The 61,632-nt window shown below is 46.3% G+C and overlaps 3 protein-coding genes across 3 annotated transcripts; 1 reads left to right on the forward strand and 2 right to left on the reverse strand.

Annotated features, from left to right (window-relative positions):
* The first annotated feature begins 24,573 nt into the window (after positions 1-24,573).
* KRR1 (KRR1 small subunit processome component) lies at positions 24,574-30,458 on the forward strand. Its single transcript, XM_075429027.1, has 10 exons — positions 24,574-24,679; positions 25,168-25,343; positions 25,834-25,968; positions 26,189-26,314; positions 26,406-26,489; positions 27,138-27,194; positions 27,657-27,827; positions 27,975-28,052; positions 28,170-28,263; positions 29,804-30,458. Exons 1-10 carry the CDS (start codon positions 24,595-24,597, stop codon positions 29,944-29,946), a joined length of 1,149 nt encoding a protein of 382 aa, XP_075285142.1. The 5' UTR covers positions 24,574-24,594; the 3' UTR covers positions 29,947-30,458.
* A 3,377-nt stretch (positions 30,459-33,835) lies between these two features.
* On the reverse strand, positions 33,836-44,074 carry GLIPR1 (GLI pathogenesis related 1). Its single transcript, XM_009931559.2, has 6 exons — positions 43,822-44,074; positions 39,653-39,898; positions 37,463-37,572; positions 35,919-36,001; positions 34,799-34,825; positions 33,836-34,715 (listed from the first exon to the last, which is right to left on the reverse strand). The coding sequence occupies exons 1-6, from the start codon at positions 43,999-44,001 to the stop codon at positions 34,564-34,566; spliced, it is 798 nt and encodes a 265-aa protein (XP_009929861.1). The 5' UTR covers positions 44,002-44,074; the 3' UTR covers positions 33,836-34,563.
* Positions 44,075-53,756: 9,682 nt separating this feature from the next.
* LOC104326792 (glioma pathogenesis-related protein 1) lies at positions 53,757-60,677 on the reverse strand. Its single transcript, XM_075428609.1, has 6 exons — positions 60,498-60,677; positions 57,668-57,913; positions 57,135-57,247; positions 56,278-56,360; positions 54,927-54,953; positions 53,757-54,839 (listed from the first exon to the last, which is right to left on the reverse strand). Exons 1-6 carry the CDS (start codon positions 60,675-60,677, stop codon positions 54,601-54,603), a joined length of 888 nt encoding a protein of 295 aa, XP_075284724.1. The 3' UTR covers positions 53,757-54,600.
* Positions 60,678-61,632: the final 955 nt, after the last annotated feature.

A 61,632-nucleotide genomic window follows, 5' to 3' on the forward strand; every position in this document is an offset into this window, starting at 1 on the left:
CAGAGCTTTCGAAAGCTGCAGGATGCAGACAAGTACCTGGTACTGCAATGAGCCACAGCAAAAGGGAGCAGTGGGCTGGCATCAGGAGAGAGGAGAGCTAAACAGCACGAGGGGGGAATGTCAGTAACAGCTGCATTGGGTACTGGTTTGCCCACCGGAGCACCAGTCCTGTGGGCACTGTGAGCGGCTGCGGGAGGGCTGCAGGAATGCAGCAGCTCGCAGCAGAGTGACCTCGCAGCAAAGCTCTGCTCACTCACGGCCCATCAAGGCTGGATAACATTTTTTGACATGATGGGACACCTTGTTTAAATGTGGTGCTTGCTGGAAAGCATCTCTGTAACCTGCTTTTGCCTAGCCTTGTACACTGTAAAGTCCACCCCAGGTGGATGTTAAAAGCTACTGAGCTACAGGGTGAATATTTGACATTCATTTTCTGGGGGAGGAAGAGCAAGGCAAATATCCGAGCTCAGTTATTCTACTGCTTGCCACCCCTTGTCTGTCCCTTGTGTTTAAGAGAACTAAAATTTTATTTTTTTGAGGGATTTCTAGGTTAGACCATTTGCTAGTTTTAGTATCTCATTGACACTGGTTTATTACAATGTTATACTAATAATTATTGTTGTTAGTATTACCTAAAGACTTTATAAGGCCATGGTGCGTGGACACATAATGCATAGCATTTTTACCACCATTCATTTATGAATTGATCATATATGTATGCTAAAGCAATAATAAAAAAGCAGCTCTGTTTAAGGAGATAATGTTGCCAAATGTTACATATAAAATTTGAGGAAAAAATATTTTTGTTAGGGTTAGTTCAAGGTGTTCGTTTGGTTAAAAAACATTTATTTGAATGACTTGTATAACTCATTTTCTGCTCCCGACGCGGAGCAGTCAGAAGCTCTTCTAGATTCCATTTTTAAATAGTCTGGTATGTGCAGACACAGATTGATAATCCAGATCAGGCTGATGAATTGGGGCACTGAACTCAAATGAACACATTTTCTTCATGAATTTGGATGGGGCAGGTGCACTTGTTTGACCAGCTAACTTTGCATTTTTTTCAACCAAAGTGGAACAAGTAGAGGGGAAAACCCAATGCAAACAGCACGGATTACTGTCTGGACTTTGAGGGCACCCACAACAGGATTTGCTATTTACAGGGTTTTAGATTCAGTGTTTCGGTGCTATCAACTCCATTATTAAAGTCAAACTTTGTTTTCGGATTTACCATGCACAAACATGCGGTTAATATAAACCCTCTGTGTTTAAATAGCAATAGTTTGAGGCACCAGTAAGCACAGACAAATTTTACTGAGAAACCTTCAGACCCTTTTTCCATGCTTGCTTTAGAAATCACTCCACAGCCTCGGCTCAGACTTGCATTTCTGTTCCTCTGAGAAGCCTAAAACCTCTTGTGTTCAAAATATGCACACCCTAAAATCAGAATTTGAGGCAAATTCGGTCTACAGACATGTGGGGGCTGAGACTGAGTCTTCTGCCAGAAAAAGACGAATCAGTTTGGCTTTGTTAGGTCAGTAGCCATTCCAGTTTGGGCTCCTGTCAGATGAAGGCAGGTGTGCTTTTGGTGTTGCTTCCATTCCCTTATTTTTGTTTCTTTTTTTCCCTTCCCTTTTTCTAAAAGGTGCCTCAAGTCCATGGCTGTATTTCAAAGCAACACTCCCCACTACAGGTCAGCAGCGAGAAAGAGGAAAAGCCACAGTCATCCCGTGAGGAAGGCAGATAACGATCAGAGTTTTTCATCAACTGCTCTTTCCCTCTAATAGGACTGACCCACTGGGAACTAAAAATAAAATAAATGAGACAATTCTGTGCTCTTATAAATTCATAAGCAAGCCAATTTACTAGTAAACTTTTTCTAGGTATAACCACTTAGATGTTTTGGAATTTTTGAGACTAAATTAATGCTAAGCTTTGGATGAGCAAGGATATGCCACAGAATTAACAAGGATAAGGGACAAAGTAAATAACTACCTGAGTTAATTCTGTAATTTATCAGCTTTCAAATTCTGAGCTTTGCATGAGAAGTTGTTCATATTTCTGAACGTGAAACTTAGGGAGGTGTAATTTCATTCTCAGCCTGCCTTCCATCTGGCCTCCCTGCTTCTGGCCCCGGGCAGTCAGCAGCCCTTTCAGCATCCCTGTTATGGCAGGCGGCTTTACGCACACCGCTGTTACAGTCTTCATAATGCCATGATAAGACCTGCTTCGAGGCCAAATGTGTACGCGTCGTTAGTCCAAAGCAAACATACATTTGGCCCCTTGTGTTCGGGGGAAGAAGAAAATACAGGGATGGGCCATGCCTGCAACTGGTTTTTGTATGCTCTACCCACTGGCATGTGAAAGCAGGAAGAAAGCAGGAGCAAAGAAAAATGCCATCCCAAGAAAGTCCATTCTTGAGAAACCCCTACAGATAAAAAACAGAAGTATTAATGAATTTATTTTTGAGGTACAACTTTGTGCAGGACTTTGTTCTGCACTCATGCAAGTCACTAATCATGGAATCATAGAATCATAGGTTGGAAAAGACCTCTCAGATGATCAAGTCCAACCATCAGGCTGCTCTTCTGAAACTTTGCATTGGAGATGCTGTCCTTCATCATGAGGGTACCCACAGGAGGTAAGTATTTCAGCCTCTTATATTCAGCTGTACCTTCCTAAGACTTCTTCATATTTCATGTGGAGTTAGATGTATACATGATGAAGATGGGATTATTTCCTCAGGACTACCACTCACTAAAATGTCCTCTGTGAATCGTGGAAGGTGCATTTAATGCTCCTCGGTGCTTCTCAAATTAGTATGGGGTATGAAAAACAAGGTAAAGACATGCTTGAGCATCTTTGTCTGGGAAGACATGTCTAAGCTGTTACTGAGAGGGTTATTTATATCTGTTAAAAACATACAGAAATCAGAAACATGGCTTCGCTCTGTGTTCACATTTGTGTTGAAGGAGGCTGAGGTAATTCACAAGGAGGTTTTATTTATCCAGTAATGACTCCAGAGAAAAAAAGGATATTTTAATTACACCCCCGTGACAGAAAAGTATAAAAGCACTATTCATGATACCCTGGAGACCGCATGATATCTTGGTGGCAGTTGCTCTGTCCAAACAAAGTTACATAAAGGAAACTATTTACATTTTGGCTAAATATGGTCCTCCGAGGATTAGTATTTAGAGTGGAATTTGGAAAAAATGGTTTCATATCAATGCAGATTATTTAAATGAGAAACTGGACATTACAGTAAAGGATAAAGGATCCCAGAAAAAGGCAAGGCCAGTGGCCCTGTTTGCTGGGACAGAGGAATGTGGGTGCTGGGAGTCAGCCTGGAAACCTGATGCTCAGGGACTGGGTTTTAGCTGATGCTGGCCCTGGTGGGGATGCAGATGTGGCATAAGCAAAGGTGGCCAGACCCCAGAGAAAGGAGGGACCATGGCTACCCTCTTCGAAGGAGGGTGGTGCTGGGGTTTTTTGCTGTTGCTAATCCGGTAGTGTTGCCTCATTCCTTTGTTTGAGAGAAATGAAGACATTTTGTATGTATCTACCTGATATCCTGCTGCTGAGCGTTACTGGCCTGGCTGGGAGGGACCTGCAGCAGCCTGCAGAGATGGGCATTTATTTTGTCACGTGCAGCTTTGGTCACACACAAAGCTGATATTTATAAGAAAGAGAGGAAAAAATTGATTCGTGTTATCTTTCATGTTCCCTACTGGGTTTGCATCCTGCCCTCTGGGGGGTTTGCACCTTTTTTCGGGGAGAGCTGGGACCCGTCCCTGCTGCAGGCAGGATGCTGTTTTACAAGGAATACAGGGGTGAGCTATTTTGGTGATTTCCCATACTTAGAACATACAGCTTTGTCGATGTGATTTTTTTCCAAAGCCAGGGGGAGGAGGAGAGAGACAACTGCAGCCTTTCAAGGAAGAGGGCCAATGGGAAGTTTTGGTGTGCTCCCAAGTCATTAATTAATATCAGCTGATGAGTCAGAAAAATGTGGCCGTCTGCTGACTTGTAACGTGTCTTAGTAACAAAGCAGGTTCCTGTAGCAGCAGTTGACTGTTTCTAATGTGGAGGCAAGCCCTCTGTCAGCCCCACATCCAAATAAAGGGCTGCCTTTGGCTTCCTGTGTGCTTCTCCGATCTCTTGGTCCCCCCTACCGGCCTCAGCGGGCAGCCTCATGAAAACAGTGTTTCTACAAACATGCAGCATGCTGTATGTAAATACATATGCATTCAAATTGAATCAATAAGGATACTACATTGTGCCATATTCAGTACATTTAATAAAACAGTATTCTTCATTTTTAAGACTTTTTGATCCCCGGTGTTGAAAACTGCAGGGGTTTTGCAAAGGATTTTCAGGTCATGTTCGTGGCAACGCAGCAGAGGCAGTTGCTGCAGGCATCTCTCACCCCCAGCCACGACGTGCCCCCCAGCAGCCCAGCACCGGTTCTCACTGCGCGGAGAAGAAAGCAGCTGCACTGACCGGGATGTGCGGCTGCATCTGCTGCGAGACAATCTGCTCCTCAGGGTCAGCTGCGAAGGAGCAGAACTAGGGAAAGGCGAAGGCAGATGGCAAATGGGCTGATCCCACTCTGAAGGAGGAGGCTGGGTGGCAGTAACATCTCGCTGAGGTCCCTTCCTGCCTGAATTACCCTGCGACCCTCTAACCCGCACCAGGACCGCCCAGGATCACAAGCCCTCACACCCGCTCGCCTGAGTCAAGTGTTTGGCTCTGTGGCCGGTTTCCAGCCTTGGCTTTTGGCCACACATTTGCATCTATATCATCACTTTGTGACCTAGAAATCTGTCCCCCTCTCTACCTGGATGAGCACAGAAAGACAATTTTAGGCTACGGAAATTATCCAAGTTCATGTTTTCTGGTGGATTTTTACAGCTTGAGATCCTGATTTGCTATCTGCTACCAAAGCTGAGAGACAGGATTGTCCTAAGGAACCTTAGGAACCATGGCAAGAAGCATCCCGGGAGCCGGAGCTGGCAACCGCTGGGGTATTTGTCCTCTGTGCTGCTGCGTGGCACACTTTGCTTCTCGAGACACAAACTGTCGTGGCTACCTTCTCCAGACCAGAACAACGCTGTGGTGATGTTGCTGTGAGAGGTTGGGCGTGTCGGTCCTCGGGATCACAGCGGAGCTCCCGGACAGCCTGGGGTCCGGCAGCATTGCACCCTTCCCTCCACAGCACCTGGGAAGCTGCGCTGCTTGTTTCCTCCTGATCCAAGAGATCCATGTCAGGTACGACTCAAATCCATCACTCGTTCTCTGGTGTTCTAGTAAAACAATTTGGTGTTGCTCCCAGTGGACACACTCCAAAACCACACTAGTGTTTGATTTTTCTAGCAAATGGGAGACTGGAAGGGGTTTGGGAAGGCACATACAGACACATGATTTCTTCATAGCTGCCGGTTGACCTTCTTTGCTCCTCCATGGAAGTACCAGGAGAGACTCTGCTGTGCAGATGGGCTTGCACATTTTGCAGCCATTCCCCCAACCCTGAAGCTCGCCATCAGCCATGCAGCTCGGAGGCCGAGAGCTCTGACAGCCCATCTCAGGACTGATGTAGTGGTTCCTCCTCCTGGCTCATGCCCCTCTGCTGCCGGCATGCTTTATCACCGGCCTTGTGCCTGCTGTGGAGAAGCAGCAGCCAGGGCTCACCAGGAATGGCCACCGTGGAGCTGGACATCCCTGCTCATGTGGCAGGACCCAGTGCCTGCGGGAGCCCTGCTGCAGGAAGCGTTGGCACCCACACCCAATGGCTGTTGCGTTCAGAGGGGGATGAAAAATCTTATTTTCCATTGAAAGTGACTTGTAGATTTATCAGCATCAAGCAGTGACACTGATCTTTAAAGACACTTTTCAAGGCAACCTCTGCAGGGCTCCCTGCGATTCGGGGAGGTAAATGGCTCTGGGCTGGTCACTGGCTGCTGCTAGGGGAAGTGGAAGGGGAAAAGGAAGCAGAAGGGGAAGGGGAAGGAGGAGAAGAAGGAGAATAAGGAGAAGAAATGGAAAAGAAAAGGGAAAAAGAAAGAAGAGAGAGAGAGAAAGAAGGGAAAGGGAAAGGGAAAGGGAAAGGGAAAGGGAAAGGGAAAGGGAAAGGGAAAGGGAAAGGGAAAGGGAAAGGGAAAGGGAAAGGGAAAGGGAAAGGGAAAGGAGAGTCTAACCCTCACTCGTGCCTCAGTCCAGCAGCTGGCTTTGGGCTTTTCCCAGGGCCTGGCTCTGGTGCATGATTTCGTGTGGCCATGCACGTTGGTCCACAGTGACTTTCTCTAGGCAGGCGAGGCCACATTTACCCCGAACAGCCAAGGCATTGCCCCGGCCATTAGAGGCAGGTGATGAACACCCTGGTCCCCAGCAGGAAGCACCAGCCGTGCCACCGCCGCCTGTGCCAGGAGGCTCCTGAGCCATCTCCTCTGCAGCCTCCCCAGCCCAGACACATCTCCACCAGTGACACGAGCTGCAGGTAGCTCACCACCCATCGCCCTCCTCCTGCTTGCCAGCCCACAAGCCCAGGTTTGTGCTGGGTGGAGAGGGCTTCAGCCAGCAGCTCGTTTCTCTTCATCCAGCCCAACCTGACCCATCTCCTTGTGGGACCGTGTTTCAGAAGGAAACATCACCTGCAAGATGACTGGCAGGGTTTGGTTCCCTTGTGCCCATAGCTGGCGTGTCCTCCTGAAGCCTGCTGGTTTTCAACACGGGAAGATTTTCATCTGTACTTTAATTACAGCCTTTTGGTGATCATCTTGGCCACAAGACTGATGGGGAAAAAAGGCTTTTCAAAATGTTTGCCCACGTGGTATGACCAGTAGCACACAATGTCTGGATTTCACACTGGGATTTTGAACTGCCGTGTCCCCAAACAAACAAAGGCAGTGTAAATCCGTTCACTCCTTCATATAGGGTAGTGACTGCTCATGAATTGTCTAAATTACTTAACAGCTCTGATCAAACATGTTTATCTGCTAATGCAGTACATGATTGCTGGGCCACAGCACCGTACAAGTGATTGCTTAGCCAAGGTAGCTGCGTTCCAGGCACCTGCCAGTCGTTGCCAACAGTGTTTCGAGACCTAACTGGCAACTGAATTGTGGTTTTTAATGTGAACTGGGTTTTTTCTCTTGTCTGATTAGGCTTATTTTCCTCCTGGTGAAGTTCTTGCTGATAAAAAAGTTAAGCTAAAAATCAGCTTGTCAGATACTTCTGTTTAGCTTCACAGGTTTCTAACTTGCTTTTTTTCCAGCTAGCTGCATGTTTTTAATCAGTCTTGTTTGACAAGCTCAAAGGGAAGACCTAACTGCCTTTTAGTCATGTTCAGTGGAAACTCAGGCACGTCTCAGTTTAATCACGGTCACTGAACCTGGTTTTGAGGAAAAAGTCTGCTCAGAATATGTACAGCATCACGATGCGTGCACTGTTTCCCATAAACCTAAAGCAAACTAGGGGAGAGGGTAGGAGGGACACAAATGTTTTGACACAAATAGACAGAAAAAGCATTTTTTTCTAGCAGTTGATTTTCAAAATAGAAATCCTGTGGGATTTCAAAATAGAAATTGCTTTTACCTAACCAAATCTTTTGAGAGGTTCCTCTGTGTGCTTGTCCCTGCTGTGGGACTAGTGTCTTGCTGTCCATGATCAGGCACAGTTGTTCCTTCCTGCAGCTCCCCAGGGAACTGGTGCTATGGTCAGCAGCTCCTGATGTGTTTGTGGGGGATGTGGCCACAGTTCCAAGCCGTGGTGTGCCTGGGAGGGGAAGGGCAGTCGAGAGGACCAGCTAAAATAATGAGAGAAATTATCACATACCCCAGGGGCCAGATTTTCAGAGATAAGCATACAAGTCCCATTTCCAACAGCGTTGTGTGTGTAGCCAGTATTGTCCACCCAGTCTTCCAACCTAGAAACACATTACCTGAATGTAAAGAAAATGGAAATGATGAGCTAATACAGAGATTTATCCCCTTCACTGTATGGACTCAGGGTGAAAAAAAAAATACGCCTGCAAACATGAGTAGTACTCTGCACTAAAAATAACGGGGTAGTTTCTGAGTAAACTGCTTTCATATGTGGGTGTCTCCTCTTCCTTTCTGTTTCTGTCATCAGGCTCCATGGATTTCTCTGCAGAGCAGAGAACAAAGGACTGTTATCTTTTGGAGTGCCTGCGTGTTTAAGACATCAGGTATAAATCATCCCAAACGGATGCCCGAGCCCGCAGAAGCAATGCAAATGCCCCTAGGCCGAGCAGTCAGAATCGGGGTGACGTGGGAAGCCGTTTGCTTCCATGGCCAGGGCGATTTTGTGGCAGGCAGCCTTCATCCCTCGTGCAGGGAGGGGGACCTGGGGCGAGATGCTCATGGAGGGGTGGCAGGACCCTACACAGCCGGCTTCCTGAGTGCCCCAGGCAACATGTCCCAAGCACATAGATAGATCAGTGCTCGCAGGGAGGCTGGGGAGAGGGGGAGCAGCCCCCTGCCCAGCACGCTCTCCTGAACAAGCCTCAGACCTGGGGTGAGCTGCTGCAGGGGAGGTGGTGGCTTTACACATACAAAAATAGACAAAGCGCTTGCTAGTGTGCTGGGTGTAGGAACTTCCCAGGCAGAGAAAGAGGGCCCGGATGCCACCAAGGCACTGACTGTGCTGGTGCTATGGGGTGAGCGAGCATCAGATAACCACGGCGCTGGGCAGCTCGTGGAGGCTTTCCGCCATGGTGATGCTCCACAGCAGGCTCGGCACCCCCGGGTGTCTTTCCCCAGGGCAGCTCTACCGAGGCGAAGCCTCACCACCACCACTACACGCCGGCTTTGCCCGCTGCCCTCGTGGGTGGGAAGGAGCCACCCGAGCACCTCACGTCACTGATTTTCACCGGTGCCTTTTACATGCTCCGGGAGCTCAGGAGTGACAGATGGCAGCGTTTATTGCGCTGCGGTGCCATCCCCTGCCAGCTTCACATCCATCCAAGCCCAGCAGCACAGGACAATCCCCGCCATTCATAAAACCCTTGGATTTTTATTGTTTCCTTTAACTTTTGGTTTTTGAATGATACTGAATTATGCTCATGAACGTCTTAGCGATCCTGTGAAAAATAACATGCTGGCATGGGGTCAGGGGCAGGGAGGCAAAACCATTTTTCTTTTTGCTCCACTTCTCTCCCAAGCTGGGTGTGAACAATGTTTTGCAGTTAATGATGAAGTGCTGAGGCTGCTGGGACATTCTGCTTACCCTACAAAAGGAACAAAGCACATCTTTTAGCAAAAAGCAGTATTTTTTTGTAGCTGAAAGACCGATGAGCCTGCAAAGCACTGAGGCTTTGAAGTCAGTGTTCAGGGGAAGGTTAGGCGCATGTGGCAGTAAAGCTAACTGGCAGCTTTAGAAGTAGGGACATGTAAAAAACCATCTCAAACAGAACAGCAATGCATATGAACTGTCCCGGATGGGGCTTTCATCTCTTCATGTGCTATTATTTTACTCTTGTATTTGGACTTGAACCTACAAGGCAGAAAGTGACTTCTGCTGCCATTGCTTTTTAAACAGAAATTAAAGATTATACTAATCATGTGTATAAAACGTGCAGCCTCTTTTTGAGTGTTTTCTCAGAGACTGCATGAAAGAAAAACATCCTCTTCCACAGTGCACAGGTCCAACTCCTGCTTGTAGCTGTGGTTACATTGAGAGTAAATGACTATCAATCAGAACCAAAAGCTGTTACGGCATGGTGTTTACACGATCCCTTATTCAGCTACAGCACAGTTATAATCTAAAGTCCGGGTGGAAGGGGACTGTAAATGTCAAAACCAAAAGGATCTTGACAATAAAATATAACAATATAATGTGATTTCTCACATAATAAGATTTCTCAGTACTAAAGCTGCGAGTCTGCCCTGGGTAAACATATGAATTGGTATCTTCTGGCACGGTGATTCAGACAAATCCTGTGCCATCAGGCTTCTCAGCGGGTAGTAGCAGCCTTGGATGCAGCTAGTGTCCCCTGACGTGCCCCAGCACCTCGCAGGGAGGGGTGCTCACTGCCCCAAAGTGCCTCACTCCCCCTCTCAAAGTGCCCATCTCCAGCAGTGGGACAACCAGGGAAGCTGCTGCTCCCCACAACGTGACAGATACCTGCGACCTGCTCATCGAGCATCCTGCATGTGGTCCCTGCCATTACTGTAACTGCAGATCCAGCCCTTTGCCAGCCAAGCCCTGTCCTCCTCCTCTGCTCCCCAAGCACGCTGGGTCACAAATTTTCATTACGTGGCCTCAGGCAGAGGCAGAGGAGGTACACAGCACTGTAACATCTACTACAATGGAGGAATAATAAGTAAAATTCAATATGATTTATGATTTAAACAAATATGACCTATTGCTTACCAAGTATTATTAAATATAGTTTTGAACTTATACCTTGACAAACACGTTATTTTTAACTTCAACTTTTTTTTAATTAAAATACGTACAGATTTGAAATTTAATTCACAATGGCCTATTTTAAGGTTATCATGCAGTACTAAAATAGCATGAACTGAATAAACACTGACAGGTAATATTCTAACAATACTTGTTTGCTCTCAAAGCCCTTGAGAGAGTTGGAGCTGTAGAATAAGGAGAATCACAGCTGACCACCTCGAACCAGGGTTTTACCGAGGAGATGTACCAGCTTTCCGCAGTAGCAGCCTCTTCTCCAGGTACAAAAGGAATATCCACTTTTCTTTGCATTAGTTGTTTAAAATCCTTAACTATGGATAAGGCTTTCAGTAACCAAGCTATTCATTTCCAGTGCTAAATGTAATTTGAGAAGAGTAAATAATTCATATGGAACAAATCTACCACAGTTTTAAATTTCTTTTATTAAATCCCACTTTCCATCCAGAAACAGCTGGATGCAAAAATGAGTTGGCTTTTTCAGTTTTCATTTGCTGTTCTCTGTCACACAAAATGAAGAATCTAAGCAGGGTATGTTAGGTTGTGTAATGGCTTAAATATGTTCACCATGTGTCCTCCTGGATAGCAAAAGCAAATGCTAAAGACCATATCCAACTGCAAATCAACACATCTTCATGGCTAGTAATCAGCGAGGTCTACCTCTCCCTTGCAAAAGGATCAAAGAGAAGAAATGCTGACCAAGATTCGAATCAATTATTTAAAAGAAAGTGTCTTGCTGCTAATTTATATTGCAATTAAAGCCACTGATTATAACCACTTTGGTTGAAATGAGTGTATTCATACACCCTGCCTTCTGAAGATGCCTTTCACTGTCTCCCACAGCTAGAAATCACAGACCTGGGTGGACAGAAACTTTGAGGAAAAACCACTTGAGCCCTCTGATGCAAATGGAACAAATCTGAAGACAAAGACTGGCTAGGCAGGGAAGTCAAACCAGCTTCAGGAGAGGAAATGTTGTTGTAGTAGGAATGGGCAGGCATAGTCTAGCTCTCTTCACCTAGCTTAAGCACCAGGTATGAAGATGTTCCTGCATCAAAATGTTGTCCCATTGCAATGTATGCCCTGAGTTTACTTCCCTGAGGCAGACATAAAAGCTGTGGTCTCTCTGGAAGTGATGGTTGAAGGAGTATGTAAAATGCCCTTGCTGCTCCTTCTCATGGGCTAGAGGAATTATTCATGAGGTGGTATGTACTCTAAGGTTCCTCATTCCTTGTAGAGATGTCACAGCCTGTTTGTTACCAAACACAGTCCCAGAAATTATAAAGAAGGAAGTTTCTTCCTGGATGAGAAGGAATAAGTGATGCACTGCAGTTTTCAAAACATCGTAGGAGTCTTTCTAACCACACACAGCTTTGTTGAATGGGCAGATGTTGCCTTCATGAAATTTCATAAAATCCCTTTAGCAGCTTGGGGTCCCTTTTCTGACTTGCATTGCTGTATGCAGAAACCAGCCCCATCGTGCTTCTTTGTTCACCAAATGACCAAGAGATGCCAAAGTACTCTGGAGACTTTCAAGTGCTCGCAGAATACTGCTGGCTCTCAAGGACACCATTTCACCTGAGCTGCCAGTATTTCCCATGGTGTTTATCCCTCTGACCTTGCAGCCACAAAGACTCCCTAGTCTCTGCGCATGGCCCAGTGTCTCCCTTGAAACACGATGCTCTCCTGGGGCTGCATCCAGGGCACCAAGAGCTTTGCAAACATTCCCCCGCTGTTGAAATCAAGAGAATTTTGATTCAGTTCACAAACTGAAATCAAGAGAATTTTGCCCTGGTTTGGGAAGCAGCAGGTGCTCGTGAATATTTTGGATAAGGCTGTCTGTAGAAAGCCATGTTTCAGCCAAGCTACTGAAAGAGAACTTTTGAAATATAATTTTCTCTTTAAAATGATGAGGTGAAACAGCCGTCACTTGCAGTCCCTGCTGAACTGCTCCTTAGGATACTGAGGAAACAGCAAGAGAGAAACGGCTGGGATTTGCGACTGAATGGGAAGCGTTACTTGTTTGCTAACAGTGAACAGGGAGATCTTTAACGTAATGGAAGAGCATCAACCCTACAGCAATACAGTACTTCTCCCCGCCCTACAATTTTTTTTGCCCATCCTTCATCCAGTTCTAAGGATTGTCTGACGTATTTAGTAAATAGACAGTTCAGACTTTTTCACATCTTTATCCTATTCCCATTTACTCTTTGGTATAAGACATTTTACATGTTTTAAGTATTTTGTCAGTGATGTAGAGTTACTATTTAGCCATTCAGCTCCGATAATCTTTTAACCACCACCCAATTATAGTCTGATTATTAGATTCCTGCAGGGTAGATTTTGCTAAGTACGTTTGACTTTTCTCATTTGAAAAACAATCCTCTTTGCAATATTATCTTCCTCCTTTTTTTCCCTTTTTTTCTTTCCTTTTTTTTTTTTTTTGGTAATGAAGCAGCTTGTGGTGTTAATACAAATGCTGTGACATTTACAGCAGTTCAGCTGGGAACATGCTGCCTGCCTGTTCCTTTTTATTCCTAATTTGCTGATGATTTCCAACAGTGTAAGAGCACAAGCAAGCACTCTGCTTGATAGCAGTGTCCGCTGGTGCCTTTTTCTTTTTTTTTTTTAACCCTTATCTCATTTTGGCAGGACAACAGTTCCTGCTCTTAAACCTGATAACAGGATCAGCACACAGCTCAAATCTACAGTAAACGGCTTTGAGATCACTTGGTCGGGATGTCTGAGCCCAGCACACACTGGAACGGAGTGATCTGACCCATGAGGTTGGCAGCGTCCTTCGCTCCGGGTGAGCTTGCTGGGTGTCCATGGCCCTAATAATCCCAGCGTTTACTACTGCCATTGCCATGTCTTGTCTTTTGTGCTGATTCCCTTTGTTTCCTCTCCTGATTTGAAAATGGTCTCAAATCCTAAATAAGAAGTGCTGCTTAAGCACGGTAATTTACAAGCATACTTTCTGCTCTCTTTGTGGTTTCCACAGTGCAAGCCTTAATGTGCAGAGCAATGTGGGGAGAGAACTGGGAGAGTCACAGATCTGAAGGCAAGAAAGAACTATTAGATGTAGCACAACGACCTGCACGGAACAGATCACTAAATTTTGTTTGAGTATCCATATATTGAACTAAATAACCTGTGTTAGATTAAAGTATATCACCCAGAAAGGAACAAAATCTTCAGCTGACACCATCAAGAAGTGGAGAAACCATTTATATCTCAACCCTTTGATAACCATTCTTCTCATTGAAAAATGTATTTGTGTGAAAAATGTTTTTGTGTAAAAAATGCATTTCTTACTACTGCTACCTAAAACTGATAATTGTTACCTGTTGATAATTTGAATGTTACCACTGAATCCTTTATCTGAATTATCATCTTCTTTATACTAGGTATTTTGAGACCCTATAGAAGCATTCTCTACAGATTATGACAAGCAAGCAAGACATCTTTCTCAGAACTTTTGGCAATTTTCCTGTGTTCCAATTATTTGGTGGGTCTCTTCTGCAAGTTACTTTTATTCTGTAAGAAATATAGTCGCTAACTTGACACAGGTTTCCAGGATCACCTCACCAATGTTGTATATAAGCATTTGTGTCACCGTGTTGTTCACTATTTTCTTTATTTTCTTGTCCATATATCCACTTATATTTCTTTTTTTTTTTTTTTTTTTTTGCCACAGCACTGTTCTGAGCACTTCAGTTGTATTGCTTGTCCTCTTCTAATTCCCAAACACTACAGAGTCATTTCTATCCAGCATCCAATTTCCCACCAAGGGGGTCCAGCCAGCACTTCTCCTTCCTAGATGTGCAGTTTTGCATTGCCTTGTGTAAATCCTTCCTGTTTGGGTGACCTGAGCTGAGCAAGTGCCCCAGCTCACTCCGCCTGACTGTCATATCATAGCCTACCACATTTGCAACGTGGGCATCTTCAACACATTGTCTTTGCAGTTTTATTGTAATTGGTTTCAGGTGCTGAACAAAAACACTGCCTTGGTCCTATACTGAGTAGGAAATCTGGCAGTGCATTTCATAACTGTTCCTCCTTGTTAATCAGCGAGGCCTTAACCCACTGGCTGTGTCCTGTATTATGTAGTGGGCATTTTTTGTTGATGTTGGTGGGGTTTGTTAGAAATAACACCCAGCTAGCCTCTTACAACAAGTATGGGTTAGAAGTCTGTTGTGTGTCCACAATTGCCTTATACCAGCGCAACTTGGAAGAGTGAGATATGTTAAACCATGCCAGTTTGTTCTTATAAAGCATTGGTATCAGTGATTAAATGTACACCTTCTTGATCTCTGAACTGCACATCAAGCTTCTCCAGAGTTTCACCTAGGACGGAAATCAGCCAGCCAGTCTGCAGGTTTCAGCCAGTGAGCTCCTACTTGTCCTGTTCAATTAACACATAGCCATCTTGCTTTAAATTGTCTGTAATTCCCTTGGTACTTAAGAAGCTACTGAAAAATCATTGCCTTCTCAGTCAGCTCTTTTGGACCACTTGGGATGCACAAGATGCACTCTGCTCCTGTTGTAGGAGCCAGCATCCTGCATCTTCCAAAAGCAGAGAAAAAGCACCTCACTGCATGTTTCAGCCCTTTTTTGTCTCATTTGCAACATTTTGAAACATTTTGAAACATTCTTCTATCTCCAGATGTTGGAGGTCCTCATTCATTTTCAGTTCTTGTTTTGAACACCTCTACATTTAGTAATTTTCCTTAAACAAATGGTTGATTCCCACAGTAAGAAGATGCATCTATCCTGCTCTGGCCGTGAGATGTACTAGAGCTACCAAGACAGGCCGTCCTTCTCTGAGTTTCTGGAAAATCCTAGCCCATCACTCACGCAGCTATGAAGGGATGGGACTGACACCGTATTGTTTTGGGGTGGGCGCAGCTGTGATGCTCTGCACAGCAAGCTGTGTAAGGTCCCCCCTACCCTGTAATCTATCAGTTGTGCTAATGGAGCCCAGCACCCCGCGCCTGCCCACTCACTCCAGTTCTCACTTTTCTTTGGAAGCTGCAACAGCAACTTTGTGCCTTACAAATGTGAGTTTATTTGAGAGATTTCCAAAGCACCCTGCAGCTTTTCCAACCTGCTCAGACTTGGAGTCTCCTTGTATGACAGCCTTTTGAAATGGCCACGAATATGTTCTCTCGCTACCCATTCATGTATTAAATAGTCATCTCAATGATGAAAAGCTTGCCGGGGTCTCTCTTAATGAACAAGTGTCAGATGTTTAGCACCAGTAGACTTTACTGCTCAAAGGCGCGAGCTTCTTGGAGCTCCTCTCAGCCACTTCCAGTTCTGTCTGACTGAAAGCAATGGGGAGGGGGGCGAGGGAAAGGAAGAGGCTGTTCCTGTCAATGGGATTCCAGCTGGTTTGTGTATAAAATCTTTCCAGGACACCCAAAATGCTTCATTCACCATTTGGACATCATATTCTAAATAAAACCAATTATTTGGTTGACATCTACAACCCTGCTGAGGTATGTGATAATGGTGCCCCTTGTCTGCTAAGACAAACACACGCTTTCTCCCCGCAGCGTGCAGCCAAGCGGCCCTCGCCAGCCTCGGCAGCAGAAGAATGCACCCCTATTCCCCAACGCTTTCTCTCTCCGCCTGCCCGTCCTGGCGAGCCAAGCCCGTGAGAATACCCTGGCATAACTTCCTGGCAAGAACCATAATTTTTACGTTGCTTTTGGGTAAACTTCAATGACTCATCTTGTATTCTTGCTCATCTATGGCTGGCTTTTTTTTTTTTCTTCTTCTTCTAATGTTCTGATCTGCCAAGCTGCGAGCAGTTTGCTTAACAATGTGCAGTGCTTGGAGAACAGATGGGCTCTTTTCTTCCTCCCGGTGGCATGCAAAAATGAAATTTTATCCATCAAAATTAAGTCTGTGACATTTTATTCGAAATGGTTGTTTTAACAGCTACTTTGCCACCCACCAGCTCCGTTGTATTTCCTTCCGCATGGGACAGGGCTTTACAACAAACCCAACGTTCAGCAGCCAGCAGTCTGCGTTGCAGCTGTACCTCGCACAAGAGCATCTCAAATTGCCCTCCTGTACAAACAGATACTTAAAGAATGCTCCTGCCCTTGAAAATTCACGGTTTAGGCAAGGAAAATTGTTGGTCAAGCTTAGTAGCAGCTCTGGTAATGGATACCCAGGTCCTCAAGCTCACTGTAGAGCTGACTACACAGTCTGACTCCCCTTTGTCAGGGCTAATGCAAACTCAGTACTATTCAACCTATGAACTCAACTTAAACCCAGACAAAACTATCAGGGGAAATAACAGTTTGCTTTTCCATATGCCATTTCATGAACATCTGCCCAAAAAGATGAGGAGCAGGAGAAGGAATACTTCACACTCTGCTGATCCACATGTCCAGAGACCACCTTTCCAGAGGGTGGACTGCTGTAATTTTTTTCACCGCAACTTTGCTTGCTACCACCAGGAAATAAACAGACCACCACTCAAATGCACACCTACACAAAATACCAGCGGGAACCGCTAAAATCAGATCTAGCCTAGGACATCGTGACTACTCAGAAAGTTAGTTCTGGAACTTCTGTGGTGATTGCATTCCATACACTCAGTTCAAAACGCTCTGGATGCCTTTATTGCCATCTGTGCAAGAAGAAAGGATTCGCTCTTTGGTTGCTTGAAAAATTTCCCTGTAGGTAAAAGAAAATGGATGCAACAGCTTTGACATTGGTATAGAGATCTGGTGGAATTCAGCTTCTTGAAGCTGTTGATGACTGGCACAATGCTTGCCTGGAGCAAGATCAGCACATGGACATCCTAGGCTTTTGCAAGCTTTAAAGACAGAATAAAGCAGAATATTCACAAAGGCTAATTAAGCGACAGTAGCTGCTCTTCACAGGTCAGCCTGCATGCAGCAGAGGGAGGGAAGCTCCCCTGGGAGTGACTCAGAGAACCTCCCTGCATTCAACTCCTGTTCTGAATCCTGGGAGAGCCTCTGCTCCCATCACAGATGTCCCCCTCCACCACGTTACACCGCTTGCCTTTCCAGCTGGATCTCCTGGGCTCCTCTGCTGCCACTGGGGATCCGGGCCAGGGGAAATTGCTGTAAAATCTATTGCGGGTGGAAGGATAAGCGTGTTGTAAATTACTTCACAGATTCAGATAGGATTTGATCTTTGCAATTATGAAACACAGCTTGCTAAATTTGGGGTTTTGAAACTTGCTGATAATATTTTAAAGTGAAAAACAACAACCATATGGGATTTAGCAAGTCACAAGTCAGGTTATGATGAGCCTTTTGGTTTGTCAGTTCCCAGCTGCTACTTTGATAAATCACCGGGGGATTTCCTCACTGGCTGGGCTGCTGGCTATTCCAGGGTGAATACAGCGCACAAGAAGTTTTGTATTAGATTTTATGGGCTGTAGCCTTCAGCGTGCCAAGCCCCCTCTGAGCCGCATGAATGTGAACCAAGGACAAACTGACTCTGCCGAATCCCTGTGTTCACGGGGAGAGAGCTCCCTGCGGGCACAAAACTGGTGGAGACACTGTTCCAGCTCCAGATTTCAGACATGCATCCTCTGGCACAGAGAGGCAGGAGGAAAGGAGATATGTGGGAATCGGGCTGCCCTGTGCCCCATCCTCTGCCTGCTGGTTTCCTCTGAGCCTGAGTTATGGGCTGCAGCAGAAGCTACGTGCTCGTAGCTGCTCTTACAGCTCCCAGGGCCAGCTGACCTTCACCTGCAGCTACACATAAGCACATTTACCTATATGTACATCCAACCAAGACAAGAACTGAAATCTTAGGTGCTTTCTGGTACAGAAAGCGCAAGGGTGTTTCAGGGTGAGCCAGCCGATTGCTATGGGCCCTTCGCCCAAGGGAGCCGTATCGGACTTTGCCCCTCGGAATGCCCGGTGCTGTCGACAGCAGTGAGCTTGCCCACACAGCCCAGCCGGACTCGGAGCAGGGAGCAGCCATGCAGTCAGCCGCACGGAGCTCTGTTATCTCGAAATTAATTTCTCTGTGGTTCTGCTGACACCTTCTGATTATGCTGTTCTCCCAGTAAAATAAAGGGTGTGCTGAAATCAATTTCCCACCCCCTACTCCACTGCAGATAGAAGACAAAAGTTATATTGCTAATTAAAATGTTCTTATCTGCTGGAAAGCAGTTTGTAGGATTGATTTGAATAAAACTGATGATGCAGCCTACTCAGATCAGTAGGAAATGACCTCTCTATTATAAAGTCCCAGAATAACATAGCAAAGCAATCTTGATTTCCTAAAATCTATCAAACGAAGAACTTCAGTTAGTTACAGCATATAATATGGATATTCCTGAAATGTCCTCTGCTTAATGAACAGCTGAAATTGGCTGACCTCGTGGAAATAAGAGAGAATTAGTACCAGCTGCAAAATGCATTCACTGGATAGTGAAACTGGCAGTTGGTATTATGCCTGCTATAAATATTTTTAATTAAAAATTGTTTTCTGTCTCTTCAATTGGTATAATAGCGATGATGCTTACTGAGAGTTACTGAAGATGTAATAGGATTCCCCTTCATGTATAGCACAGCTATTTCTTCTGCCGTAATTTTGCTATAGTGGAAATCTGCATAATAATGCCTGGATTCTAGTACAAGAGAAAAATAGACTGAGGGAGTGCTTTATCTGTGTGTTTCAGAATAACGCACAGGAGCATTGTTGCAAATTTCTACAGAAAAACCACGCTCAAACTCTGTTTGCTCAGGTACGACTTTTAACAACCTTTTTAGGGAAATTTCAGCTTCGTTCCACAGCCCCGCGGCACCATACACCTTTGAGAAAGGGCTTGGTCTTTGCAGGTTTCCAGGGAGCAGCACAGCAGATCCCCTTCTGCTCCGCGGTACAAGGGAACCTGCCCCTTTCCCCGTGCCTCCCCAGGCACCCACTACAGAGGGTGCAGGAGCGGTGCCAGCGGAGGGGACCCTGGGTGCTGCCCCAGCCCCGGGGCAGACCCGTGCCTCTGGGTGACGAGAGACACCCCTTCCCTTGGGGAGGCAAGAGCCGTCAGACCAGCTCTGCCCTGGCTGGCACAGCCTGTGTTAGGCGTTACCTAAACAGGACGGATACTGCGACAGCTGGAGAAACCGCCATTAGCTGTCCCTGCCGAGCCTTTGGGAATGTGTGACTGCTCTCCGCGTTGTGTGGGAGACTTTCTCAGGCAGACAGGAGCGATCGCTTTCTAATCCCCGCTTGACTCTCTTCCCCTCTGAGGCTTTGGACCAATACTCTGATTTTGGCATTTCCTCCTACCACCTTCCTCAGGCCGCTGCCTTCCTCCTCCCCAGCTTCCGATACATCCACCCCTGACCGGCACTCACCTTCACCCTCCCATTTTTGTTCTCACGTGCGTCTCGGACGTCCTGGAGAAGCTTGCCATGGTGTGGTGGTTGTTTTCCGACAACTCCCAGACGCTCAAGTCAAGACAAAAGCCTCATTCGGTCAGTCACTGCATGAATACACAATTAGGCACATCCACTGCTCCAAAGACCTTTTGACCTAAACCTGCTGCTTTGATTTCATAATGACACTATTCCTGCCCCAATTTGGCTCTTGTCCCTTTCCTGTCCCCAGATCAACAGCAATTTTATTTCAAGCAAGCCTTTCCCCAGACAAAGATATTGTCTTTGTTACCCATTGGTTCTCCCTCCTTATCCTGGGCTCTTCCTTCTGCCACAAATTATCTTTGCTTTGCTTTTCCAGCTAGCCATTTCAGATGTTTTTATGGTTTGCAGTCCTCTCACTGTCCACCTCCTTGTTCCTCTTAGGATTCAGCATGTGCTGTCCTCTGCTCTCTTTCAAAGGGAAGCCCTTGCTCTCACAAACTCAGCTATCCCTTAGCTAAGTTGAATTTATGACCGCCACTGTCCCCTCTTCTTTATCTTTTCATGCCTAACTTCACAAGTGTCTTCATGGTAGCTATGTCTGAAAGCTTTGCTATTGGGTGAGGGATATTCCTCTCTATTTCTTGCAGAATCTTCTTCCTGTCTTTGCAGTCTCAGAATGTGAACAGGTATCTGACTGTGTGGGTGCTTGTTTTTTTCCTAGATTTTAACCCCACTAACAGTGAAGGTGAGTTGTTATTCGTCTACCGTGTCCTTGTGGTAAGGTGTACATTTGTTATCTGGTGAAAAGATAGCTCAAAAGGACGGGGATTAGCATGTGGTCCTGTGACGATATGGTAAGTCTCACTTGATGAACACTGCCCCCCCGGGCATTTCCCCAGCTCTCCACAGAGAAGGCAGCAGCAGCAGCACTGTGGTGTGGTTCTTGCCTGATTGGGATTGCCATGGGTGCTGTCACCTTCACCTATCTGCACCTCGGCAGATCACTGGATTCGACAGCAAAGGCAAGAACAAAACGAAACCAGAGAAGTGACTTACACCACTGCCCGGAGAGAGAAAGGGAGAGGGAGGGGGGAAAGAGAAATAAAGACCACAATCCTGTCCGGCTGAGGGCACGGAGGTCATGTCAGCCAGATGGGGAATGAATGAAAACGGACTTTTCTGGAGATGGCTGGGCAAGGGGAGGGTTCTTTTTGATTATTTTAATCCTGCCAGGATACCTCCCAGTATCGGGTCACTCAAAGACATCATTTTGTGCCAATAATGAAAGAACTCTCTATTAACAGAAAAAGGACAACACATTTGTGATTATTTTCTCTCCATCCAGTCCAATTAAAAGGTATTGGTGGTCAGTCTGAGCTATATTTGAATCACTTGAGATGTTTCGCATCAAAGAGCTGATAATTTACAAGCCAGTCACACCAAGAGAAGCTCTCGCTTGCTCATATGCCTGTTTCCTGCCCTGCTGTAAACGAAAAGAATAAAGAACACCCTAAGCCAAGATAAATTTGAAATACAATTCTCCAGTTATTTGAATCAAAAGGCAGTATTGATTATTTAATTACGTAGAAATGATCCAGATGCTAAGCATTTACTACAGATTAATGACTGTCCCAGAGCAGTTAATGGCCTTTCTCGCTGCCATCAACACAAGCTTATTAATCCCTGGAAAATGGCTTGCATAACAATCATAACCTGCTGTTAAAAGTTTATAAATAGATAAAAGTGTCACATGGATTTATGAGTGCTGAGGCTGAATGGGATCTGTGTGGCGTTTCCAGTGAATGAATGCCATGTGCATGAGCTCATCTGATTGCTTGAATTATCACAAAATCCCAAGTTGCTCTTTTGGATCGGAAAATGGCATGCAAGAGAGTGCCAAGTGGCTGGAGTCCTATCTACTGACTGGGAAATAATTACTTTGCTGCATAACAAAGAGGCACCTTCCTTCTAACAGCAGTGCTCTGCCCTTTTTATCATATAGCCTGAAATGCATGTAAGGGAGGCTGTGTGGCTGTGCCTTTGCTTTGTTTCTAAGAGGAAAAAAATGCTTGCACGTACACACACACAGAGCTCTGATCCAGGTCCGCCCAAAGCCCAGCGATGGGTTTAGCAGGCGTAGGGCTCAGCTGGGATCTGTATTGTTCAGGCAAAGGTCTTCAAAGGAGGCCTTCACACCTGGGTCTCTCCATCCCACACTGGGCTGTTACAGCAATGAACACGGGACGTGCTGCCAGCGAAAGCTGCTTTCAGAAAGCACGCTGCCCCTCAGTTCTGGCAGAGCCGGGAGGGCGTGCAGACCCCAGGAGCCGGGGCAGCAGGGAATTGCAGCGGTGCTGTGTCCCACCGGCCGTGGGGCAGCTGTTCCCCACCGCCACGGTGGCTTTCACACTGCCCCTTCTACCTGGGTGCTCAGCTGCCAAGCCAGGGTGCGGGGGGCCACAGCATCCCCGTCACGGCACAGCCCAGCTGGACTCACCCCAGCACCAGTCTTCAGCCCCCCGTCCCCTCGGCAGCCACTGTCCCCCCAGCTAGCTGTCGTCACCCTCCCAACCCTGCCAGATGAGCGGTGGCTGGTTATTGCATTTGAGCGGTGACTAATAAAAATGACATAAACACGCAGCTGTCTGGAGCCTGAGAAGGCTGCCCAGAGGATTGGAGCTGGTCTGTGGGAGCATCCTGTCCCTTCCAGGAATTAGGGAAGTGGCTTCCCCGTATCCGACCAGACCACAGATCCTGAGGTAGGAGGAAAGATGCGAAATTACTGCCTCCTTCAAAGAATCAGACAGGAGGGGACGTGAGGGACCTTCCGGAATCACAGCTTCCAAGCCTGTTAGCGCAACTGCCTCTATTTTACATTATTTATAGCAGACCTGTCTGAACTGGGCACAGACACGCTTCAGCACAATGCTGCACCAGAGAGGGTTGTCCATCCCTTGGATTGGAGAAGTCAGGTGCCATGAGGCCCCAGCCCCTTGCACCCTTACTGCCTCGCCCACCGCCTTGGTCATGCCACCTCCCGCGCTGTGCCTCTCCCTTTGGCTCTTGGCTCTCCCTCACTGCAGCCTGTTCTTTCTCTGCGAGTTCTTGCTACTCCACAGCCTGCAGCCTCTCTACCTCTCCCCTCTCGTCCTGGTCAGGAAGCCGATTCCTACTGCCCAGCGCTGCCGGAACTCCCCTTCCACAGCCCCCTCCCGTGATTTTTTGGCGGGTTGCATCTTACTCGTCGGAGGAGACAGGCTATAAACAAGTGCTGAACTAAACTAATTATCCTCCCTCAAACACTTCCCGAATCAGCTTTGCCGTGCCTCCACAACACTCGGCACGTTCCTAGGGGAGACAGGCACCGTGCACTTCAGGGGCTGCCTCCCCGAGCAGAACCCCCAGCCCTGCCCTCGCCCCACCGGGACCCCCGTCCCACGCCAGCAGGCTGCGCAGGGCAGGCGGATGCCGGTCCGGTGAGGAGCCCCGCTGGCTGCCGTGCCCCGGAGCTGGGAGAAGCGAGGTTGCGTCCCCGTGCTCGCTCCGGGGCACTGCAGCTCTCCGCCAGCGGCACACGGCGTCCGCAGCAAGGACCTGGGCAGAGAGAAATTAAAATAAATGGCTAAAACCACGCACTGACTCGATGGCAAACCTGCAGGAGGAAGGGATCCCAGTGTCCTGTTCGCTGTAGGAGAAGGAGCAGGCTAGGAAAGACAGTAGTTATGTTTAAAGAAAAGTTTCTGGGGGTCAAAACTGATTTTTGAATTAATATTTTATTTGTGTGTAGATCAAATGGTAGTGACACCTTTCTCATCACGACGGTAATTAAACACCCCAGAGCACAGGCTTTTATGAACAGGTCTGATGAACACCCACCAAGGACAACACTGTCCTCCCTCAGAGATGCAGGTTTTCATGCTCCTAAAGGTCTCTTGCCGTTCTTCACTCCACTGGCTTTTAATGGTCCCCACAAAAGAGAGTGACAGAGGCACATTCTTGCTTTTTTACTGAAGAAAATGCCCAGTTACAGGCACAGGAAGGGGGAGCGAGGAGGATTCAGAGCATCCCCCAGAGAACCTTAAATGACATTATTCAGCCGAATAACCAGGTCTCAGCAGGAACACGCTTCCTTTAGTTATGAGCACTGCAGCACTTCAAATATTTATCAGTGTACTTCAGCGCACATTTGATGATGCCGGTTGTCTTTTTTCCTTTGTGTTGCATAACACCGCTAGAAAATTCGAAGGTGAAGAGCATGGGTAGAAAAGACGTTTCAGGTGGCAGAGGAAGGAAGAAGATGCTCAGTGAACGCCTCTCGCCTCAGCCGCGGCGTTACTGCCCTTAGCGCCTGTCGAGGCCCGTAACCGGCGCAGAGCGCAGCAGGGCCCGCGGAGCCCCCCGGGGGAAGCGGGGGAGGTCTCCAGCCGCACGGCCGCCCGCCAGACCCCGCGGCCTTGAGAAGGCACGGCAGCCCCGCCGGAGGGCTGCCCCCGGAGCTCTCCGCGCCCGCCGGCAGCAAGAGGGCGTTCCTCTCCGCCGCGGGGCCTGCTCCGCCGGCCGAGGGGGAGGCCCTGGGGCGGGCGGCGGAGCAGAGCCCCGCGCCTGCCTGCGCCGGCCCTCTTCTCACCTCCGTGCTCCCGGGAAGGACAGCCCGATGGGAGAGCGCACACTGTTAAGCCGCTCCCCTCCGGCTCCCCGCCCGCTCCCCTCAGGCTCCCGCCCGCCGGGACTACCGCTCCCGGCCTGCACCGCGCGGCGCTTCCGGCGGCGCGCGCGGGCGGACATGGCGGACCCTGCGGAGGCGGCCGCGGCCGGGCCAAAGCAAAAAGAAAAACAGAAAAACAGACCCAAAAAGAAAGCGGCGGCAGGTGGGGGAGGGGAGAACGTCCGCGAAGGGCTAGCAGGGGGTTCGGCGGGAAGCCTGGGGGTTCGGCGGGAAGCCTGAGGGCTGAGGGTTCCCCCCCCGCCATGGCCGCGGGCCTGCACCCCGTCCCGGCGCCGGGGCTCCCGCCGATTTCCGTGAGGCAGCCGGGGGCTGAGACGCTTGGCCGCGGTTCGGCGGGGCTGGGGCTGGGGGGCGTGTGACGGTGCGGCCCCCCGCCCGCCCGGCGCTCCGGTTGCTCGCCTCGGCCCGGCCCGCGGCGGAATTGTTGTCTTGTTAAATAAATACCTTAAACCAGTAACTTCTTTAAGGTCGGAAGAGATGCAGAAGGCAGAGTGTTAGGCAAAACTTTCTGTCCCTACTTTCACTTGTGGTGCCTTTTGTAGTTAAACGGGGAGGAGAAGTAACAGTCATTGATAAAAAGAGGAGGAAAAAACAACTTTTTGTTTAATTATTTCTTTATACCTCTGACAGTTGATGAATCTGAGCTTCTCACTGTGCCAGATGGGTGGAAAGAGCCAGCCTTCACAAGAGAAGATAATCCCAAAGGGTTGCTGGAAGAAAGTAGTTTTGCAACGTTGTTCCCAAAGTATAGAGAATCGTACTTGAAAGAGTGCTGGCCGCTCGTCCAGAAAGCCTTGGGTGAAAACGTATGCGTCCTTCCTGATCGTGATGCTGTGTTTTATCTTTTGGGAGATGCAGGTGTTACTTAAGCTTATAAAAATAGTGCAGGTTGCTTTTCTGATGTTGTGTTTGTGTATATTTCTGCTGTGCTTGCGTTTAGAATTGTCAGTGTCATTTTTTTATTGTCACCGAAATTGATGAAGATGTGTGTAGTCAGACTTGCGGTTCTTTACAGATGTTGTGACCAAAGCTCTCTGCAGCAGCAAGTGTCTCCTTGTCCAGATGTTGGCAATTTTCTTGCGCCCAAATTCAAGGAGACCTGTTTCGGGCCTTGTGATACAATATTCAGTCTTTTTTGTGCGTGAATTTCCTTAAGCTGAAAGTCACTTTAGGAAATTTGGAAAATGGATTTGCATTCAGTATGTGGCGTTCTGTTTGTTAACTTCTTACTGCCAAAGATGAATTCTGAGGTTCTTACTTAGAGACTGATTCACTATTTCTTTTCAAATATTGCAGTATGTGAATGCAACGCTGGATCTAATTGAAGGAAGCATGACTGTCACTACCACTAAGAAGACTTTTGATCCGTATGCAATCATCAGGGCTAGAGATTTAATAAAACTTCTGGCAAGAAGCGTTCCATTTGAACAGGTCCGTAGTAAATCCTAGAAGTTTGTATCAAATTCTGTCACAATACTTATAAAATAGTACATTTTCAAAATGTGGGATTTGCAGGTGAGTCAAGTAAAATGTATATTTAAAGTAAATATATCTGAAATTGAAGTGAGAAGAATAAACTGACCTCTTCTCTTGACTCTTCTGAATAATACATTTGCGTTCCAATGATATTGGCTGCTCCTTGTCTCATTAGGCAGTTCGTATCCTTCAGGATGACGTTGCATGTGACATCATTAAAATAGGCTCTCTGGTGAGGAAGAGAGACACTTTTATAAAAAGAAGAGGGCGACTGCTTGGGCCAAAAGGATCCACTCTGAAGGTATTTCTGATAGGTGTAGTAACCACAAAATTCTTAGACACAAATTTCTGTCAGGTCATTAGCTTACACTTGATTTTTTGTTTTGGTTTAGGCCCTGGAGCTGTTAACGAACTGTTATATTATGGTGCAAGGCAACACTGTTTCGGCTCTTGGACCCTTTAGTGGACTAAAAGAGGTAAGGGGAGGCAGATGAGCAGTTTGTGTAGCATACTTGCTTGCCCAGCTTGAGGGCAGACGAGAGGCAAAATCTGGCAACCTGGAGAGTATCTCACTGACTTTTCATCAGTGTGTTATAAGATACATTTACACCAACGTTCATAGTCTTTGGTGCTGAATTTTGTTTATACTCCGAGATCTGTCTGTCTTGGAAGTAAAAAAGTATTTGTGAAATACTCTGGTTTGTTTGTTTGGGTTTTTTTTTTTTAGCAAGATTTTTTGTAGTTTCCAGTAAGAGGTGTAAGAGTGAAAATACTGCGTAGTTAATGATATATAACCTTAAGGAACTTCTGATGTTTTTAGTCACTATGTAGGAGAAGAATGCTTGTCAAAAGCAAGAGTTTTTCATGACACCATGAAATCCATGGTGTGGTGAAAGTAATGTTTGTGGGGCCTGCTGAAATGTACTAGAGACATGACAATGTTAATGATATTTCTGAAGTGCTGTGCCTTCTAGTTAGCCGTGTGTGTTAGCATTTGTAAAAACGCTTAGTTTTGGGGCGGGGGATAGAGGCAGCATGGTAGTACACCTGGTATTTTAATCAATTAGAATATGAAATAGTTGCTGAGTTTTCTGTTCTTTTTTTTTTTTTTCCATTAAATACAGGTTAGAAAAGTTGTTCTGGACACAATGAAGAATATACATCCCATATATAACATTAAGGTTAGCATGGTCCACTGTGCATCTTTATTTACAAGAAAGTACTGTTTCCTCTCAGAGAGCTGTATGTTAAGAATTTACATGTTTCTGTGTAGTGATCTGTTTTAAAAAAACCTGACTTTGATATCCTCCATTTTACCAAGATGCAGTGCCATAATATCATTAAAATTATCTGAAAAAATATAAAAGGAAAAGTGCTTATAAACTTTCCCTTGTGATTGTTTGCTTGCTATTTGCTCATTTAAACTGAGGCACCTTTTCCAGTGCTTCTGAGACATCTCTGTCTTTCCGGTTCTGCTGTTTGTAATTAAACTCCTCTGCTGTTAGCGAAGTGAAGGATGGAAGGTGCACGTATGGTGTATTCACTGTAAGAAAGTTAAGTAAAACTTGTAGTTTGGAGCTCTTGGCTACTACCGTAATACTATTTTTTAATATATTCTTTGTCACATTCTAAAACTACTGAAGACTTTGATGATCAAAAGGGAATTAGTGAAAGATCCTGAACTGAGGTCACAAAGTTGGGAAAGATTTTTGCCTAAGTTCAAGCGGAAGAACTTGAAAAAGCGCAAGGAGCCAAAGAAGAAAAATACTAAGAAGGAGTACACACCGTTCCCACCTCCGCAGCCAGAAAGCCAGGTCAGCTGAAACTTTATTTGCTTACGCAGGAATATAGCGTGACTTGAAATCTCGGTCTTGCTAACAAGAGGCTGGGAGGCCTTTTCTGCCAAGTTCTGATTTCCTGATACCATACGTCTGAAGCTTCTCGGTACTTGTCTTACGCAGATTGATAAAGAATTGGCAAGTGGTGAATACTTCTTGAAAGACAGACAGAAGAAACGAAAGCGAGTGGAAGAGATAAAGGTAAAGTTCTTCTAACCCACTGTTCGGTTAAAAAGCATTTGGCTGCTGACTTGGATTTGGCTTTTGTCCCTTTTGCCCTCCTCTACTGATAATTGACCTTTTTATTGGTAACTTTAGGCAAAGCAAGCAGACGCAGTCAAGAAAAGACAAGAAGAAAGAAATAAAGCTTTCATCCCACCAAAGGAAAAGCCAGTTGTGAAAACAAAGAAAGGTAACCATTAATTTTTTCCTGCGTGATTTTGCTGAGATACAGTAGTAGGAAATCAGAAAGGTCATGCAAAAAAATCCTAGTAGTTAAATCCGTGCCTGGAGTTGCTAGGGAAAGTAGAAAGATCACGCAGCCCATAACTCTGTACCTATGAAATGACAGTTCTCTGTAGAACGTTTTCCTGATGGAGACACTGGGACAAACCTCTCAACTGGCTACATCAGTTTTTGGCTTTCAGTCTTATAGTGAAGCTGCGGTAACTTTTGCGTTCAGATGGCTTTTCTGTTAAGAAAAGAAACCTAAAAGCAATACTTGAAAACTTCTGCCACAAGTAAGTATTGGTATAAGATAGGGTAAGTAGCTTTTCTAAAAGTTAAAGTTAAAACCACCCTATATGCCGAGTAAGAGCTTGTGTTCTCAGATGATTTGATTTTTTGCGCACTAGAGAAATAAGTTGTCAGTTTTCTGGATTCATTGATCATATTACATATTCATTCATTGTATTAGATACACTATGTATGTTTTGTATTAGCTATACTACATACATATTATTAAACTGTATATTACACAATTTCTTATGAACTGAAAAGTTCACGTTTCTCAAAAAGCACGTTCTGCTGCTTTGATGCAGTACTTTTTTGTGATGGCAGTAAATTTTTGTGTTTTGACCTTAAATCCTTCAGTCTTCCAAGAATAAATGACAGCAGTAGTTTGTATGTAGAGGAGAACTGGGATCCAAAGAAGACCACTGGTACCCACTGTTAGATGTAGGAATTAACTGTGTGAGATAGGAGAGTTAGATCCAAAGTCATGACTCATGCCCAAAAGAGAAAATACCATCATCTGGATGAACATAAGAGTAAGTTATTCGTGTTACTCAGCATTATGAGTTTAACTTCAGTACTGTCACTCGCTGTAGAAGTCTCTTATAAAGGTCTTCATGCGGGGGTCAGAAATTGGTGTCACATTCCCCCAGCCCACCCTTCCCCATCCTGTTCCCGACAGCGGCCATTAGCGGATGACCAGGGGAGTGAGTGTAAGGATGGGACAGGGATGGGTGCGATCTTACCACCTTAGTTACATGCAGAGAGACAAAAATGCCGTGAAAGCTTCTCCAGGTATAAGAACTCAATAATTAACTTATTTTCCTCTCCTCTTATGTGAGACTAATGGAGCCAGTAGACCTGTGTCCAAGAGAGTGTGTGTGCATTAATTTCAAAGGAGTAAGTCTGTGGTCTGAGGAGTGCATGATACTCGTTTGTATGTGTGCAGAGTGTGGCATCTGTGTTCAAATGCTGTTGTGTAGGATTTCTGATATGAATGTTCTTTAAATTCTGCTGAAGGAAGTTTGTGGATATTACTTTTTTTCAACAAAAATGATTATTAGAATAGTTTATAAAATCATTAGTGGACGTACAGTGAGTCCTAACCAATGCCACAGGATGCAGTTTACTGTGTTTATATGTGAAGTCATCTTGTAGACTGTTGAAATTTAGAGAAAGTAAAATTCCTGTCTGCTATCTTTGTGTTTTTTACTATGTAGCCTCCACTGAGAAAAAAATTGATATTGAAGCCATCAAGGAAAAGGTAAAGAATGCAAAGAAGAAGAAATTAGGAGCACTTCCTGTGGAAGAAGTCAAGTTAAAAATGGCAGCAGATGAAAAGAAAAAAAAGAAAAAGAAGTAATTCACCACCTGAGATGTTCACCTTTCTTTCGTGTTAGTGAACATTTTCACGCTTGGAAGATTTGAGACTTCTTGCTGTCAGTATAATCTGGACAAGAGAAGATGGGTAGAAAGATAATTCTCTTTGCATAAGTACACTTTAATTAGTGGACCTGAAGTAGCTGTGCAAAATTACTGAGGTTGGTGAAGAGAATCTGCACTGCTGTGTTGTTTGAGAAAGTAAGAGAGTGTGCGTGGATAATATCCATCTGCCTAAAGGGAAGGTTTCATAATAGAAACATTTAGGAGTTTGATGCAAGATATTAAACATTAGCGTCAGAGAACTTGGTGGGAGTTTAAGGTAGTTCTTGTGTGAAAGACTACCAGGCTAAATGCAGCCTCAGTTTTGGTGATAACTTTTGCAAAACAGTCAAGATTTATTATTGTATTATGCTTTTTGTTTCTGTAAAAGCTGATTGTTTTTGCGTGTCTTGTCTTGGTGTTAATAAACTATTTTAATACATTGTTCTTAAATCCTTTCATTAGTCATCTGCTGCACAACCTACATGTTATTTTCCAGGAAACAAGCTCACAACTTATGTGAGAATTAGGCAAACTATAATCTTAACTGAATGCCATTTATAATCTGTGATTTATTAGCATTATACTGGAGGCCGTTAGACAGAGTGTGGTACAAAGCAAGCGTCTTTCCACACAGAATGTGCTGGAGGAATAGCATAGTGTCTTGTTATCTTTCTTTTAATATTTTCTTTATTTATTTCTTGCTTAGAAGAAAGTATAAGAAATTGTGTTCCTTTTTTTTCTTTTTTTGAGGCACTTCCCCTTTTTTTTGAAGGAAGTTTAGAGGTTTTTAGTTTCCTGAAAACGCAAATTGTGATGAAATAGAGGTCACCGGAAGAGCAGATATTGCTTATTTCATACATCTGAGATTAAAGAAGCAAATGTAATGGTTAGGAGGTAGTACAGCTACACCAATATCGTGATTGTATTGGAGTGCTTTTGCCAGGTTTTGGAGTTTTGATCACCTGCACATGCAGTGGAAATGATTGTACTAGAACATTGCAACTCACTGCTTTTAGGTTGGTGCCCTTGTATTTGAAACCGGTAAGTGAAAACACTGCCATTTCCTTTTTTACATATGTAAATAAGAATTTAGAATAGATGTGGTTGAGTAGTACGTGCATGTTGAGAAATAGCTAAGATGCTTGTCCTTTGGGGCAGGGGACAGCACTAGCCTTAGCGTGCCTTTCGGTTGCGTGATCACTTGTTGGCACTTAGTTGTTAAGGAAAAAATGCTCTCAGTCCTTTTCAGGACTGCATTGTTTGTAGACGGCAGTTTAGTTGTGGAATCAAGGAGGAAAATACAGATATTTTGCTGAGAATATGATGAAGAAGTCACAAACACCCATTTCAGAAATTGTAGTGAGCTGATAGGTTTAGAAAAGATTTTTAGAAACGCCAATGGGTGTTTAGCATCTGATGGTGTACAGCAGCGACCGAAGTTCAGCACCAGTCAGGTAGTTCAGACTTCTCATGCAGTGAAAGGACTAATTTCAGCAGGAGGCACTGCGACACTTGAGTTTAAACGTCTGTTCTCACAGCGTGATCCCACGAATGAGTGCTTCTGCAGTAGCAGGAGCCAGTAAGGAGGAGGCTGACCATAGCCAGGGAAGGAGGGAGAGTCCTTGGTTCTCATCTAGGCTGGATGAGGCCACTTTCACTGCAGAGGGCTGGCACAGGTGTTCCCCTGTTTGTTGTTTAAAAAGTTAAAAGCAAGTGTAGGGCTGGTTGCTCTACACTGGACTTGCAGGCTGGGATTTCACTTCAGGAACCTGAACTCACTGAAAGCACCCTACAAAAAAGCATTCTCCAGCTGCATCACCCAACTGCCTGGTTGTCTGAGTTGCAGTGCAGGAAAACATAGCTCAGCTTGGTGGCAGCCTGGTCTTAAATTATGTATACTTCCATGGAAGTGTGCTGTTTTTAATTTAGGACTCACAGCTGAGGCATCTGTGTAGCTTTTGCAGAGAAATCCCTATGCGTAGTCAAACGCTGAACAGACTTTAGGAAGTCTTGTCCTTCTGTTGCTAAGGAGTGAAAAGTCTTTGCATTGTATTGAATCCTTTTCAGTTGTTATGGTTGACAGGTTTCAAGGATTGTTGGCTGGACGTCTAGCTACTTAAACTGGAAAATCAAGAAAGCCTACTCATATTCCTGTAGGCAAGTGAACCAAAGGATTTGTCTGCTTTAGAGTTCCTATGCGAACGATGACTGGCTGCATGGGCTCGCTGTTGGTGCTTTTTGCAGCTGTTTTCTGAGACAATGTGGCTATACAGTTCTAACACCTGTGTAAAAAGTAAAGAATAGAAAACAAAGTGGATTTGGAAGGGTAAAAAAGTTTTTTTGGTATTTTCAGAACAGCTTGAACTATTGCAAATTATCTCCTTAAACTGATTTTAGAGTTTACAGACTTGCAACAAAAGTACCCGAAGGCTGTATTGATATGTCAGTGTTTGGCATTTATCTTATGGAACTCATGGGCATATGCCGTAGATGTGGACAGTTCAAAGTGGTTTGATCATCAGGAGTTAAATCTCTGGATTTTTGGATGTCCTTACAATGAGATGCAGTACTTGTTTAGCTTTGACTTCTTGACTTTCAGGCTTTTTTGTTTGAAGGATACCATGTTGTAAAGTTTGGACATCTTTTTCCCCTAAGCCCCAGTGATTTACAGGCTTTTTAATGAAGCTTTTTGTATGGTATTTCCTTAGAGCTGCTGAAGTGTATAGTCAAATGGCAATGCTGTGAATGCTTTGAACTTTAAGGGCTCTGTGTTTGTTCTGTTTACTCTCCTGGAGACCAAGCATAGACTAAACCAAGCAGGGGAGAATTCCTGCTGAGCTCATTTCTGCTCCCTGGATGCATCAGCATGTGCTCTTTCCTCTCCTGCGCTCCCCTCTGCAGCAGTAGGGTCCAATGGTGATTTTTTTTTCAAACACCATAATCTGCCCAGTTTGGAAGAGAGAATTGCACTTGGCTCTCTCACAAGTAGGCCAGCGTGGGCACTGGGACCCTGGTTACTGGAGCGTGGAAGAGAAACTGCTCCTGTCTGCAGTCGTGGTGTGTTGGCTATGGAGGCTCTGGTAGCCAACAAACTAAATCTAAAGATGTATCAAGGGCAAAGTTCGGAATTTTGGCCCCAGCCATATTTGCATTTTGAAAAATGACTTAATCAGGAAATGCTGTGATGCTGAGATGATGCGAGTGCAAGCCGTTAACTACCTGGAAGAGTAACATGAGAAACTCCGGGTCCCAGTTCCAGGGTTTTCAGTTAAGATCCCCCCCAGCAGCGGGGTCGGCAGTGGGTACGCAGAAGCGCTGACAGGTACTGCAGGGGCAGAACCCCAGAATCGAAGCATTGAGGGGAACTTCCCGGCTTCCCTTACAGCAGCGTATGCCTGTGCCCTGCAGAGGTGCACAGTGCAGAGGGGCACGGTGCAGAGGCGTCTAAACCCACCCTGAGCAGACACGGATTGCTGCCACCCAGCTGTGAGCTTCTGCAGCTCGGCTCCATCCAGCCTCTGCTGGAGCTACGGTGGGTGGAGGACATGCCCAGCTGAACACAGCAGCCGTCCCCGCAGCTTTCTGCCTGCTCCAGATGTGCGGGTTCCAGGGGACTCATCCCTTGGCAGCTGTTGAACCAAAGGCGTAACTATGGGCACAGCATGATGTTACCTGGAGGTTTACGCCATCTTTCCCAGCACTGTGTTTTTCGGCATTGTGTGGGTTGGAGCCGAATGTGGAGTTTTTTTGTGCACCAGCAGTTAAGCTTTAGGTTATGTTGCAAATATGCGATTGCCATACATGGGAAGCAGGACATAATGATTTATTGTTTGAAACAGCAGTCAAAAACTCTATGCTCAGAAAAAAGAGAGAAAAAAAAAACAGGAAAGATTGCAGTGATACGTAATCATGTGTAAAGACAGGCGAAACTATGTCTTGATGCAGTTGATGTGTGTTTAAAACCAAATTCTGAGCAAAAAGAAGTACCAGTGGCCCCCGTGCACTGTGAGACCGGGAAATGCACTGGCTGCCACAGGATGCAAATGCCAGAGCTCACACAGATCCAAAAATTATTATAAAACAACATGTAAATGAAAAGCCTCTCCAGGCTACTCTGCATCTTGCTGGAGGAATGTCCAAGGGAAGAGAGCAACAGGGACGAGAGAGGTGCGTGCAGTGCTCTGCCGGGGGCCTCGGCCGGGGCCCGGCTGCAGGGCTGGGCACCCTCCAGCCCTTCCGAAGCAAGCGTGGTGGGCAGCTGCCTGCGCCTCAGCGTGCTGCCTGGGCAGCGTGCCCCTTACCCACCCAAGCCCGCTGACACCGCTCCGCTCTGAAAAAACACATGGGTAATCTACAACTGGTTACTGGTTCTGAGCAATGAGAAGGCTGCTTATCAGCTCTCCTAGCTGCTGCCTGCAATGAAGATGGTGTTTCAGTGCTTCTAAATCACCTGTGGACACAAGCAACGTCTCCACCGATCTTTGTGCTGCCAGTAACTTACGTGCAGGGAAGGGATCGGCTAACCTAAGTGCGCTCATGGTCTTCTGCACATGTGTCACTCACTGGTGGGTGCTATTGACCAGTATTTTGGTAGGAGCCAGGTGGCCAGAACTGTCAGCATAAGGAGTAATGGCCTTAAAGCAACAACGATGATGCAGTACACGTCACATGCAGGCCTGTCCCAGTCTGGATACCACCAGGAATCCGCTGTGAACAAAACAAGTTACTTGTTTTCAAGTATAACTGCACCAAGGGCAACGAATGGAAGCAGTAATTCTGGTGGTACTTACTAATGACTTTGTCACGGTCTGCGTTTTCTAGAGAGAGAAAAGAAGTGAATATAAGTAGACTTACATGTTGCAAACAATTTGAGTCTAAACAAAAAGGGGATGAAGTGTGAGCCTGACGGTGGGCTCACAAATGCAGCTATGGGAGCTGCGTTTCTTTCCAGGAAGAAGCAAAGACCTGCTGACTTTGCGAGAGCCCTGCCACACTCTCGAGGCTTTGCTGAGGAGCACTTGATCACACCGTGTTGACTGCTACTCCTACCAGTTGCTGGCGTAGAGAGGACTTGCTCCCCAAGGTGTGCTGCCCAAGATCACTTTGGCTTGTGTTTAAGATCCTCAGCCTGTAGCTAACTGTTAAACAGCCCCATGAGTCAGGGAGTCCCTCTCATTCCTGCAGTGCTGGTGTTTTAATGCCACCTTCCCGCTCCATTAGTCTGCCCGGGGTCAAGTACTGGGGAAAAGTGTGACCATCTCCTCAGCTCCCCCTGGGCAGATGTCCACAGCACAGTGCCTTCTCCTTGCTACAGGAATTGCAGAAGGTCTCCCCCCATTCTGACTCCACTCAGCTGCTGCAAAGCCAAGTGCAGAAGAATCAGGGGGGCTGCCAGGGGCTCAGGCTGAGCACCGCAGCCCCATGCAGGGCTCTGGCGTGTCGGCCTGGCTCTCTCCCGGTGCGCAGGGGAAAGCAGATGGCCTGGCTGATGTTCGCTGGAGCGAGCAGCTTTGGCAGTGCCGTGGCAGCTCTCCCCTCCTGCAAGGCTGGCTAATAACCTGGAGCCCCCGGGAGGGGACGTGTAGCCCCTTCTGTGCTTCCCAGTTCCACAAACAGTAACTTCTGACAGGGATAATCACACTTCAGTCGGCAGCCACTACGTCTCCCATGTCACACCCCCCAGCACCTGAAGACTGGATCCCACCCTCTCACTCCCTGGGGTAGAAAAAGGGCTCCTTCTGCCATCCTCCCCACTCTTTGTGCATCACTGCTCACTTAGCTTCTGGCTGCAGTTTTTCAGACTATATTTAGAAACAGGAGAGCGCTGTGCCTGCCTCCTGCCACTATCTTTTGTGTGCTCTTTCCCTTTCTACGCGTGCTTGGGGAGGAGGGCTGGTTGTCTCTACTTACGACACAGCTGGCCGGCACACCGCTCGCCGTTGCAGTCACTGCACGCTGCTCCTGTCTTGTATGGGCTCCCGGGGTAATTCCCACTGCGAAGGAAAGCAACACCGCTCTCAAACCGCCCAGGCTTTTGGCTCTTGGCTCGGTATTACCTGCCCACCTCTGATACTGCTCCAAATGCAGCTCAGTGCTTTGCTTTGCTTGGAGCATGGCCAAAGCAAGGTTTACAGCATGCCTCAAACTGCCCGTGCACACACTGAGAGGGATTTCATATGCACACAGTCCCGGCAGTGCTAAACTTTGTGGTAGAACCTTATTACTTTGTGGTAGAACCTCATTACCTGAGGCTTTCATTGCTTGGTCTAAGCTGAAGAAAATCCTTTGGAGTATATTCGCTTTTGGAATTGACATTGTGCATGACCCTCGGCAGAAGGGTGCTCTGATGGGTGCTGTTGAGGGTGAGGGCACCCCTCTCCTTCCCTGTGTGACCACTGCTGATGCAGGGCAAGCAATCCAGCATGATTTCGGTCCTCTGCATGGTCAGATACCGGCTAAGGAGCAGAAAGGGAAAGGCTTGGCTCATGTCTTGTGGAGATCCAGGCGTGAAGCTCGAGGGACAGAGAGCACCTCCCAGCAGCACCGGGGACCTGCTTGCCTGCACACAGGGTTTCTGCACCGTCTAGCACGGTGGGCTGCATAGCCAGTTTCCTCCGGGAAAGGAGAGGCTGCCCTGGGGGATCAGTGGCTTTTGGTTCAAGAACCAGCAGAGGCAATGGCTGCCCGGCCTCTCTGCGTGTGGGGCTTCTGAGGAGTGCGGTTTTGTTCTTTTGGCACAGCAGCAGCTGTGTCATTTCAAGGTGTCTGGTCAGGGGGACACACTCTTCCGAGGATGAAGCACGGGCAACAGGAATGTCAAACTTTCTCAAGTTCATGGGCTGGCCCAGCCTTGTCCTGACATGGTATGCACGTAAAGCTTTTAGAGCTGTATTTAGACTGTGGTGGTATTAATCAGCTGGAGATGGGTAAAAAACATCCATCCTAGCTGGATATCCTACAGACTATGCATATGAAGGACCTGTGGATAGAATTTTGCCTTGAGCAGCCCCAGCCTCATGAGCAGCCCTCAGCTGCTAAGACTGCAGCTGCAAGCATTGTACACTTCAATATTTATCCAAACTATTGACCTAGAGGCTTAATTCTGCAGGCGCATGGAGAAATGTTTTCAGAATTTGGGCTTGCACCTTGGCAACAGGCTGGGGCCATCTTAGCACTCAGGAGCAAGGGATTAATTTTCAGATGGTCACTTTTTCATGTCAGCATCTTATATTTTACCCTTTCTACCAGTGTCACTGCTTTTTGGCTACCATACGTAGCCCTCATCTACCAAAAAAACCGCTGGGTGGACAGAGGTGTACCTCTTTCTCTATTTTGGGGACCATTTCCTCCCACAAGCCACATGAGTAGATGGACTGATCTAATAAAGTTGCATGTTGTGGGAAGGAAGGGGTAGGACCCAAACCCTGTGAAATATTGGTAACAAAAAACCTTACGCTGGGCCGTAGTTGCAGATGAAGTGTGCTGCGTTGGTTATGGGGGAGTATGCCACCCTGGGACAGAAGTGGACAGCACAGCCAACCTTGTAGCTCGTAGCCCAAACAACCTGCAAAAACAGACGGGTACATCGGTGACAAAAGCTTTGCTTCAGCATCTGAAGCATCACGGAGCAGACCTGCCCTCCTCTGTTTCACAACAACAAATGGGCTGATGAGCACTCCTTGGGCAGGCTTCCTGGGGCAAAGCAGCAGTGATGGATCTTGAAATCATAGTTTGCTCTGAAAAATGCCTGATTGTTTTGCCCAATTTACCGGATATTTGTTAAAACGACTCTGAAAGAAAGAATAACTGGCTGTAACAAGTAGTTTTCCTTTCTTGCAAAGGAGAAGTTGAAGTTTGTCTCCTTCGCTTCAGGGTAATCCATTAGCTTTCTGTCTTTCCTGCTGGGGAGAGCAGATCAGATCTGTGCTGAAAAGGCTGTGTGATCTGCTGCAACGCCTCCAAGGGCTGATTGCCCTGGTACTAAATCCAGCAGAGACATAAAGGCAAATTGCTGGAAGGCACTGGTGTTAGGGGAGGAGCAGGGAGACTGAGCGTGTCCGGGCTGCGGTCCTGCCTTCTAGCATCACGGCCATCACTAAGGTAGTCTAGAGGCAAGGGCATTACAACATCTCATGATCTGCTGTCTACCAGAAGCCGTTCGGTTCAGTTCAGCATCCTATCTGCAGCTCAAAGATTACAGTGCAGCCAGATGCTGCAGTCCTGGAGAAACAAAGCCAGTGACAGAAGCAGAAGGGAGACGAGGGCGCAGCAGTACCTGAGGGCGATACCACAGCAGCGATGATTGACTATGTGGGAGATGGGGAGAGAGCCTGGCAGCACAGGAGATGAAGAAACACAACTGTGCCTCCATTGACTTGAAGGGGAGGCCTGGCCCTTTCTGTTTGTGCCTGTTTGGTGCCAGCTCTGGGAAGAGGGGACAACCCTCAGGCTCCTGAGGGTGTTCTCAGTGCAGAGGCCACTCCTGACGCCAGCCATAGACAACTGCATGCCCGAGAAGGGTGAAGGACCGAATTGCAGGCCTCCCCCACCACGCAGGAGGCCACCAGCTGAGGCATATGCTGCAGATGTGGTTGTGGTAACTGCAGTAATCGTGCCTGGGAGAAACTTGCTCTTCTCCACAGCTGGGAAGGAGGGAGAGGAACGAGGGATTCCCTGAAGGTGCAGACCCAAGGATGCCCCTCCAAAGCTGGCAGACATGCAGCTTCTAGATAAAGTCACTATCACCACTGACTCCAAGTGAGAATAATCTTATTTTCTCATTCTGCCCCATGCAACTGCCTGGGCTGCTCTTCTACAAACAACACAGTAAACAGCACTGCACCTTAGTGCCAGGTGAGGCGCATTTCACTGCAGTTTCCAGATGCTGACTCTTGCCATGTCCTTGTGAGCAAGGTCAAAAAGCAACACACTGTCACCTCTCATGGCTCCTGCATCCTGATATCTTCTCTGCACGCAAGTACTGGCACGTCTCATTCAAACACCACACCAGCTTCAGCCTATCTCTTTAAGTCCTAAATGCATATGTGTATCTCTGCAGAAAATATTAAATAGCTTCAAGTCAAAATCTAATCCCTAGAGCCACTGCTGCAAGCCGTCCTGCTCTCCCCTGGCCGTGGTTAGCGATTGCAGGGTTGCATGGTAGTGGCACTCCTCTCCCTCATTTTTGTCTCTTTCTTTGGGAATCACGGTTGAGAAAAATGCACACGTGATGGTTGCAGAGCTGCAGACACCTCTGCGTGCTGGTATTTCCCCAGCCCTTGGCATGGCTCATGGTGCCATGCGGATGCTGCCTGCCAGAGCTGGGACGTTGTCCCACCGTGCACAGCAGCTCACAGCCATAGCCGTTGCCTGGTTTTTGGCCGCTGCTTGGCTAAATCTGGCTGCTTGATGGCTTTCCTATTTTATTCCTGGAAACAAAATATGACCGACATATTTAAAAATAATAATGCGATGACTCTTTTCCTCCTTACGACGGGGACATGAGAACGTCTTGTGCACATGGCTATGAAATAAGATTACAGAACTTGGAAAACAGTTCATTGAATCTTCAACAGAAATCTAGAGTTTCTGTGTCAAAATGGCAATGCTGGTTCATGGTTTAGATGGAGAAATGCATTGCCTACCTGTGTGTAGTGACCGCATGTTCCTCTGCAGTTATTGGTGGCATAGTTGTAGGCACTGACCTCGTCGTACCAAGAGGTGATGGCTCCTTTCACAGTGAAAATAGAAAGTGAGCCACTCCAGAGGTTTTCTCCAACGGGGGTAAATTTGGGGTGAGCCTGCCCCGGATCTTTGAGGTATGTATTATGTTTAAACAGGCATCTCTTTGCCCAGGCTTTTGCGGTCTTTGCCAAATCTGCATCCCAGCTCTGCAAAATAAAGAACACCAAAAATCACTTTGGTATTTTAGCAATGCAGTAATTCAGAGCAACTTTCAGGAGAAGCTGGGTCTCAGTAGCATATATGCTTCAGGTTCATCTGGTTTTTAATTCTGCTGAGACTTACAGAGCTACATGGTAAATTGGCTTGTAGGTTCATTTCTGATTTGAACTTAGTTACTCATTAAAATTGAGTAAGTTTTTGGGGTGGTCGGTGATCTTGGCTGGCTGGTTTGTTGGACACCAGGAGATGTACATCAGTCAAATGCAGTGTTTGGGACACAATGTGCATTTCCAGGATGTGCCAGTCGTGAGACAACATTAATTTAATTTAAACGGTAAATTTACAAGTAACCTGGGGACTGGGGGGCTATGCTTACCGTACCAATCAGACTGAAGTCTCATGCAGCCTCATGCGTTGAGGCCACTACTTGCAAGTCAGTTCACAAGCACACTGGGATTTTTGGGACAGTTTAAACTCAGCCCCTTGGTCTGCATCATTGTATTTGGTGGCTTCAAATGTCCTGTTTGTGGAACCCCTTATTCACTTGCTATTCACAGAATCATAGAATCATAGAATGCTTTGGGTTGGAAGGGACCTTTACAGGTCATCTTATTCAATCATCATATTCAATCCTACAGAAAGCGGTTCTTTAAGCAATGGAGTTATATAAAGGTCTTCGGTTTGCACGGGAGGTGGTGTCTGGTTTTGCTGGATTTTCTTGTGCACACAACTTGATTGAGCACAGTATTGTGCCTCCTGGAAAATGCAGTGCCATGAGTGTATGCCCGTACTTCTAGTTACACTTTGTGTCATGTAAATGAAGTTGTTCAGCACTGCTGAACTATTCTGGATTGCACTTTTTAAAAAAATAAACTTTTTTAATCTGCCCTTTTAATAGGGTTTTAAATGTTAGTTGCTTCTGCAAACAACTGAATCACTACAGAAATTGTTTTGAACGGATCAGTAACAGTGACTAAGCAAAAGGTGATTGCCAGATTTTATGGCTATGTTTTACATAGTACAACTGTTTTGTACTGTAGATAAGTCTGAAACAATTTGTGTATTTTTTATGCTACAATTAAGTAACTACAAATTGCGAGATCATACCAAAATACATCTACAGGGATTTGAAAAGACTTTGTAACTGAAGTCTTCCACTTCTTCCTATGGCTAACATTTGGCAGGGGGTGTGTATTTCTGCACAAAACTAACACATAAATAAGTTGCCTAGGAACTCAGTGTATCGAATATTAAAGGTAAACTTGGGGCAGGGGGTCTTATTTCAAGTGAGCAGTTGATATTTCCTTAGATGACGACTTTTAAGGACAATGAGCAGAATCTGGCATTGTACAGAGGTTTATTCTGGTCCCGGCATTACTGCAAGTTAAGACAGAGTCTGCAGTTTACGTCTTGGCAATACTCTGAGGTCTCAAGGAGAAGACCATGGTGAAAGATGTATGAGGGTGGTGGATGCATCTTGCTGCTTCACAGTCTTGTTTTTCACATTCTGCTTTATGAGAATATGCACGTCTCTTTTCTCCTTCATCTTATAATAGTATTAAAAAGTTTGAAGTTTCATAAATGTATACATAGTAATAATTTTAAAGATAAATTAGTAAGTTTAAATGTACTTTCCATTTTTCTGTGAATGCTTAAACTGGCTGACAGCTGAAAAAGCAATACATAGAAACTGATAGTTAAGAATGATCTTTAGTTTAACTGTAGTTATACTTCTTATTTACTTATGAAACTGCTTGTATGTAAAAATGATGGAATAAACTGCATGAGGAAAAATGCTCAGGACAAGGAGGTTTGCGTGTAAATATCATTGGTGTTTGAAAGTAATTACATTTTTTTTCCCATGAACTATTTCTCAGCTTTGCTTTTATAACTCAGATGAGTTGCTTGCTGATTTAGAGAGGGAAAATTGAATGTATGATAAGTGAAAAGTGATGTAAGAAAGTAGTAAGCCAAAGGAGGCCGTTGTGAAGCCCTGATGAAGCTGGTGAGACTCTTTCTGCTGGTTTTGAAAATCCTTGGAACAGACCTAAGCAATGCTTTGGGTGAATGTGAGAGAGACATACTTGTCAGGTAAAAAAATTTTAGATCAGCATTGTCATTTTATAATAAATGTATTACATATATAGATGGTTGGTCTTTGTTACTTGTTGTTAAAGGAGTTTGTCTTGTATTTTCTTTTAAAACCTATTTTTCCAAAAGGTGGAAATGCCCTGAGTTCATAGTCTTCATTTTTACCTGTCTAGGTGGACAGTTATCTACAGCAAACAGAAGTTCCCTGTGAAATACAGAACTCATCTTCTTTTCCTCATTTTTGAAATGCTAAAGGCCATTCAAAAATGAAGAAATATGCTGTTTTCAATTCTAGTGCTTTTACTTTCATATTAGTTTTTTTCATCTATTGTACTGCTTTCTCCACATCAAATTCTTCCCGGGAGAGGTCATACTTAAGACTAGGGTTTCTGCAATGTTTTAAAAGAAACTTACCATGATTTAGTTCTTGTTTTGTTTGTAATAGTGTTCATTTGTTTGATTGTTTGTTTCTTAACCTGTTTTTTTCAGATTTCAGTTCCTTAATTTTTCAAAAGCCAAAATTAGGCACAATTCTAAGAGATGAATACTGCTCTTCTAATACATCATAGCAAGATTTTGTTAGTATAGGACCAGTAAAGAAATCTAGAAAATGGAGTCTGGAGCAGTATGTACTGGCAGTTCAGGATGCTCTGCTAAGAAAGCTGAAGTAAAAGACACATCTAGAAGAGAAACTAAATTATGTCCTGTCAGGCTTGCAACTCCAGCTTGCTTGCTTCTCAGTTACCCCCTCCCTAATGGGCACTTCTTTTTTAGTGCTTCACAACCAGAAACGGAAAATGAGCTTTTTTTTTTTTAACTTCTGTTGGGATGTTGCTAATTACAGAAGTGGTTATGTCCTCTTCTGGTGGTGACCATGCCAGATGATAGCAAGAAAAAGGAGCAAAAGGAAAGAGATCAGAATTAGGAGAATCGCTGTCTGAGAGATCTGTGGAGATTATCCCAAGAAGAAGACGGTATCTCAAGTATTACCCAGTCAAAGCACAAAAGGTGATGGACGTTGCAAGAGGCAGCTCCCAAGGTACTGGAGTTGAGCATCTCACAAATCAGAGATGGGCTTCTTGGCCATAAACCCAGCTTTGTGCACACATTTACAACCTCCTCCTTGCTGGGTTTCCCACGTGCCACCCAGCAGGTGAAACACAAGGTGGCTGCTGCCAGGGGTTTGGGTATGTTTTGAATCATGCCATGGTGGCTGCAGATATTGCCCCCTGATGTGGCCAAGGATAAGGCAGGGGGGCACAGCAGCATGGGACCTGATGCCTCCAGCGCTCACTCCTGCTGCACTTGTTGTTTTTTGGCTTCCCCTGCAGCCCCAGCACCTCAGAACAGCTGCTCTGTTGGCTCAGTCCATGAGAGCCTAGCAAAGAGAGCTTAGACAAAGCTCTCCAACATCGTTTGGCAACGGTCTCTGCCCTTGCTGATTCAAGTATGAAAGGTTGCGCTTAGGTCTGCACATAAATTATATCCCAGGCTGTTGAGCTGCGGTGCCTTGAAACGAGGAGGCTTTTCACAGCACAAAACGACAGCATTAGGTTGAGGGCTGAAATCTTGGGTTTCGAATGAGGAAATTCAGCCAGGTGAAACTATACAAGCACCCGATTGCATAAAACCATCTGATAATCAGAGCCTTAGTAGCTTCTTTAAAAAGAAATAGCTCTTATGACCCCAGGAGGCTGAGTTTTTTTCTGTGGTTTTTTTTTTTTTTTTTTTGCATCTGATCACAAAAACAATCTTTGAAAATCCTAAACACCATCACAATGCTACACGCTTGCCATGTAAATTGTGAAGATCCCCTTACCATGTAGAGCATGTTGCTGGCTGGTGGACTCACTCCAGACCGGAATCTGTTATGGGTTTGCACACATTCCTCAATAAACTTTGGGTCTCCAATATCAGGCAATGTCGGTGGTTCATAGGAGTCAGAGCAACGACAGAAGTGCAGCAAAGCCAGCACACAAACAGTAAATCCCCTTGTCATGATTCTCAGCCTCTGGTCTCCCAGCTTCCAGAGCAGAGTGTTTCTGCTGTACGAGGTGGTTTTAGCTCCACCGGCAGCGTTTTGCTTGGAAGGTTTGTGGGCTGGACTTCTCTTAGCCATGGTGATTGAATATGGCATTGGTCACAGGAAGTGAGTCATCTTTCAGCAGCGCTGCTACGAGAATAAGGAAATTAAGCTAAAATTTCACATCAGAGCTGTGGCAGCTTTGTCTCTCTTTTTTTCTTCTTTCTGTAGTTGTGGTGGGCAAGCTTCTTCTCTCCTGTCCTTTGGGCTTCTTTCTTTGTTTTTTCCGTTTCTTTGGTCCCCACCACCCCATTCATAGCAATCACTATGGGTTGCAGTAAAGTTTTGGGCAAATTCTCTGCTTTTCATGAAAACAGCATTGCTGTTTAGACTGTTACTGTGAGCCAAAATGCTGTGAGAAATAATTGATTTGAACTATGACTTTTACTACAGTATGAACAGTCACTTTGGTTGTACATCTAGTTATTGGAGGGGTAAGTTCGGCTGAGGACTTCGATTTAAATATGCTACAGTTATGGATGGGTTTCTCCTGTGATCACACGTGTTGCTATCAATTTCTCCTCCCAAGCTTTAGCAAATTGTAAATCATTCCCTGCGCCCCAAGCTCCCAGCAGAGCTGGGTGCTATGAAGGTTGGTGCTGTCTCATCCAGCGTGCCCAGCACCCACACTGGGCTTCACATCCAGGAGTTAGGAGCTGATGTCCCATACTGTTTTGGTTTTGGCTGCCGCCGGCAACAAAAGCGCCACGCGGCCGCCCCTCCCCCCGCCGCGGTGCGGAGGAGAATGGAAAGAAAGAGGCAGAAACTGGTGGGTCGGGATAAGGGCAGTTTAACAGAACAGCAAACAGAGGGAAAAACAGGAACAACAACGATACAGATAAGGAGAAAACACGATAAAAACAGACCCGCTCTCGGACCGCACCGGCGCCACACGCTCCCGAGCCGCGAGTGAGTCCCTGCCGCGCCGCGCCGCCCCCCCACCGGAACCCAGGGTGACGTCACATGCTATGGAATACCTGGCTCTGTTTGGCCAGGTGGGGTCAGCCCCCACCCCCGGCTGTGCCCCTTCCTGGAGTCCAGTGAAAATTAACCCTGTTCTGGCCAAACCCAGGACATTATCCACCCCTTATTCCATACCATCTACGTCATGCCCAGGTCCCCCATTGTCCAGTTGATCACCACCACTTCTCCTGTCTCCAGGTATCATTCCCTTAGTCTATGGATCATCACTCTAAAGTGTCCGTTGAGTTCATTTAATCCATGACTTCAGGCTCCATCTGTCATAATGGTCTTCCGTGGCAGGGGAGGTGATGTGTGGTGATGGGCAGTCACTTGCTGCATCCGGAGCTCACGGCTGATGTATCTGGTGCGGCTCGTGCCCACAGTCTGCAGGAGATGTTGATCTTGATGAGGTTGCTGGATGCCAGTTGTTGAAAACCAGGTCCACTTCCATCATCGCTCTGCTCTGCTAGGTTTTCATCGAGAAAAGTCCATCCTTCTTTAATCTGGACAATTCCTACTATGCTACTACTGGTACAACATATAACAATTATAACAGTGATAACAGACAGTGACAGGGTTATTTAACAATTAACTTTGTACAATTTATTTATGGACTATTCTCGCCCAAAATCAAATCCCCACGAGGTACACATCGGACTTCCCCATCCTTCCGCATTACCCACTAGGTACACCCAGGTCCTCGAGCAAAAGCAATCCCCCGGACGGGCCTGCCTTTGCCCGAGGCAGGATTAACCCAAACCGTCTTCCCTAACATGTTCCGCATGTGCACTACAGGGACTTTATCCCCTTCTACGGGGCGCTGAGGTTTTGACTGGGCAGGACCAGCCCGGTTGGTGGACCCTCTGGTGTTAACCAACCAGGTGGCCTTTGCTAAATAAGTATCCCAATTTTTGAAAGTCCCACCCCCCATTGCCCTCAAAGTGGTTTTTAGCAGCCCATTGTACTGCTCGATCTTTCCAGAGGCTGGTGCATGGTAGGGGATGTGATACACCCACTCAATACCGTGTTCTTTGGCCCAGGTGTCTATGAGGCTGTAGCGAAAGTGAGTCCCGTTGTCCGACTCAATTCTCTCGGGAGTGCCATGTCGCCACAGGACTTGTTTTTCCAGGCCCAGAATGGTATTCCGGGCAGTGGCATGGGGCACAGGGTAGGTTTCCAGCCATCCGGTGGTGGCCTCCACCATTGTGAGCACATAGCGCTTGCCTTGGCGGGTTTGTGGCAGTGTGATGTAGTCAATCTGCCAAGCCTCCCCATATTTATATTATAGCCATCGTCCTCCATACCACTGAGGCTTTACCCGCTTGGCTTGCTTGATTGCAGCGCATGTTTCACATTCATGGATAACCTGTGCGATGGTGTCCATGGTTAAGTCCACCCCTCGGTCACGAGCCCATCTGTATGTCGCGTCTCTTCCTTGGTGGCCCGAGGTGTCATGGGCCCACCGAGCTATAAAGAGTTCACCCTTATGTTGCCAGTCCAGATCCACCTGAGCCACTTCAATCTTAGCAGCCTGATCTACCTGGTGGTTGTTTTGATGTTCTTCAGTGGCCCGACTCTTAGGGACGTGGGTGTCCACGTGACGGACTTTTACAACCAACTGCTCCAGCCGGGCAGCAATATCTTGCCACAATGGGGCAGCCCAGATAGGTTTGCCTCTGCGCTGCCAGTTGTTCTTCTTCCATTGCTGCAGCCACCCCCACAAGGCATTGGCCACCATCCAGGAGCCACTGTAAAGATAGAGCACTGGCCACTTCTCTCGATCAGCAATGTCTAAAGCCAGCTGGATGGCTTTCACCTCTGCAAACTGGCTGGACTCACCTTCTCCCTCGGCCGTTTCCGCGACTTATCGTGTAGGGCTCCACACACCAGACTTCCACCTCCGCTGCTTCCCCACAATGCGACAGGACCCATCTGTGAACAGGGCATACTGTTTCTCATCTTCTGGCAGCTGGTTATACAGTGGGGCCTCTTCAGCACGTGTCACCTCCTCCTCCGGCGATGCTCCAAAATCTTTGCCTTCTGGCCAGTCCATGATTACCTCCAGAATTCCTGGGCGACTGGGGTTTCCCATTCGGGCGCGCTGGGTGATCAGCGCGACCCACTTACTCCACGTAGCATCGGTGGCATGATGCGTAGAGGGGACCCTCTCTTTGAACATCCAGCCCAGGACCGGCAATCGTGGTGCTAGGAGGAGCTGTGCTTCAGTGCCCACCACTTCTGAAGCAGCCCGAATGCCTTCATATGCTGCCAGAATCTCTTTTTCAGTGGGAGTATAGCGGGCCTCGGATCCTTTGTATCCCCGGCTCCAGAACCCCAGGGGTCGACCTCGAGTCTCCCCTGGTGCTTTCTGCCAGAGACTCCAGGTTGGGCCATTCTCCCCGGCTGTAGTGTAGAGCACGTTTTTAACATCTTGCCCTGACCGGACTGGACCAAGGGCTACGGCATGAACTATCTCCCGTTTAATCTGTTCAAATGCCTGTCGTTTCTCAGGGCCCCATTCAAAATCATTCTTCTTCTGGGTCACGTGGTACAGAGGACTCACAATTTGGCTGGAATTTGGGATGTGCATCCTCCAAAAACCCACAACACCCAGGAAGGCCTGTGCTTCCTTTTTGCTGGTTGGTGGAGACATAGCTGCTATTTTGTTGATGACATCCATTGGGATTTGATGGCGCCCATCCTGCCATTTTATTCCCAAAAACTGGATCTCTTGAGCAGGTCCCTTGACTTTACTTCGCTTAGTGGCGAAACCGGCTTTCAGAAGGATCTGAACTATTTTCTCCCCTTTCTCAAAAACCTTCTCCGCTGTGTCGCCCCATATAATGATGTCATCGATGTACTGCAGATGTTCTGGAGCTTCACCTTTTTCCAGTGCAGTCTGGATTAGTCCATGGCAAATGGTGGGACTGTGTTTCCACCCCTGGGGCAGTCGATTCCAGGTGTACTGGATGCCCCTCCAGGTGAAAGCAAACTGTGGCCTGCACTCTGCTGCCAAAGGGATGGAGAAGAATGCATTAGCAATGTCAGTTGTAGCGTACCACTTGGCTGCCTTTGACTCCAGCTGATATTGAAGTTCTAGCATGTCTGGCACAGCAACACTCAGCAGTGGTGTGACTTCATTCAGGCCACGGTAGTCTATTGTCAGTCTCCACTCTCCAGTAGATTTTCTCACTGACCATATGGGACTATTAAAGGGTGAGCGAGTTTTGGTGATCACTCCTTGACTCTCCAGCTGGCAGATCAGCTGATGAATGGGGAGAAGGGAGGCTCGGTTGGTACGATACTGTCGCCGGTGCACCGTTGTGGTCGCGATGGGTACCTGTTGTTCTTCAACCCTCAGCAACCCCACAACGGAAGGATCCCCTGAGAGACCAGGCAAAATGGACAGTTGTTTAATTTCTTCCGTCTCCACAGCAGCTATGCCAAAAGCCCACCGATACCCCTTTGGGTCCTTGAAATACCCTCTCCTAAGATAGTCTATCCCAAGGATGCATGGAGCCTCGGAGCCAGTTACAATGGGGTGCTTCTGCCAGTCCTGCCCAGTGAGGCTCACTTCAGCCTCCAATACACTCAGCTCTTGGGACCCCCCTGTCACTCCCGAAATGCAAATGGACTCTGACTCTTTGAACTCTGATGGCATTAAAGTACACTGTGCACCAGTATCCACTAGAGCTTTATACTCTTGTGGATCTGACGTGCCAGGCCATTGAATCCACACAGTCCAATAAACATGGTTGTCCCTTTCCTCCACCTGGCTGGAGGCAGGGCCCCTCTAATCCTCGTCAGAGAATTTGCTGCTCACCTGCTGTAAAAATGACTTGAAGGTTCCCTCCAGAGGATTGGAATCAAGGTCAAACTATCTACGTGGTCTGGAGAGCTGGCTGCTGGAAACTGGAGCAGCATTTTTCCTAACAGAATCCCCTTTGGTGATTGTTTTACCTCGCAACTCACGTACTCGGGCCTCTAGACTTGAGGTGGGTTTTCCATCCCACTTCCTCATGTCCTCTCCGTGGTCACGCAGGTAGAACCACAGGGTGCCCCGTGGTGTGTAGCCTCTGTATTCCCTCTCCTGAGCAGGGAAACGCTTGCCCCTAATAGCTGAGACACTGGCCCGTACAGGTGGGGAGTAGGACCTACTCTCTTTCATTTGTCGGACCTCCCGGGCCAGTTTCTCCACAGCTGAGACAAGGGAGGAAGAGAAACTTTCCTCATATTTCCGGAGTCTGACAGCCACCTCATCCACTGTTGGTGCGTCTTTACCTTTCCAGTTTACAACTGCCAGTGAGTTGGCATATGAGGAGGGTGCGCTCCGCACAAACTTCCTCCACATGGATTGTGAGCACTGGAGTTCATCTGGGTCTGTGGGTACCTGCTCATCGTCTGTGTCACAGTAAACCAGCTCCCGCACAGCTAATTCCCTCAAGTACTGAATACCCCTTTCCATATTGGTCCACTTGCCAGGATAGCATACAAAATCGTCACTGAAGGGGTACCTCTCCCTCACGCCTGACAGAAGTCTCCTCCAGAGGCTGAGGATTTGTTCCTTTTTCCCAATGGCCTTGTCAATGCCCCCATCCCTGGCCAGGGATCCCAGCTACTTGGCTTCCTTGCCCTCTAATTCCAAGCTGCTGGCCCCGTTATCCCAGCACTGCAGCAACCAGGTGACAATGTGCTCGCCAGGGTGGCGGCTGAAATCTTTCCACATGTCTGGCAGCTCGCTCAGGGACAGGGACGGGGTGATGATCTCTGTCTCTATCTCCCGTGATGACCCTGGCTCATCGTCATCCCTCCCGGAGCGATCTGCTCTCTTTGCGTCTTTCTTCAGTTTTACAGGGGCGACTGCTACCGGCACAGGTTGGTCATTGGGCTCAGCCGCGATGCCTGCAGCTGGAGCTGGGGCTGAAGCAGCTGCTGTGCCCGCTGGGGAAACCGAGGCAGACCCTGCAGCTGTGGCAGCGGCGGTGCCGGTCTGGGGGGCTGTGACTGCCTGCTGGGCTGGAGGGGCTGCAGGGCCGGCTGGGGGGGCAGCACCAGTTGCAGCGCCTGCCGCTTCGCTTCCCCCCCTTTCCCCTTTAGGGCACTGAATCAGGTTAAACATGGCTCGGTAGGCGTGGGCCAGACCCCAGCACATTGTGGTGATCTGTGTCTCTCTGGAGTTCCCAGGGTGGCAGCACACTTTTTTCAGATATTTTACCAGATTGTCCGGGTTCTGTATTTGTTCAGGGGTGAGTTTAAAACACACCAGGGGTGCCCACTGCTCTAGACACCTGCCCATGCTGTCCCACACACCCAGCCACTCACAGCTACCCGGCTCCGGGGCAGGTCTCTGCATGATGTTCTTAACGACTTGTTTAACCCTAAACAAAAGCTGAAACCCATTCAGGAGGCAGAACAAAAGGAGAGTGCTGGCCTGAGCATCCCACGGGTACATTAGGACCAGCCTGAGGGAGAGAGGGAGGGCGAAAGAGTTGGGGGAGGTATCCCCTCCGGTTTTCCCCACAGATTGGGTTTGATCATTCACAAATTCTAAGACATAGGGTCCGAGGTACGGAAATGACCGCAGTGCCGCATGCAAACACAAGCCTAATTTCATGCACATTGACGTTATCATGTCATAAGTCGATATCATACAGTACAGCAAAATCATCATCCTGATCTTTTTTCCCGAGGTAACAAACAGCACGGCGGCAAACACATACAGCAAGTAAAGATTTACGTAGCAGAGATATTTGATCAAAGTCACAAACATTTTTACTGGCGACTTTAACTAACACAGTAAATGCGTATAATAAATTTTAACAAAATCTTTGAAAGCAGTTTTAACACCCGCTGCTCAGCCCTGCCGTTATCCCTGCCCCACGTCTGGGCGCCAATTTAATGTTTTGGTTTCGGCTGCCGCTGGCAACAAAAGCGCCACGCGGCCGCCCCTCCCCCCGCCGCGGTGCGGAGGAGAATGGAAAGAAAGAGGCAGAAACTGGTGGGTCGGGATAAGGGCAGTTTAACAGAACAGCAAACAGAGGGAAACAGGAACAACAACGATACAGATAAGGAGAAAACAAGACAAAAACAGACCCGCTCTCTCGGACCGCACCGGCGCCGCACGCTCCCGAGCCGCGAGTGAGTCCCTGCCGTGCCGCCCCCCCCCCCCGGAACCCAGCGTGACGTCACATGGTATGGAATACCGGGCTCTGTTTGGCCAGGTGGGGTCAGCCCCCACCCCCCGGCTGTGCCCCTTCCTGGAGTCCGGTGAAAATTAACCCTGTCCTGGCCAAACCCAGGACACATACCCTTTGCCACAGGTGCCCAACACTCCCTGCTCAGACCCACCACGATCACCACCCTGTTCCTCACACTGTCCTTAATTATCACCTGTCCATCAAGCTCAGGCCCTTCCCCATAGTCCCAACCTGGACATCTCTGTGGGAATGAGGCTGGGTTTCTTCCCACTCTAGGTTTCATTTTAGGAATCTGCATCATTTTTCGAAATGAACAGCTGGGTGTAGGTCTCGGTTATCACTTCTGCGCATGCAGTCCTGTGGGCACTGGGGCTGGTGGCAAGGCCACTTCAGGTTGGTGGTCCAGGGTCACACTGTGAGCCTGCAACAGCAGCCCCACCAGCACACATTAGGTCCTGTGGGTCACACACCTCCAGCTATTCATGGGGACACTGCTTACAGGTGATAAGGGCCCTCTGTGGGAAGGGACACTGCTTACAGGTGATAAGGGCCCTCTGTGGGAATCGTGGATGAGAAGCACTGTGCTCACAACTCCCCTACAGATGACTTTTTGGAGCAGAATAATGTGGTAGGTTGACCCCTGCCAGCAGCCAAGCACCCACACAGATGCTCGCTCATTGCCCGTTCCCCAGCAGGACAGGGGGAGAAAACAGGAAGAAGAAAAGTGAAAAAATTCATGGGTCAGGATAAAGACAGCTTAATATGCGTGGAAAGAGGGGGGAAAACAAATAAACAAAACCCCCAAGTGATGCAAAGGCAATAATTCACCACCCCCAATGGCAGACTGATGCCCAGACAGTCTCTGAGCAATGGCCACCCTGGGAGTCAGCCCCCCACCTTTCTTCTTATTCTACCCTAGGTTTTTTTTTGATGAACACAGTGTTATATGGTATAGAATATCTGTCCTGTCCCACATGGTGGGTCGTGGGGAGGTGATCTTTTTCGATTCTCTGCATGGCACCCAGCAGTCATGACAAAGACTGCAGAGGCTTGATTAAAAAAAAAAAGCTTTACTCGGAATTCAGTGAGATTACAAAAGATGGTAAATTTGCGACTTTATAACGACATTATCATAGAATCACATTATACATATTTATAATGACATTACTTTTAATGCAGTGAGGTTAGAACGGATATTGACTTGGCAAAACTTACAGCAAACTACAAAATATAGCAAATTGACAAACTTAAAACAACATGTGCCTAGAAAATCAGAGATAGAGAGGAAAACAAAAGGAAAGGTAAGAGATATCACCACTCTTGGATGCAGCGACAACTTCTGCTGGTGGTCAGGGTCCTCTGGTGGTGGATGCGCACGTGCACTTACAATCACATCATATATTTATACACAAAAATCACAAAAAGCTCCACCTAACTAATACAATTATTTCACCTATCTAACACCTATTCATTATGTTGCACACATAGGGTCGTCTGCACTTGTGTGGGGATTGTGCTGAGCCAGAAAAGTCATCTGCACCTGCGCAGAGGTCTCAGAAGGTCTCTGGGGGTCATTTAGGGAGGAAGACCCCTGCTCATTTTGTCCTTCTTTGGTCATGAGTCTTCTGAGGACACCAGAGTTCTCCTTATTCTTGCCAACTCCTGGTTTCACACAGTCTCACAGCAGCTGTATGTCCTTGGTCAAGCAAGTTTGTAACCATGAGATGTTCCTTATCTTGGAACACTGGTTGCTATGCAACAACAAATCAGAGATTGTCTTCAACACTTCATTCCTCCTCCTCAGAGGGGTACTGTTGTACTGTTGTGCTTAGTCAGTGGGCATGGGGGAGGTCTCGGTGGTCTCACGGTCCCCCCCTGCCTCCGTGACATCTCAAAGGGAGAGAAGTGGGTTTTGCTAGATGGCACCTTGCCTCCACAGGGTTCCGCTTCTCTGCCCCAGTCCCTCACCAAAACGAGGGAGTTCCCAAAGCACAATGCCTGATTTAGGAGTTTACTTAATTCAAGTACCTCTGTTTCTCAAGACGGATGTTTGAGACAATTGTTCACTGTGATCTGGGGCTCTACAAATGTCCCTTTGGTCGATTTGGGTCAGCTGTCCTAGCTGTGTCCCATTCCCAACCACTTGTCCCCAGCCTACTTGCTGTTGCTAGATATGAAAGATGGCAGCACACACACAAGAACTGGGAACTGTGAAATTAAACATGTATCTTCTTACATGGTGACATTTTGTGGCATATGACAAGAGTCCAAACATTTGGGGCTCATTTTTATTCTGTGGGATGCCATGATCCTTCAGAGCTGCAATGTGGCTCAGAATTTGAGTCGCTGTGTTCTCAAAGCAGCAGGGCACAGATAAAGGAGGAGAAACAGCTTTAAATATTGACAGAGCAGTTACGCATTGCTAATATCAGCCAGTATCTCTTAGCTTGAAACACGTTTGTTTCCCTTACTAACAAATGTGTATAGGAACAACAAGGGTTGAGGGCTAAATATCTCTAAAATCAAACTGAATCCACCAATGATTTGGGCTTTTTAAATGAGGCCAAGATCTTCCATTTCTGAACCGGAATCTGTCCTGGGCTCATTTCATCTTCCGTCTCCTGTTTTTCCTCCCTGCTTCCCCCAGCTTCCCTGCCTGCAAGCTCAGGATAGCTGTCATCCACTCTGCATTTCAAATTTTGTCACCATCTCACATCGTAAAATAAAGCTCTCCCCATTAATACCCCATCTTAATCCTTGTTCTATCAACTTTCCCTCGTATTCTTCTAGCTATGGAGCACAAAGCTTAACTCTGAGAGGAGATGAACAGAATAGTACAACTGACAATAGAGTAGCTTTAACAGAGACTGTTACACGTAGGCTAAATAGAGTCAAGGACGAGCTTTACTCTTTCTGTTCTTAAAAAGTAATACATACAGTTAAATCTGCATTATCTGGGGAAAATGATGTCTGGGACAACTGAAGGTTAATGGAGATGCTGTTTCTGGATACCGTGTGCTGCTTCAGACGTGTCTTCATGATGCTCCAGGTTTCCAGGAGGCTTGTTAGCATATATAGTAATACACAGTCTACGTGGTCCCTCTAGCAATCTACCCCTGAGCCAGAGCTAAGAGGCTTTTACAGAGGTAGAAGTGTGTTGCAGCTGCTGCCAATAAATTACTATTAACTCTATGCACTGCCACTTGTATCTTGCCTTGAGTGAAGAAGCAGCTTTTTCTATCCCGGACAAACATCACAAGGATAATGGAGAGATGACCAAGTATTTTTTTTAAATGTGTGCAATTCTCTGAGAGTAATATAGCAGTAGGATCACTACCAGTACCTTCACTGATCATTACTCATAGAAGAAAGTGTGTGGAAACCGCTGTTGTACTAAAAGAACAGCACCAACACACAGTACCAAAGACAGTGGCCTTAAAATTGAAACTGTAAGGCAGTACTGGTCACAGGAGGGACGTGGCTGCTCAGGGGGGATGTACGACGGCATGGGAGGCCTGGGGGGATGAGGTCTGGGGGGACGGGGCTGCGGTGGCTGGGGCTGTGTGTCCCAGTCCGGATACCAGTAGGAATAATCTAAAAAACAGCAAAGAAACATGTGTTAAGACCCATCAAACTTCGGCATACTTGTAGGAAAGCAATTAAGAACAATTTGATACATACTTATCAGCTTCTCACGTTCTGTATTTTCTGTAGAGAGATCAGAAAAGGAAATTAATATGAGTACCATTCAGTGGTGGTTCTTAAAGCAAAGCGGTAAGCCATTGCTGCTGCCTGGCTGATTGCACTGCAGATGCCAGTCAGTGCCCAGAGGAACCTGTCAGGGGGAACAGGGCCAACAGCAGTGCATTCCCAGATGATGTGGGGATAATAAATATTTTTTATTGAATTGAAAGAGCAGCAGAAAAGCAGCAGTTGCATTAGGAAGAATTTGTGCCATGGGGAAGAGGGAATAGCAAATCAAAATTAAACTTGGGATTTATTTAAAATTGATACACAAAACAAATTTAAGTAGTTACAGACAGACAAACCTAACTACTAAATTCATCACAGAAATAGACCTTTACTAACAGCTTTGATGCATTTGCAGGATTACCTACTGGCATCATATTTGAACTGCTGATTTGCCCTATAGCAGAATATGGTAAATCGGGTTGTAGGATCTAGCGCTTAATTGTAAAAGCTCTCTTCTTCCTCTCCCTCCCCCTAGTCTTTGAAATCTTTCTAGTTTTCCTATGATGCATCAGTCTCAGACTTCAAGATGAATCAGCCATGATATCACAGAAGGAAATAAGAGTGCCAAACACTCAACTATTTCTACAGCCGATGCTGTCTACAGTCTGGCTAGTAGAGAACATCTCCATTAAACCTCTGTACAAAATTAATATCTGATTTGTGGCATGTTCTTTAATCTCTGTTTGTTTAAAACACTATTTAAATCTCTGTTTATTTAAAACACTATGTCTGACTAATTTGGGGCTAGGTGTAATGACATAAAGGTCCATAGCTGCAAACTGCTGTAGAAAAACAAGCTGTCACTGCTGTATTTCAGAAAATTGCAGAAGTTAGAAATAAGTGTGCTTTCCAGTGTAATGTCATTATTGGGTCAGAACGATATATAGTTTTCTGGAAAATGTGATAGAACATACTAAACAAGCAAGAAAGCAGAAGTTAAATATACCATTTCTGTTAAGAAAGAAGAAACAGACGGGGAATATTTGTTTAAGGTAATGTTTTAGATTTGACTTCCTGATCAGATAACAGGCAGAAAGTAGTCTGCCTGATAGCTGTCTTCCTCAGAAACTCTGGCTTCTACCTCAGAGAGTCTTCAACAGAGAAGTATTTCAATTAATTCCTTCTTATACAATTCTTGTCAGGATTTGGTACTGTTGCTGTGTGGTGGGCTGCAGACCCACTACGTACTTAGTGCAAATCTACTCACTGTTATATTTCCATTGATAAATATGCCACTTCTATTTCTATGCATTTTCTTAGTTGATCACTTTGGTCTTACCACAGAGCTTGTCTACGCACTTCTCATTCCTGCATCCACTGCATGCTTGCCCGGCTTTATATGGTTTTCTTGGGTAATTCCCCCTGCAAAGCAGAAGAACGGTATTTTGTTAGCTCAGCAATTTAAATACACAGTTTCATCAGCTTGTTAGAATAATTTATCATTAAAAGCTATTATGAGGGGTGAGGGGAAAGCCCTTTATCCAAAAACTGATCACTGCAATTGTTTGAAATTCCTTTTAGATGAGATTAAAGATCTCACTGGCATGGGGAGCAGCTACCTGGTGACTCTCACAATTTGAAATTAATTAGACTTCTCAGGCAATACTGTATTATTCAATGTAAACATACAAGAATCTGCCTCTAGTCCCTCATTACCTACCTGTATTTTAAAAACAAATCTGTAAAAGGTTAAGTCCAGAAATTGCAAGGTACGGGATAAACTAGAGGACTGTCTTCCTTTTATTTCTTCAATGAAAATGTCTTGTTTGAAGTTTCGGGGAGCCATACAAAGATGTAATCTTTCTCAAGCAGGAAGCTTGCACCTTCCCTACTTTTCCTGCAGAGACTGAAGTCAAAACAGATCTTATCCCACCACTCCTGGTTCTGGTGAGTGCTCTCAGCTACGATCTGTTTGCCTGCTATTTTAGGAAGGGATTTTCTGCAGCTCCAACTACGTCCAGCAACTTCTGTTCTCAATGGCAGGGGAAGTTTCCCTTGGATCGGTGACATATGGACGTGGCTTGTTCTGAAATGTGTTACAACTGCTCCCATCATTGTTGGCACCTGATACCAGGTCAGTTACAGAATATTTAAAAAATAAGAAAACCTAAACCCCAGATGCCATAATGAACTTACGCTGGCCCATAGTTGCAAACAAAATGTGCTGCTCTGAGGAGTCCTTGAAAATTTTCAACTGTATCACAGAAGTGAACGGCACAGCCAACTTTGTAACTCTCTGCCCAAACGACCTGAGGGGCAAAGGGAAATACATAATGCACCCGTTCAATGACTGAAAAAGCAACAGCATTAAGGGGGTAAGGAGAAGGGAAGGATCTTGTGGAGGTTTAAAACAGCCATCACAGAAGCAACACTGACAACCCAAAGGGCAGCTTAGACACACGACTGATTGATAGATGGTTCTGCATTTATTATCTGGCTCCCCTGGAAACATGAAATTGTCAGGGGAGTAATCCCTTTCCAACATTACTGAAAATAGGACTCAAATATCCCTGGGGCTCAGAATATTTCTTCCCGATCTCATGCAGCAGCAAACTGGGGGGGTGAAAACCCCTGCTGTAATTCCTGTTCCAAAGTGGTCTGTTCTGAGCCTGTACTTGGATTTTCTGTGAAACCACTACATTATAACCCACTGGGCATGGAAGACTCACCTGGGTGTAGTGACCACACATGCCAGTACATCTGTCAGTTCTATAATCATAGCTGCTGACTTCATTAAACCAGTCACTGAGAGCTGCATCCACAGAGAAGATGGTGGCTGTGCCAGTCCAGATGTTTTCTCCAACAGGAGTAAAGCTGGGGTGCACCTTCCCTGGCACATTAAGGTAGATATTGTGCTTAAATTTGCACTTCTTTGCCCATGCTCTGGCAGTCTTAGCTAAAGCAGCGTCCCAGGACTGCGGAAGAGGAAAAAAAACGTAACAAACTGCACTGCAGTGGCTTAGTTGAATTAAAGCATTTTTAAACAGAAACTTTTAAGGACTCTTTTCCCTGTTTCTGCATCCCATCCCTGCATTCATTTTCTTTCTCTGACTTGACATTTCTACTCCCATAGCAAATTTTTTTTCCTTCTTTCTGCCTTAAATATTGCAGGACACATAGAATCTATCCACTATCCTGTGGTATCCGACTTGTTAAAATCTTTCGAGCTGGATTCCTGTCTTTAAGCTGCTACACCTGAGAGGACGTAACTGGGTGAAACCCCCAGCCATAGAGGGACTTGAGGACTTTTTGCCTAGAAGCTGTTGACTGTCCAGGGGTTTGCACTTTGCAATTGTCACTAGACCAGACAGGAATTCTGTTCTGTTGGCCAGGACAGAGAGAAGTCATAGCTGCTCCCTTCCCCAGTCCCTTCTGCCTCTTTGCTCTGCTCACTCCTCAGCATGTGGCCAACGCAAATAAAACGGCTCGCTCATCTCTGCTGAGCTGTGGAGGAACCATTCCCATGTCGAGTGGCACAAGTTATAATTGGAGTAACTGGTCTGTGTGACTTGCAGAAAGATTTTATGCCACCGAATGACCAGGCAATAAAATGGCAGGTAAAATTCAGCACAGAGAAATGTAAGTTAAAGGATGTGAGACAAAAAAAATTTTTATTTTGTGTTCGTAATGACAGGTTTGGAGCTGGCTATTACCACTTGTAAATCAATGTCTAGTAGTTGTCTAAAAAGCAAATAAAGTGTTAGAAATTCCTTGAGAAGGAATGGAGAATAAAATCACATATATAATTAGGCCACTGTAGAAGTCCTGTTAAATGCTGCGTGCAGCACCCCACCTCAAGAAGGGGACACTAGAACTGGAAAGGGCAGAAAGAACATGGAGAAGGATGATCCTCCTCAAGTATAAAGGTCTTTCAAAAAGCAACACAGAGTGCTCTGCAGCTTTGATCAGAGACAGCTGGACATCTTCTGAGAAGTAGATAAATGTGCAATAATTACTTGCTCCTTCCAATATAGAGACTAGAGACTATCAAATGAAGCTAGGAACTAAGAGGTCCAAATCAAACACAAGGCGGTACTTTCGCACGACTTGTGGTCAGGCCGTGCAGCTCTTGCTACACGGTGCTAGGTATGATAAAAACTTGCATGAGCTCAAGGCTGAAAAAAAATCATGCAAGAAAAATCCATTAAGAGCTTTTCGATACAATGCAACACCTTTGATTCAAGAGGTTTCTGTGTATTTGTCCTGCTCTTATTCCAGGCTTGCTGGATCTTTGGTCTGAGCAGCTAAGCTTGCTCTTGTGAGCTAGCATTTTAAATTAAGTACTGTTGTCTAAAATGCAAGAAATTATAATAATGAGTAGTCTGAATTTTACTCCTGTACTCTAAGCTTGCTTTCACAGAAATGATTCATACTGTGCATGCGGTTAGGCATTTCACTTCCTTTCCAGCTATGCTTCACTGCTAGAGGGCTCAGAGTAATGACATGAACTGATGGGGGTTACCTCCCTCAGCTATCTAGCTACCTTTTTCCTTATGTATTCCACTGAGCAAGCTGAGACCTATCCACAGCCTGCTCTGATATCCATTATATTTATGGGAAGCTCTGCTTTCCAGCCCAGATATTAGTATCCCTACTCCCCAAACCCTGCTACAGCAGATGAAGATCAGGTATCTAAATAGATGCCCCGGCAAATCCCTTTCTTCAACACATGCCCAGATTGGAAGAAATAAGAGGTGATAGATTTACAATAAATCCTGTCATGCATGTTGCCTGTTTGGGAGATTTTTAATACCAAACAGCTTCCCTGTATGAAACATGACCTACCACAAAACAGATCACTATCTCTCTTACAAAGAGGTGAAAGAAATGCCCCTCTACTCTGCCCTAGTGAGGCCCCATCTGGAGTACTGCATCCAGTTCTGGGCTCCCCAGTTCAAGAAAGATCAGGAGCTACTGGAGAGCGTACAAGGATGGTGAGAGGACTGGAGCATCTCTCCTACAAGGAAAGGCTGAGGGAGCTGGGCTTGGTCAGCCTGAAGAAGAGAAGGCTGAGAAGGGACCTTATAAATGCTTATAAATATCTGAAGGGTGGGTGTCAGGAGGATGGGGCCAGACTCTTTTCAGCGGTGCCCAGCGACAGGACAAGGGGCAATGGGCACAAACTGAAGCATAGGAAGTTCCAGCTGAACATGAGGAAGAAATTCTTCACTCTGAGGGTGATGGAGTGCTGGAACAGGTTGCCCAGAGGGGCATTCTGTGATTCTGTGGACACTGTTTTTTGCAATACAGCCCTTTGCTCTGGCTGAAGTTTAGAGTATCAATCCACCCCTAAACATGGAATCCCCTTCAAACTCTTAAAACTGAACAATACTATGAAAATTAATATCTTTTCTATTTCCTACAAAGAACTAACATATATAGTACAGAAATCATTGACAGAAAGGGAAAAGAAAGCACAAAGCGAATGAAGAATAAGATGGGCTAAATCAGCAGCACAATCTATGCTGATTTTCAAACAGATCACGAATGCCTCCTTACCATGCGAAACATATTGCTGGCTGGTGGATCCACTTTGGATCGAAACTTGTTGTGAGCTCTCACACAATCTTCAATGAACTTTGCATCTTCTATGTCAGGCAAGGGATACTGTGGATAAGCACAACAGCAAGCAAAGAGATCCAGTAAGAACAATGCAGCAGAGAAAAATGTGATTTTCATAATTTTTCAGTGCTTTCAGTATAGCTTTTTTAAGTTTTTAAAAGAAAAATCTCATAGGTGAAGATAATACTGGCAACCAGTTTTTCTGTCCTCTGGGTGTGGAAGTACTTGAAAGTGTCAGAATAACAGGAAGTGAAATTGCTTCATAAGGTGCAGCTCTATCTGACATCACAGCTGGGTAAACGGTGAAACAGGCATCTGCCATGCATATCAGCAAGGAGCAACACTCCAGGTACACCTCTGCCTTTTCTTTGAGTGTGCTCTGTCCTGGTTGACTGCCAAACCATTCTGTGATCATAGGTCTTATCTGAAGAGATGCTGCAGAACAGCTTTCCACCAACCTGCATCAACCATAAAAACTGTAGCTTTGACAAAATACAAAACTGCTGTTCAGCTGATTTTCTACAGTATAGCTTAGTCATACCAGCTCAGTTACAATCATGTTGCAGGAACTTGCTTCCATTTCAGAATTACTCAATGAATAAACAGAATCAGAAAGACTGCGCCTCAGCAGGAGAAGAAAAAAAAAGTTTCCGAACAGCAGCTTGCTGCAGAACAGACCTTCTGACCGGGTTTGGTGTGTAACAGAAATACGATTTGGAAATCCCGAGCTTGAGGATCATAGAATCATTAAGATTGGAAAAGATCTCCAAGATCATCAAGTCCAACCACCAACACAACACTACCATGTCTGCTAAACCATGTCCTGAAGTGCCACGTCCATGCGATTTTTGAACACCTTCAGGGATGGTGACTCCACCCCTTCCCTGGGCAGCCTGTTCCAATGCCTGACCTCTCCTTCAGTGAAGAAATTTTTCCTAATATCCAATCTAAACCTCACCTGACGCAATGTGAGGCCATTGCCTCTCATCCTGTCGCTAGTTACTTCAGAGAAGAGACCAACACCCACCCTGCTACAACCTCCTTTCAGGTAGCTGTAGAGAGCAATAAAGTC

The sequence above is a fragment of the Opisthocomus hoazin genome, chromosome 8 (assembly GCF_030867145.1).
Source record: "Opisthocomus hoazin isolate bOpiHoa1 chromosome 8, bOpiHoa1.hap1, whole genome shotgun sequence".
NCBI lineage: Eukaryota > Metazoa > Chordata > Aves > Opisthocomiformes > Opisthocomidae > Opisthocomus > Opisthocomus hoazin.

Bases quoted from the DNA above. Each gene is read 5' to 3' on its own strand.
- KRR1 (XM_075429027.1), top strand. From the start codon at position 24,595: ATGGCGGACCCTGCGGAGGCGGCCGCGGCCGGGCCAAAGCAAAAAGAA. The intron at 26,315-26,405 runs GTATTTCTGATA...GTTTTGGTTTAG, and splicing joins CAAAAGGATCCACTCTGAAG to GCCCTGGAGCTGTTAACGAA. The intron at 28,053-28,169 runs GTAAAGTTCTTC...TGGTAACTTTAG, and splicing joins AGCGAGTGGAAGAGATAAAG to GCAAAGCAAGCAGACGCAGT.
- GLIPR1 (XM_009931559.2), bottom strand. From the start codon at position 44,001: ATGACAAGGGGATTTACTGTTTGTGTGCTGGCTTTGCTGCACTTCTGT. The intron at 39,899-43,821 runs GTAAGGGGATCT...TTTATTTTGCAG, and splicing joins CCAGCAACATGCTCTACATG to AGCTGGGATGCAGATTTGGC. The intron at 34,826-35,918 runs GTAAGTAGAGAC...TTCTCTCTCTAG, and splicing joins GTGTGCCGGCCAGCTGTGTC to AAAACGCAGACCGTGACAAA.
- LOC104326792 (XM_075428609.1), bottom strand. From the start codon at position 60,677: ATGAAAATCACATTTTTCTCTGCTGCATTGTTCTTACTGGATCTCTTT. The intron at 56,361-57,134 runs GTAAGTTCATTA...TCTGCTTTGCAG, and splicing joins GTTTGCAACTATGGGCCAGC to GGGGAATTACCCAAGAAAAC. The intron at 54,840-54,926 runs GTATGTATCAAA...GCTGTTTTTTAG, and splicing joins AGAACGTGAGAAGCTGATAA to ATTATTCCTACTGGTATCCG.